Source organism: Meles meles, chromosome 3 (genome assembly GCF_922984935.1).
Source record: "Meles meles chromosome 3, mMelMel3.1 paternal haplotype, whole genome shotgun sequence".
Taxonomy (NCBI): Eukaryota; Metazoa; Chordata; class Mammalia; order Carnivora; family Mustelidae; genus Meles; species Meles meles.
The window spans coordinates 30,057,240-30,129,328 of NC_060068.1; positions in this window are offsets into that span (position 1 = coordinate 30,057,240).

The window sequence follows — 72,089 nt, forward strand, 5'->3', positions numbered from 1 at the left end:
TCCAATAGACGTCACTGCCAATACCCCATAAGAATTAAGCTTTCATTTGCTAATTCTATCCATGATAATTCTGTGGAACTTCCCCCATTTGCTCCCTTAATGCTGCTTTAATCAGCTTATTATAATCCTGTTGGATGCCCATTTAACTGAATCCATTTTGACTTCAGGGTTGAGATTTGTCTCTAATTTTGAAGTTGTTGAGGTTTCTGTTTTTTACCCCAGGATTTTCACTGTGAACCATACACTGCAGAATAGATTTTCCCAATTCTATTTGTTTTAGAGAACCAAACTGTCAAGAACCAAACTTCACCACAAAGAGCACGTAGTTTCCTTTGTTTGACGTTGCTGACATATGCTTATTTATCTTTATCCTTCAATAGAGTCTATAAAGATGCTCAATAAGAATACCCATTATTCCCTTGGAGAATTTCTTCTAAGTAAAAAGAAAATGCACAACTGAAAAATCCAACATTAAGTGATCTGTAGATACCAACAAATCTTTTGGTAGGTTGCCTCCCCTCCCCTATATCTTTGTTATATCAAAGAATCAAAGCCAAATCAATGTTACTTATTTAAGAAGCAAAACCTAGGGTGCCTGGGTGGCTCAGTTGGTTAATTGACTGCCTTTGGCTCAGGTCATGATCCCAGAGTCCCGGAATCGAGCCCCGCATTGGGCTCCCAGCTCCATAGGGAGTCTCCTTCTCCTTATGACCTTCTCCCCTCTCATGCTCTCTCTCTCTCAAATAAATAAATATATTTTTTAAAAAAGAAGCAAAACCTACAATTATCATTAACATAAAATGTACTTGATCAAAATATAAATACCAAAGACAAAATTAAAATGGGTGTGCAATGTGGAAGTAACTGAGATGAAGGACTAGGTCTACACACAGCTGTACTAAATTCCATTTAAAAAAATCCTAGAGGGGCCAAAAAGAAAATTGTTTCAATAAAGAACAGTAGACTACAGCTAGCGATGCATTCTAGTTCAAAGAAAGAAGAACTTAGTATCCACTTTGCAAAATCCTTTCTTGTTCCATGTAAGATCATTCACTGCCTCAAAGCAATTTGCTAAGTGGGGCTGGTCGATAGGGCCATTGTGAATTGGCACTTAGGCAAGACACTTGGCTGGGCCGCTCACCCGAAGGCCACTTGAATGTTGTCAGAACAGCAGACCTGATGTTTCTGGATTCTACCACATGGTACAGCTATAAACGGGTAGCAGTGAGTTAGATGAAACATGTTTTATAGGCTAGTTCCATTTGGCCCTGTTTATAGAGAACAGTCACAGGAATATTATAGGAGAAAATGCTTGAAATAGATTATATTTAATGCATGGTATCTATGACAGCTAGAGTTACTGATTATAAAACACGTCAGCCTAAAATAAATAGCAGCTTATTCAAATGGTTGACAAAATAGTTGCTGCATGCTGAAAGTCGCTATGCATCAGATAAGCACAGTCCAATTATATCAAATCTCCAATATGCTTTAAAGAAAAATAATATAAAATTTGGAACAAAACGCAAGTCTGTAATTCTAAATAACTCTTTCAAATGATGGTAGCAAAATGTATTCACAACCAAAATGCTGTTTCTGTTCATAAAAATAATAATTGTATTTAACCATTTTAGTAAGGTAAAATTATCTGCCAAAGTATCCATATTCAGAAATGAAGCTCAAAGGTCCTCTTAATCAGAATAAAATCTTATGAAACAAAGAGTTTCAAATAATTTACAAGATACACTGTCTAAGAAATTTCTTACATTTTTAAATGTCTAGTAATGAAGAAGTTTGGATTTAAAGGGATTTAAAGAGAAACTATAATGTCAGTAAAAGCAAAGAATTTTCAGATGTCTCAGACAAATAAGGCAAAGGTATGTATCACAGAAGTATAGAAAAAATTATATTTAGGACTTACTAGTTGATAATTTGAAATTTAATAGTGCTGCTTTTAACCTTTAAGCATCCCAACTGCAATATAAACTTTGTTCTATTTTATACATTAATATTGAGAGATTACAAACTTGTTAGCTGGAAACTAAACATTACCTTACAAGAAAACCACTTTCATGACTGAAAAGTAACCTATTATTTAAGAGTACAATGGCATAATACTTACTTGAAAGTTTTGAAGAACAGTAAGCTACAGTAAACACTAATGGGGCCAAGTACTGAGGACCTTACTAGGAAAATATGAGAGAAAAGCTGATTTGTTTACTATTCACCATTACAGACCTGAAATTTACTTTATCTTTCAGTTTTAAAAAAGTACAAATTAATGCAGCTAAGGAAAAAAAAAGAATGAGGAAGGAAAGATGGATTAAAAATAACTGAACATTTAATAAAAGGCTTCTACGGTTTTGTTTCCTCTCTATACACCCTTTGGTTGCTTCAAATATCCTGAAGATACAAGCTTTTAGATATTTTATACCCAGATCTCACTAATTGATGAGGATTTTAATGGAAAGTGAAAATTTCCCATTTACAAAGATGACAAACTCGTTTGTTAAAAAAATTTAAGGAAAGGGAGTTGAGGGAAACTGGAAGGGGAGATGAACCATGAGAGACTATGGACTCTGAAAAACAACCAGAGGGTTTTGAAGGGGCGGGGGGGGTGGGAGGCTGAAGAACCAGGTGGTGGGTAATAGGGAGGGCACGTACTGCATGGAACACTGGGTGTGATGCCAAAACAATGAACACTGTTATGCTGTAAATAAACAAATAAACGAATTAAAAAAAAAATCTGATATGGAAGGACATCCCAGGCCTGAACTCTGAGTCACTAACTTGGGCTCAAAGTCTTGTTCTGCCACTTGACCATTGTGTGAAACTGAGTAATCTGCTTAACTTCATAAAACTCTCATTCCAATATCTAGAAAACGAGAAAATTATTATAGTACCTTTTAGGGTCAAGGATTAAATGGGATGGTGTAAAGATAGTGGCCCATAGATGCTAACTATTAACATGATCCTCAGAACAGCTTTATGGGTCAAAGATAATTTTAAGAACTGGTGTTGCAATGCAAATATTTCTCCTCTAGCTCTAAGAGCTAGATTGCTCAAGAAACTTATTAAACTGCATTTAATATATAGCTACTTATTGTCTCTACTTCTGTACTTTAACGGTTACATTTGATATACATTCAGTATTTAGAAAGCCATTCTTAGGTACAAGCATTTGTATAGTAATGTCCTATATTTGGTACAGCTGATTATTTCTCACTAAACATATACTTTTCCTCCTACTGAAGTCAGGGAGAATCCTCTGCTTTTAAAAAGACACATGCCCGAGATATCTCTCCTATGAAGGGTACGTCTCATTCTGCTTGCATCACTGACCCGGGTGTTAGGGTCCATGATCAAAGGAACGAGACCAACACAAAGCAAAAGTCAAGCAAAGCTTTCACGCCAAACATCGAAAATCAAACCAACCAGTCGGGGCCGTTTCTTACAAAGAGGCGATGACGACCAGGACACCAACCCCAACTACTTCCTTTATCCGACAACTCCCGCTACCCGACGACTCCCCTACCCGGCAATGGCCACTACCCCATGGCTCCCCTACTCGACGAGGACACTCCTGGCGGCACTGCTCCCTGACGAGGCTGCATTCCAAAAAAGTTCTTAAGAAAGTGTTAAATAGCTTGGAAATTGGCAATTCAGTAGTACATTTAAAAAAATAAAACAAAAACCAAAAAGTTCTATCCAAAAAAAATAAATAAATAAAATAAAGGTAATAAATAAATCTATAATAAAATCTGTAAATTATAGGTAAAATTAAAGACACATATATCATCCATTCACCTACATTGGTAGGTATAGTATATTTTTTAATTAAATAAATGTTAACCATAACTCATCAATGGTCTGTGATTTCAGTTTGAAAAATGAGAAGTTACAGCAAATCCTTCCACAGGATGAGAAAACTCTGTGGGAGTTCAATGCACCTTATCTTCTAAAGGGCACCTGTGACCTTGTCTGCATTCTCTCAGCATCTATGCACACAGTTTGCACAGAGTTAATTTATGCTTATTACTCTGTTTTAACATTTTCTCTGGTTCATTTTGTAATGTTAGCTCTTCTTCCAACCTTTTTAACTATTTGTAATCTTTTCTTTTCAGAGGAAACCAGCAATTGGGAGCCATAATAAATTAGCATCCTGTAGTATATTAGTAACCTTTCAAAAACATCTGAAATTTTCAGAAATATATTCTTCCTCATAATACATTTTTTGTAAATATTAAAAGACAAAAGTAAATAAACTTATGTTTAACAGTTAAAAATTTTTTTTTAAAAATTCATCTGGCTATGTTTGGTACGTGACTCCATAGGTAGTCTTAATTCTTTGTTAAACTATCGGCAATCTCAACAATAATACTGAATGATAGACGTATCATGTATGTATACACAACTAACTTATTGTATTGGGGACTTTCAATTTTTTTGAATAACCAACCTGTGGATTATTTAATAACTATTAAAGTCCATATACACTATGGAGTATTATGCCTCCATCAGAAAGGATGAGTACCCAACTTTTGTATCAACATGGATGGGACTGGAAGAGATTATGCTGAGTCAAATAAGTCAAGCAGAGAGAGTCAATTTTCATATGGTTTCATTTATTTGTGGAGCATAAGAAATAACATGGAGGACATGGGGAGATGGACAGGAGAAGGGAGTTGAGGGAAATTGGAAGGGGAAATGAACCATGAGAGACTGCAGACTCTGAAAAACAATCTGAGGGTTTTGAAGGGGTGGGGGATGGGAAGTTGGGTGAGCCAGGTGGCGGGGGCACATATCGCATGGAGCACTGGGTGTGGTGCATAAACGTTGAATTCTGGTACACTGAAAAGTAATTAAAAAAATAAAAATAAATAATTTTTTTTCAAATAACTATTAAAGCATCTACCAAGAAAATCCTTCAGACGTACAAATAAAATCTTTCTGCGAATTTACAAAAACTATTAGTAATGCTTTAATGCCATTACAGCAAAGATGGTGGTTTTGGACTTCTATATGATGGAACCAACTATATCAAAAATGGCCAATTCATCATCTGACTACTCATTAATTTCTGATTACATGTAAATTGCATCATCTTTAAAATATTGATTTCACAATTAAGGAGCTAATGAAAGGGGATGAAAGAGAATTTACCTTTTGAGAAATTCTGCCTACCATGCTTGTTGCCTTACATAAATTATTCTACTTATCCCTCAGGAAATCCCTTACGTAGACAAGACTTAACTATTTTTACTTCTCAGGAAACCAGTTCGCACAGTCCAGTCATGCAGAAGGGATTCAATGGGCAAGTTCTTTGTTCTTCTCTCCCTTTCCAAATATTTTGCTGGAACTTTCTTGTCACCTTTTGTCACCTGGCTAGCTCCTCCTCATCCTTGGTGGTTATGAGGCCCACCTCCATCATGTCATTTGTTAAAATCCTTTGAATTCATCTCTCCCAGGAGACTGTGAGGTCCATAAGGACAGGACTGTCTTTCTTTTTTGGGAGGAGGTGTCCCCAGACTTGCCAATAGAACCTGGCACATGGCACACATTCACTAAATGTTAACAGGACTGACTAAATTCCCTTCCCCATCTTGCACTTTTTACTTAGAGAGCTTAAAAATAATTAAATAAAAAATTAATAAAGCAGCCTTTGAATTCCATTAAGTTGATTCTTCCTTATGCTTGCCTTACACCTTAAAAAGTGGGCATAACAGTTGGAATCAAGATGGAGGAGAAGTAGCAGGCTGAGATTACATCTGGTAGCAGGAGATCAGCTTGATAGCTTATCTAAACATTGCAAACACCTACAAATCCAACAGGAGATCGAAGAGAAGAAGAACAGCAATTCTAGAAACAGAAAATCAAAAATTTTCTGAAAGGTAGGACTGGCGGAGAAGTGAATCCAAAACGATGGGAAGATAGACCATGGGGGGAGGGACCAGCTTCCGGCAAGCGGCGGAACAATGGAGCACAAAATCAGGACTTTTAAAAGTCTGTTCCACTGAGGGACATTGCTCCAGAGGCTAAACGGGAGTGAAGCCCACACGGGGTCAGCGTTGTCCCAGGTCCCGCAGGGTCACAGAAGGGTCGGGGGTGTTGGAGTGTCGCAGAGTTCGCAGGTGTTAGAACGGAGAAGCCGGCTACAGAGACAGAGCTGAGGACTGAGCTCTCAGCTCAGGGTAACCTTGAACCGGTTGTGGGCTGGGTGAGTTCAGAGCACGGCTGGAGGCTGGGGATATGGGAGTGATTGGGCGCTGTTCTCTGGGGGTGCACTGAGGAGTGGGGCCCTGGGCTCTTGGATCCTCCGGGCCAGAGACTGGGAGGCCACCATTTTCATTCCCGTCCTCCGGAACTCTACAGAAAGCGTTCAGGGAACAAAAGCTCCCAAAAATGAACCCAAGCAGATTACTTAGTCCAGTCCCAGTAAGGGCGGTGCAATCAAGCCTCGGGCAAAGACACTTGAGTGTCACTACAACAGGCCTCACCCCGAGAAGATAAAAAAAAATATCCAGCCAGGACAAAGTTCATCTATCAAGGAAAGCAGGTTCAATACCTAGGACAGCAACAGAATTCCAAAGGAGGAAAAAGCAAAGCATGGAACTCATGGCTTTCTCCCCATGATTCTTTAGTCTTGCGGTTAATTCAATTTTTTTTCAATTTTTTTTCTTTCTTTTTTTTTCTAGTAAATTTTTTTAAAACTTTTACCCATTTCTTTTTTATCATTTTTTGACTAGTTTATCTAAAATATATATTTTTTCTTTGCTTTTTTTAAATTTTTTTCTTTTTTTTATTTCCTGAACATCTTTTTATCCCCTTTCTCCCCCCCACAATTTGGGGTCTCTCCTGATTTGGTTACAGAGCATTTTTCTGGGGTCTTTGCCACCCTTTTAGTATTTTATTTGATTCTTCATATCCTCTTATCTGGACAAAATGACAAGGCGGAAAAAAATCACCACAAACAAAAGAACAAGAGGCATTAACAAAGGCTGGGGACATAATCAGCATAGACATTGGTAATATGTCAGATCTAGAATTCAGAATGACGATTCTGAAGGTTCTAGCCGGGCTCAAAAAAGGCATGGAAGATATTAGAGAAACCCTCTCTGGAGATATTAAAGCCCTTTCTGGAGAAATTAAAGAACTAAAATCTAACCAAGTTGAAATCAAAATAGTTATTAAAGAGGTGCAATTAAACTGGAGGCTCGCACTGCTAGGATCAATGAGGCAGAATAAACAATTAGTGATATAGAAGACCAAATGACAGAGAATAAAGAAGCTGAGCAAAAGAGGGACAAACAACTACTGGACCACGAGGGGAGAATTTGAGAGATAAGTGACACCATAAGATGAAACAACATTAGAATAATTGGGATTCCAGAAGAAGAAGAAAGAAAGAGGGGAGCAGAAGGTCTATTGGAGAGAATTATTGGGGAGAATTTCCCTAATATGGCAAAGGGAAAAAGCATCAAAATCCAGGTGGTGCAGAGAACCCCCCTCAAAGTCAACAAGAATAAGCCCACACGCTGTCACCTAATAGTAAAATTTACAAGTCTTAGTGACAAAGAGAAAACCCTGAAAGAACCCCGGGAAAACAAGTCTGTGACATACAATGTTAAAAATATTAGATTGGCAGCAGACTTATCCACAGAGACCTGGCAGGCCAGAAAGAGCTGGCATGATATATTCAGAGCACTAAACGAGAAAAACATGCAGCCAAGAATACTCTATCCAGCTAGGATATCACTGAAAATAGAAGGAGATATAAAAAGCTTCCAGGATAAACAAAACTGAAAGAATTTGCAAACACCAAACCAGCTTTACAGGAAATATTGAACGGAGTCCTCTAAGCAAAGAGAGAGCCTAAAAGTAGTAGATCAGAAAGGTACAGAGACAATATACAGTAACAGTCACCTAAGAGGCAATAGAATGGCACTAATTTCAAATCTCTCAATAGTTACCCTGAATGTTAACGGGCTAAATGTCCCAATCAAAAGACACAGGGTATCAGAATGGATAAAAAAAGCAAAACCTGGGGCACCTGGGTGGCTCAGTGGGTTAAAGCCTCTGCCTTCAGCTCCGGTCATGATCCCAGGGTCCTGGGATCGAGCCCCGCATCGGACTTTTTCTTGTTGATTTTGAGGGGTGTTTTCTGCATCTTCTGGATTTTGATGCTTGTTCCCTTTGCCTGCTTCCTCCTTTCTCTCCCTGCCTGCTTCTCTGCGTACTTGTGATCTCTGTCTGCCAAATGAATAAATAAAATCTTAAAAAAAAAACCATCTATATGTTGCCTACAAGAAACTCATTTTAGACGTGAAGACACCTCCAGATTTAAAGTGAGGTGGTGGAAAACAATTTGCCATGCTAATGGGCATCAGAAGAAAGCTGGGGTGACAATCCTTATATCAGATCAATTAGATTTTAAGCCAAAGACTATAATAAGAGATGAGGAAGGACACTATATCATATTCCAAGGGTCTGTCCAACAAGAAGATCTAACAATTTTAAATATCTATGCCCCTAACGTGGGAGCAGCCAACTATATAAACTAATTAATAACAAAATCAAAGAAACACATCAACAATAATACAATAATAGTAGGGGACTTGAACGCTCCCCTCACTGAAATGGACAGATCATCGAAGCAAAAGATCAACAAGGAAATAAAGGCCTTAAATGACACACTGGACCGAACGGACATCACAGATATATTCAGAACATTTCATCCCAAAGCAACAGAATACACATTCTTCTTTAGTGCACATGGAACCTTCTCCAGAATAGATCACATCCTGGGTCACAAGTCAGGTCTCAACCGGTATCAAAAGATTAGGATCATTCCCTGCATATTTTCAGAACACAATACTCTAAAGCTAGAACTCAATCACAAGAGGAAAGCTGGAAAGAACCCAAATACATGGAGACTAAACAGCATCCTTCTAAAGAATGAATGGGTCAACCAGGAAATTAAAGAAGAATTGAAAAAATTCATGGAAACAAATGATAATGAAAACACAACAGTTCAAAATCTGTGGGACACAGCAAATGCAGTCCTGAGACGAAAATATATAGCAGTACAAGCCTTTCTCAAGAAACAAGAAAGGTATCAAGTACACAACCTAACCCTACACCTAAAGGAGCAGGAGAAAGAACAAGAAACAAAGCCTACCCAGCAGGAGAAGAGAAATCATAAAGATCAGAGCAGAAATCAATGAACTAGAAAACAACAACAACAACAAAAAAAAAAAAAAAAAAAAAAAGAAAAAAATCAATGAAATTAGGAGCTGGTTCTTTGAAAAAATCAATAAGATTGATAAACCCCTGGAAGACTTATCAAAAAGAAAAGAGAAAGGACCCAAATAAATAAAATCATAAAATGAACTGAACAGGCCCATAACCAGTAAGGAGATGGAAACAGTCATCAAAAATCTCCAAACAAACAGAAGCCCAGGGCCAGACGGCTTCCCAGGGGAATTTTCTCAAACATTTAAAGAAGAACTAATTCCTATTCTCCTGAAACTGTTCCAAAAAAATAGAGATGGAAGGAAAACTTCCAAAATCATTTTATGAGGCCAGCATCACCTTGATCACAAAACCAGACAAGGATCCCCTCAAAAAAGATAACTACAGACCAATATCCTTGATGAACATAGATGCAAAAATTCTCACCAAAATAATAGCCATTAGGATTCAACAGTACATTAAAAGGATTATTCACCACGACCAAGTGGGATTTATTCCAGGGCTGCAGGGTTGGTTCAACATCTACAAATCAATGTGTTACAACACATTAATAAAAGAAAGAACAAGAACCATATGATACTCTCAATAGATGCTGAAAAAGCATTTGACAAAGTACAGCATCCCTTCCTGATAAAAACTCTTCAAAATGTAAGCATAGAGGGCACATACCTCAATATTATCAAAGCCATCTATGAAAACCCACCGCAAATATCATTCTCCATGGAGAAAAACTGAAAGTTTTTCCGCTAAGGTCAGGAACACGGCAGGGATGTCCATTATCAGCACTGCTATTCAACGTAGTACTAGAAGTCCTAGCCTCAGCAATCAGACAAAAAAAGGAAATTAAAGGCATCCAAATCGGCAACGAAGAAGTCAAACTCTCACTCTTCACAGATGATATGATACTATATGTGGAAAATCCAAAAGACTCCACTCCAAAACTGCTAGAACTTGTACAGGAATTCAGTAAAGTGTCAGGATATAAAATCAATGCACATAAATCGGTTGCATTTCTGTACACCAACAACAAGACAGAAGAAAGAGAAATGAAGGAGTAAATCCCATCTACAATTGCACCCAAAACTATAAGATACCTAGGAATAAACCTAACCAAAGAGCCTAAGAATCTATATGCAGAAAACTATAAAGTGCTCATGAAAGTAATTGAGGAAGACACAAAGAATTGGAAAAATGTTCCATGCTCCTGGATTGGAAGAATAAATATTGTGAAAATGTCCATGCTACCTAAAGCAATCTACGCATTTAATGCAATCCCTATCAAAATACCCTCCATTTTTTTGAAAGAAATGGAAGAAATAATCCTAAAATTTATATGGAAGCAGAAAGACCTCGAATAGCTAAAGGAATATAGAAAAAGAAAGCCAAAGTTGTTGGCATCACAATTCCGGACTTCAAGCTCTATTACGAAGCTGTCATCATCAAGACAGCATGGTACTGGCACAAAAACAGACCCATAGATCAATGGAACAGAATAGAGAGCCCAGAAATAGACCCTTAACTAATCTTCGACAAAGCAGGAAAGAATGTCCAATGGAAAAAAGACAGCCTCTTCAATAAATGGTGCTGGGAAAATTGGACAGCCACATGCAGAAACATGAAATTGGTCCACTTCCTTACACCACACACCAAAATAGACTCAAAATGGATGAAGTACCTCAATGTGAGAAAGGAATCCATCAAAATCCTCAAGGAGAAAATCTTCGACCTCAGCCGCAACAATATCTTTCTAGGAACATCGGCAAAGGCAAAGGCAAGGGAAGCAAGGGCAAAATGAACTATTGGGATTTCATCAAGATCAAAAGCTTTTGCACAGCAAAGGAAACAGTTAACAAAACTAAAAGACAACTGACAGAATGGGAGAAGACATTTGCAAATGACATATCAGATAAAGGGCTAGTGTCCAAAATCTATAAGGAACTTAGCAAACTCAACACCCAAAGAACAAACAATCCAATCAAGAAAAGGGCAGAGGACATGAGCATACATTTCTGCAATGAAGACATCCAGATGGCCAACAGACACATGAAAAAGTGCTCCATGTCACTCGGCATCAGGGAAATACAAATCAAAACCACAACGAGATATCACCTCACACCAGTCAGAATGGCTAAAATTAAAAAGTCAGGAAACGACTGATGCTAGCGAGGATGCGGAGAAAGGGGAACCCTCCTACACTGTTGGTGGGAATGCAAGCTGTGCAACCACTCTGGAAAACAGCGTGGAGGTTCCTCAGAATGTTGATAATAGAACTACCCTATGACCCAGCAATTGCACTGCTGGGTATTTACCCTAAAGATACAACATACTGGTCCAAAGGGGTACATGTACCTGAATGTTTATAGCAGCAATGTCTACAATAGCCAAACTATGGTAAGAACCTAGATGTCCATCAACAGATGAATGTATAAAGAAAAGGTGGTATATATATACAATGGAATATTATGCAGCCATCAAAAATGAAATCTTGCCATTTGCGATGACATGGTTGGAACTAGAGGGTATCATGCTTAGTGAAATAAGTCAATCAGAGAAAGACAACTGTCATATGATCTCCCTGATATGAGGATGTGGAGATGCAACATGGGGGTTTAGGGTGACAGGAGAAGAATAAATGAAACAAGATGGGATTGGGAGGGAGACAAACCATAAATGACTCTTAATCTCACAAAACCAATTGGGGGTTGCTGGAGGGAGGTTGGGTTGGGAGAGGGGGAGGGTGTTATGGACATTGGGGAGGGTATGTGCTATGGTGAGTGTTGTGATGTGTGTAAACCTGATGATTCACAGACCTGTATCCTGGGGATAAAAATACGTTATATGTTTATTTAAGAAAAAAAAAAAGAAAGGATGAATACCCAACTTTTGTATCAACATGGACAGGACTGGAAGTGATTATGCTGAGTGAAATAAGTCCAACAGAGAGAGTCAAGTATCATATGGTTTCACTTATTTGTGGAGCATAACAAATGACATGGAGGACATTGGGAGATGGAGAGGAGAAGGAAGTTGAGGGAAATTGGAAGGGGAGCCTAACCATAAGAGACTATGGACTTTGAAAAACAACCTGAGGGTTTTGAAGGGGCGGGGGTGCGAGGTTGGGGGAACTTGGTGGTGGGTAATAGGGAGGGAACGTATTGCATGGAGCACTGGGTGTTGTGCAAGAACAATGAATACTGTTATGCTGAAAAAATAAGTAAGAAAAAAAAAGAGAGAAAAACACTTTTATTTTCCATGCCAAATAATTTTACAATGGTCCCTAAATTCCCCTGACATTCAGAAAGAGTGATTCTGTCAGATTAAACTATAGTTTAATCTAGATTAAACTATAATATAGATTAAAGTATAATATAGATTAAACTATAATATAGATTAAACTATAGTGTACACTATATGCCACACATGCATTGTCCTATAGTGATTGTGCAGAATGACAACAGCACCAAGGCTGAGTAATTAGTAATCACAAAGCTAACTCTGATTCCAACAGTTTCCCCCACCCCTTTCAGACAAACTCCATCATTTAACTGGGATTAAATTAAATATGATTTTAGATGTAACTTGATTTTGTTTTCCTACTTTGCTATTTGATTTCTCATTGTTTCATCTGTTTCTCTTTTCTCCATCCCTTACTTTCTGCCTCATTTTGAGTTGATGAAATATCTTTAGTATCCTCAGCATTTCAAAGTTTGTTTATTAGCTTTTTAGCTATATATCTCTGCATCTTTTTCATGTTAACTTAGAGATTACACCATGAACAATACAATTATTGCTGCCAATTTTATGTTAATAGTGTAACATCTTACATAAAATGTATAAATTTCAATAGTATGAGTCTAGCCAAAAACCCCACTCTTTGTGTTATTGTTGATATATATTCTTACCTTCATATATTATAAATTGCACAATTAGAATATGTTACAGACATCCCAATTTAGAGTTGACGTTTCAGCTTTACATAATCAAATTATGAAAAATGCCATTGTCCTCTCCCATGAACCAATATAGTAATCTCTAGGCTGACTTTCCACTTCCACCCTTATCCTCCTTTTTATGTCAGTAGTTACACAACAACCAGAGATAATGGGTTTCAAATGCGAAATAGATGATGCTACATGTCTCAAGCTTAATTTGCTACAAAGACTTTTCAGGATGAAATGAAGACTCCCAGAAGTGGTCTTGTATTAATTTTCTAGGGCTTCTATAACAGAACACAAAGACTGGGTGGCTTAAACTACAGAAATGTATTTTCTCACAATTCTTCTCAAAATATCTTCTCACAACTCAGGAGGCTAAGAGTCCATGATCAAGGTGTCAGTAAATTTAGTTTCTGATGAGATGTCTCTTACTGACTTATGGACAACTTCCTTCTTGCAATATTCTCACATGGTCTTTCCTCTGTGAATGCACAGAGAGCTCTCTGGTCTCTTCTTCTTATAAGGACACTAGTGTTATCATATGGGACCCCACTATTTTGAGCTCATTTAACCTTAATTTAACTCCTTATAGGCCCTATTCCAAGTTTAGTCATACTGGGGGTTAGGGCTTCAAAATATGAATTTGGGGAGGATGACACCATTCAGCCCATAAATAACAGGCCTGAAATGATCAGCTGGACCTAACAAGGAAAAGATCTGTCTAGCTTTTATATAGAACCTAAAACAACACATAGCATAAACTAACAGCTTATGCCTTTTGAACAATGCAGGGTGTACTGAGGATGGGCCTCACTAGGCCTGTCTGTGTAAGCATAATTTGAATGGAATTTTAGGTCCCACCTCTCAGAGCAATTTGTACTGCCAAAAAGAGAATCATGTTTGGAACAGATGAAATTATAGTACAATTAAAGCTAGCAATGATCCAGGCACAGCCTAACAGAATGCATCTGTGCCTACACATTATATCCCTGGGCAAGTCAGGAGCACACTTCAATAGAGATCTGCATGCTCAGGAGAACCGCAAACACAGGAGTCTAATCAACAAGTAGGTGATATTCAAGAGCCCCAAGAAGAAGACCAGGGAAAAGGAGAGTGGTTAAAAGTAAGTGAGCTAGAAAGACAAGACAGAAGTACACATTTGATAGAAGATTCGATAACTACAGCAGAAAAAACACTTAACTTACTATTAATCTATTCATATCAACCATGACCAGGTGGGATTCATCCCTGGGTTACAAGGACAGTTCAACATTCGCAAATCAATCAATGTGATAGAACAAATCAAGAAGAGAAGAGAAAAGAACCACATGGTCCTCTCAATTGATGCAGAAAAAGCATTTGACAATATCCAGCATCCGTTCCTGATGAAAATGCTTCAAAGTATAGGGATAGAGGGAACATTCCTGAACTTCAAAAAATCTATCAATGAAAGACCCACAGCAAATATCATCCTCAATGGGAAAAGCTTGTAGCCTTCCCATTGAGATCAGGAACACGACAAGGATGCCCACTCTCACCACTCTTGTTCAACATAGTATTAGGAGTTCTAGCAATGGCATCAGACAACAAAGAGAAATAAAATGTATCCAAATTGGCAAGGAAGTAGTCAAACTCTCTCTCTTCGCAGATGACATGATTCTTTATATGGAAAACCCCAAAGACTCAACCCCCAAACTACTATAACTCATACAGCAATTCAGTAATGTGGCAGGATACGAAGTCAAAGGACAGAAATCAGTGACTTTCTTATACACTAATAATGAAAATACAGAAAGGGAAATTAGAGAATCGATTCCATTTACTATTGCACGAAGAACCATAAGATACCTGGGAATAAACCTAACCAAAGAGGTAAAGGACCTGTACTCCAGGAACTACAGAACACTCATGAAATAAATTGAAGAAGACACAAAAAGATGGAAGACAGTTCCATGCTCTTGGATTGGAAGAATAAACATTGTTAAAATGTCTATACTGCCTAGAGCAATCTATACTTTTAATGGAATTCCGATCAAAATTCCACCAGTATTTTTCAAAGAGCTGGAGCAAATAATCCTAAAATTTGTATGGAATCAGAAGAGACCCCGAATTGCTAAAGAAATGTTGAAAAACAAAAACAAAACCGACGGCATCAAGTTACCCGATTTCAAGCTTTACTACAAAGCTGTGAAAACCGAGAAAGTGTGGCACTGACATAAAAATAGACACATTGACAGGTGGAACAGTTTGGAGAGCCCAGATATGGACCCTAAACTCTATGGTCAAATAATCTTCGACAAAACAGGAAAAAATATACAGTGGAAAAAATACAGTCCTTCAATAAATGATGCTGGGAAAACTCTACAGCTATATGTAGAAAAATGGAACTCGACCATTCTCTTACACCATACACAAAGATAAACCCAAAATGGATAAAAGACCTCAACGTGAGACAGGAATCCATCAGAATCCTAGAGGAGAACATAGGCAGCAACCTCTTCGATATCAGCCACAGCAACTTCTTTCAAGACATGTCTCCAAAGGCAAAGGAAATAAAAGTGAAAATGAACTTTTGGGACTTCATCAAGATCAAAAGCTTCTACACAGCAAAGGAAACAGTCCACAAATCAAAATGGCAACCCACGGAATGGGAGAAGATATTTGCAAATGACAGTACAGACAAAAGGTTGATATCCAGCATCTATAAAGAACTTCTCAAACTCAACACACACAAAACAGATAATTCTATCAAAAAATGGGCAGAAGATATGAACAGACACTTCTCCAATGAAGATATACAAATGGCTATCAGACACATGGCAAAACGTTCATCATCACTAGCCATCATGGAGATTCAAATTAAAACCACATTGAGATATCACCTGACACCAGTTAGAATGGCAAAAATTAGCATGACAGGAAACAACGTGTGTTGGAGAGGATGTGGAGAAAGGGGAACCCTCTTGCACTGTTGGTGGGAATGCAAGTTGGTGCAGCCACTTTGGAGAACAGTGTGGAGATTCCTCAAGAAATTACAGATAGAGCTTCCCTATGGCCCTGCAATTGCACTGCTGGGTATTTACCCCAAAGATACAGATGCTGTAAAAAGAAGGGCCTTCTGTACCTCAATGTTTATAGCAGCAATGGCCGTGGTGGCCAAACTGTGGAAATACCCAAGATGTCCTTCAATGGAAGAATGGATAAGGAAGATGTGGTCCATATACACGATGGAGTATTATGCCTCCATCAGAAAGGATGAATACCCCAATTTTGTAGCAACATGGATGGGATTGGAAGAGATTATGCTGAGGGAAATAAGTCAAGCAGAGAGAGTCAAGTATCATATGGTTTCACTTATTTGTGGAGCATAACAAATAACATGAAGGACATGGGGAGACGGAGAGGACAAAGGGGTTGTTGGAAATTGGAAGGGGAGATGAATCATGAGAGACTGAAAAACAAACGGAGGGTTTTGAAGGGGCGGGGGGCTAGGTGTTTGGGGAACCATGTGGTGGGTAATAGGGAGGGCTTGTATTGCATGGAGCACTGGGTGTGGTGCAAAAACAATGAATACTGTTAAGCTGAAAATTAATTTAAAAAAATGTGAAAATAAAACCACAGCATTGTGATCACTGTGATATAGAGCTGACTGCATGGATATGAATCACTGTGAAATATAAAATTCAGGTCATAAAATTTGTTAAATTTCAGGTAAAATGATCAAAACATATGTAATTTCTGCCATCTCACCATAGATGTTGAGAAGGCATCTGAGTCAGGTCCTCCCGAAAAGCCTGGGTGGACTTTGTGAAGGGCAGGATCTATGGCCTCTAGTCACCGAGAGGCATGGGTGTCAGTCCACAACTTCCCAAGCATTACATCCCACAGTTATGGCTGTGGAAAGCCTCGTCTTATATAATCATCATTCTGCTTAGCCCCGCCTTGGAAGACAAGGACCCAAGGCTGCATCTGGGCAAATGATAACAGTGATCCTAATACCTAACACGCACCACCTGTTTGCTGTGTGCAGGCATTCTTTGCAACACTTTGTGTTATCTCACATAATCTTCCAATGGGCCACAAGACACTGGTGCCAGTAAGGAAACTGAGGCACCGAGCTGGGATAGAGGTTGTGTCAGGTACGTAGTCGAAGCTGTGGAAAGAGCAGAGAAGGAGCCTAGTTGTGTCTGTTTTAAAGTTGGTTCCAAATTTCTATGGAGGCGCTTTCTGCTGACAAGATGGAAAACAATGGCATCCTTCCTGCAACTTGACCTTCTCAGTGTCACACTTGGCTTCATCTCAGTCCGTGAAAGTAGTCATGATCCCTCTTTAGTGAAACTCCCTGCGATGATCTTGTCTACACAGTGATGCAAGACAAAGAAGCCACATCTGCAATGGACAAAAATCGCGCTGCATCATAAAGCATGACTTTAATAAGCTCTAAGTGCTTTACGTGCATAATTTACAATGGACACTTTCTAATAATGCCATTTGAGCAGTGAATTCCCTTGCAATTTTTTTTTTTATTTATTTGACAGACAGAGATCACAAATAGGCAGAGAGACTGGCAAAGAGAGGAGGAAGCAGGCTCCCTGCTGAGCAGAGAGTCTGACGTTGAGCTCGATCCCAGGACCTTGGGATCATGACCTGAGAAGAAGGCAGAGGGCCTAACTCACTGAGCCACCCAGGTGCCCTCCCTTGCAAAATTTTTAAGGCCTAGTTTTTATCAGAGAAATTATTTTCCTTTTAAAAATGGCCTCTCAATGAGAAGAGATGTCTATACCATTATTTGACACCGGAGACATAATATTGTTCTAAAAAATGAATTCTAGAAGGGGAAGGGCAGTAAGACACAGAAAAAAGACTTTAAGTGACTTGCACACAGCGAATGCTTAAAGATTCTTTTGGCTACAGCAAGAAACATGCTTCCTATTGGTACTCTAGGCAATCACATCTCAGGCAGTCCATTGTCCACTTAGTCAGCCTTAACACCCAGTGGCATTGTATCTTATTTACCTATTGAAATAAAGCCTCTGGTAATGGAAACTAATTGGGCAAAGCAACATCATTTGAACAGCTGTAGACTGTGTGTATTTTATCATGTCATTGGACAAAGCCAAAGGGAAAAGCAGATGGCTCATATAGGAGGTCAAGCCCTGCCATGGCTGGGCTGTGATGTGGACGAGTAACAAGTGAGGTGGGAGAGCCACCAAAGAGAAAGAAAATCATCCCAGATTCCCCGTGCAGGAAGAGAGAAGCTCTCCACCCTCCCAAAGCACGACTAGTGTGTTATCCAAGCTAATTTCAATACACTGGAATCCCTGAAATCAAATTCCAAACAGTTGGACTCAAGAGAAGATTCCAACCCTTATGAGAACTCATAACGGTGAATTCAGAGGTGGTTTTCACCTTTTGAGGTAAGTGTTTCCACCTGTTCTGCACCATAGCATGCATATTACCATACCGTACCTGAAAATTGCATAGATTCTGAGGCCACCCACCAATAAATCAATTCCTGCTAAACAAGACACTGGCAAATGAGTGTTACAGAAAGAGAGCAGCGGGAACCTGAAGAGTGTCTCAACCTGGTCCCTTCCCCTCCCCTACAGGCCATGTGATCTTCAACCTCCCAGTGAAGACCTCTGAGGCCTGGTTTCAGATTTTCAAATAATACGTATTTTGTAATGGCTGCTCCATCTGAGTCAGGTCTGGCTTATCTGCCACAAGTTCCATCAAATGAATTCATGACACAAAAATATTCTGACGTAAACTCATCAAAAAAACCTTTCTCTCCGATAGACTTCATTTCACAGCCCCTATGGTTAGCAAAGACCATTCACTGACTCCAATAGAAAGGGTAGAGATGGATCTCACGTGTGAGAAGGACATGTATTTTTTGGGATCTGAGGATGGACTATTAAGAGTTGAATTGTGGCCCACAAAAACTCAGCAGTAATATGACATAGGGGTGAAGGACTGACACTGTGAAGGAGGAACGGATGAGCCCAGGATGGGGCAAGAGACAGTATAGCACACATCCAGCACCCAAGGAAGACCGAGGGACATTCCACATGGATAACAGAGAGCGACACTTGCCTGGCTTGGGGATGGAACCGTATCTCCAGGACAACCCCACTCAAATACAGATTCTTGCTCCCAAGTTGTAACAGCTCACTGGCAAAGCATCTTTGGTTTCCCATCAGAAAGCAGGCCCACTTCATCAAGATCAAAAGCTTCTGCACAGCAAAGGAAACAGTCAACAAAAACAAAGAGGCAACCCACAGAATGGGAGAAGATATTTGCAAATGACAGTACAAAGGTTGATATCCACGATCTATAAAGAACTTCTCAAACTCAACACACACAAAACAGATAATCCTATTAATGGATTATTGATATCCTACCTATGGGCAGAAGATATGAACAGACACTTCTCCAATGAAGATATACAAATGGCTATCAGACACATGGCAAAATGTTCATCATCACTAGCCATCACAGAGATTCAAATAAAAACCACATTGAGATACCACCTTATACCAGTTAGAATGGTAAACATTAGCAAGACAGAAAACAACGTGTGTTGGAGAGGATGTGGAGAAAGGGGAACCCTCTTCCACTGTTGGTGGGAATGCAAGTTGGTGCAGCCACTTTGGAGAACAGTGTGGAGTTTCCTCAAGAAATTACAGATAGAGCTTCCCTATGGCCCTGCAATTGCACTGCTGGGTATTTACCCCAAAGATACAGATGTTGTAAAAAGAAGGGCCTTCTGTACCTCAATGTTTATAGCAGCAATGGCCGTGGTGGCCAAACTGTGGAAATACCCAAGATGTCCTTCAATGGAAGAATGGATAAGGAAGATGTGGTCCATATACACGATGGAGTATTATGCCTCCATCAGAAAGGATGAATACCCCAATTTTGTAGCAACATGGATGGGATTGGAAGAGATTATGCTGAGGGAAATAAGTCAAGCAGAGAGAGTCAAGTATCATATGGTTTCACTTATTTGTGGAGCATAACAAATAACATGGAGGACAGTGGGATATGGAGAGGAGAAGGGGGTTGAAGGAAATTGGAAGGGGAGATGAACCGTGAGAGACTATGGACTCTGAAATTCAATCTGAGGATTTTGAAGGGGGGGTGGGAGGTTGGGGGGTCCAGGTGGTGGGTTTTAGGGAGGACACGTATTGCATGGAGCACTTGGTGTGGTACAATAACAATGAATTCTGTTATGCTGAAAATAAATTAAAAAAAAAAAAAAAGAAAATAAAGCAGGTCCATGGGGTTGGGGAGGAAGTAGCAGGGAAGCCACGGAGTGTGCCAAGGGAACAGAACAGCCATGCGTCTGACAAATCTTCAGAAGGGTCCATGATCCATGGACAACTCTCCTTAGGTCTCTCACCTGGCTTATTGCTGCAGCTGACAGAATCCTATTAAATGGTTGAGTTTATCCAGATTTATCAGCAGTTACGCCCACATCTCATTTGAGTCAGGTCTGAGTTGGTTTATCTATGGCCACGGGACCTCATGGAGTGTGAAACTCTCCCAATTTCTACCTGATAGTGGACATGGTTACCAGGCAGAATGGTCAGGCCTGAACAGGAAAGAGACACACCACATGGCCAGCACAGTAACAGGAGGACAAGAGAACCCACAAGCCTTGAGTGGCAGCCCAGCCTGGCGTGAACAGCACAGATCCCAGGTACATGGTGTGTGGATGGTGAGGTCATCATTCCCATGGGTATTGGACCCGTCAGCAGGGAGAAGGATATCAGCAACTGCAGCAGGAGAGTGAGGCCCTGTGCAGGGGAAACTCATAAAGACAGGATGACACCAGAAGGGCAGAGATCCTGCAGATCACAAGGACGGACTCAGGGGCCAGAATCAGAAACACACACACACACACACACACACCAAATACAGGTACGAGTACTGGGCTCAGGAACAAGGCAGAATTCCAGGTAGGCAGAGGGCCAGGCTGATAGAGGCTAAACTGCAGAGGACAGAGCTCAGGTACTCCTGGCCCCAGCCAGGCTCGTCCTGGGGAATAAGCGCACAGGACTGGGCCAACAGGCAGGGTGTGGGGAGAGTGACTCCCCATGGTGGGAACTGAGAGACATCAGGGCCTTGCAAATACACCCGGTCCTGATGGTGAGAACCAACAGCTCCAGAGATACTTTTTTCTTTAAAATAAAACAGTTATGGTGTTTCAAAAATCAGATAAGGAAGCAAACAGAATTAAGAAATTTAAGTTATGTTTCTTTCCCTAGAAGCAATCTATTATCAGCACTTTTATACATAAGCTTCCATGTTTCTCCTTTGTATACATCTATATTTGTTGGGTTTAACATATATTTACATATAAAATTTACTCCCAAAATATATTTATACTAATGGACTATTTGATGAGCAGGTGTTTTTTTTTTTTTTTCTTAACAATATGTAATGTGAATTTCCCATGTCAATCAGTATAAATCAATATCATCATTTTAAGTAATTGTTATAGTACTTGTGTTATATTCCTACCATACATTATGTTATGTTATATTCCTACCATATAACTTATGTTCTATTCCTCCACTGGTAGACAGGAATGTTTTCCATCTTTTAAGTATAAAAACAGAAGCTTTGGATCTTGATGGAGTCCCAAAAGTTCTGCACGACGAAGGAAATAGTCAACTAAACTAAGAGACAATCCATGGAGTGGGAGAAGATATTTGCAAATGGTATTACAGATAAAGGGATGGTATCCAAAAATCTTTAAAGAACTTCTCAAACTTAACACCCAAAAAACAAATAATTGAGTCAAAAAATGGGCAGAAGACATGAACAGACACTTCTCCAATGAAGACTTGCAAATAGCTAACGGACATATGAAAAAATGTTCAACATCACGAGCCATCAGGGAATTTCAAATCAAAACCCCATTGGGATACCACCTTATACCAGTTAGAATGGCAAAAAGTAACAAGACAGTAAACAACAAGTGTTGGAAAGGATGAGGAGAAAGGGAAATCCTCTTACACTGTTGGTGGGGATGCAATTTGGTGCAGCCACTTTGGAAAACAACTTGGAGATTCCTCAAAAAGTTAAAAATAGAGCTGTTTTATGAACCATCAATTGAACTATTGGGTATTTACCCCAAAGATACAGATGTAGTGAAAAGAAGGGCCACATGCACCCCAATGTTCAGAGCAGCAATGGATATAATTGCCAAACCATGGAAAGAGCCAAGATGCTCTTCAACAGATGAATGGATAAAGATGATATGGTACATATATACTGTGGAGTATTATGCCTCCCTCAGAAAGGATGGATACCCAGCTTTTCTATCAACATGGGTGGGACTGGAGGGGATTATGCTAAGTGAAATAAGTGAAGCAGAGAAAGACAATTATCCTTTGTTTTCACTCATATATGGAAGGTAAGGAAGAGCATGGAGGACATTATGGCAAGGAAGAGAAATCTGAATGGGGGAGGATCAGAGCAGGAGATGAACCATGAGAGACTCTGGACTCCAGGAAAAAAAAAAACTGAGGTTACAGAAGGGAGAGTTTTGGAGGGATGGGGTTGCCCAGTGATGGGTATTAAGGAGGGCATGTGTTGTAATGAACACTGGATGTTATACCCAATTAATGAATCGTTGAACACTACACCAAAAGTTAATGATTGAATGTATGGTGACTAACATAACATTTTTAAAAAGATGCTTTTTAGCATTAAATAAATACATGTATAAGCAGTACTGCACTGACTATCCTTGCTTGTATTGGATATTTCCTTAACCTAAGCTTTTAAAAGTGAAATCATCACATCCAAGCACTTTTCAGGTTGTTACCAATCTCCGAGTGAAGCTTCAGGCTGCAGCCCTCACCTCATGAATATTCATGTGAGGGATAATGCTTCCCAATAGTTCTGATACCTCAAGGGCATCTGTCACATGGAAGTCCACCTGTTTAGACCATCTGTATGGTTTGCCAGGTCCCTAGTTGCCTCTGGCTCTCAATCCCTCAGGAAGACAGATTTGCTAAAAAACCGACAGAGGCCAGATCTTTGGAAACATGCAGATAATGTCTTGAGAAAATGTGTGCATATTTGCTGATAAAATTGACAATTCTTTTCTCTTTCTTATTTCCACATGAAAAATATTTTCCTTATTATTTGTTAATACTCCATTCAAACCGTTTTTTCACAATTCATATCAATGGACCACCAAAAAAATAAAATCCAAAAATATACAGAAATGCTTTGCAAGAAACAGTGATATGGCCTTCACTATTTGAATTTAGGAAGACTTAACAGTCCCAGGCTTGTAAAAAACATAAGCCCTGAATCATGTTTATGACCAGAAAAGCCATGTGGTTGCTTTGTATCTAGATAAGAACCATGGCACATGTCACATGCGGATGTGGCCTGTAATCAAGGTGGGGTCCCCCTGCACATAAGCACATTTACTAGGGGGCAGTGTTCTCCTTACAAAAGTATCTCACCCATCAGTATCTCAGAGAAGAGAAGACAGCACTTGAGGAAAATGCAAACACAGGAAATTCATTTAGACTTTCAAAAATTATATCTCATCAAGTCACAAAGACTGTGTTACCAACAAGCATATTTCTATACATATGGGAAGGTGAGTAAGAACCAGGAGAGACAGGGAGCTAAGAAATCATACCAGATAAGGAGGCACTATAAAGTCCCTGAACTCCCTTAGTTCAGGTGGTAGCCCCACCCCTGACTACAGCAAACTTTCACCCACCCACTGGGATGGGACACCTGGGTGGCTCAGTTCATCAAGCATCTGCTTTTGGCTCAGGTCATGATCCCAGGACACTGGGACCGAGCACTGCGTGGGGCTCCTTGCTCATCAGGGAGCCTGCTTCTCCCTCATCCTCTGCCCCAGCATGCACACTCTCTCTCTCATTCTCATTCTCTCTCTCTAAAATAAGTAAATAATCTTTAAAAAAATTAATTGTGTTTACCCAATAATTGGTAACAACCCCTTTTCTCTCCTGAATGAAAACCTATCACAAGCTCTTAGGACACCAATGTTTCATGAATTATAAGCTGATCGAAATGGGACATATGAGCCCACAAGAAGCAAAGCAATCTACAATAACTAGAAATGTAATGGTAAACTGGCTCTTGATTTAAAAAAAAAGAAGAAGAAGAAATAGATGAAATAAAAGGAAAGAAAAGAAAAGAAAAGAAAAGAAAAGAAAAGAAAGACAAGAAAAGTCTGATTTGCAGTTTCTGCCAATTTCCATGGTGTAACTGTTCCCACTGTGACTGATTTGGAAAAAGGCTGTGTTTAGGCACCCTGGGCTATTTATTGAAAGTTCAATGTGTTTCTGCCATCTTAAATAGCAAGTAAACACGATTGTAATATAAACAAAAAGGTTCAAAACACTACCATTGCTGATCATGCCCACCTGCTATGTGGAGATCCGTACACACACAGATGCACAGCCTGAAGAGAAGGTGACTCAAATGTCACAATGGGATTTTCTTTAGTAATAAGTAGTATAGTATCAGGTATATGAAGGAAAGAAGGGCATTTAAGACAAGAGAACCCATGTTAGTCTCAGAGATTTGAAAGCACCTGGCTGGCTCATAGTGATCTATGAAGAATACCTCTTCCTATCAAGTTATTGACATAGCAGACTTGTACTCACCACCTTGGGTTAACCGCCACCATTCACTTTGAATGAATAGTGAAGTTGGGTCCAGCCACCCTACAGATGGGAGATATCACATCACACACACACACACACACACACACACACACACAAACACACACACACACACACACACACACACACAAACACACACACAGGCAACCCAGTTCATCTGTCCAAAGAGCTCTGAATTCCAGAAGTGCTTCTTTCTGGGAGGGGAAACCTATAAAAGGGGCACTGAGAGAAAAGGGTTAATGACATTGGTCAATGAGAACAAAGAGGAGCAGGAAACTATCAGACAGTTTCCAGAGAGGACAATGCTACAGTTCTGCCCCAAATTGAAATCATTTTCCTCTTTAGCTCAGAGGCAGGAACTCAGCATGGTGGAGCAGGATGTCATTCCTTGGCCCTTCCATCCCCTCCCTTTACCTACAGTACAGGTAAGGAGACATGGAGCAGATGGAAGCCAACATTTCCACTGACAAGCAAGCATGCCTTGGATGTTCCCAGTAATACCTACTGGTGAAGATCATCAGCATCTTGTCAACTTGCCAAGCCTGAGAAACTTCTACTCCTGGTGATGGGGGATTTAAAAATTACCATTCCTGGGTCGCCTGGGTGGCTCAGTGGTTTAAGCCGCTGCCTTCATCTCGGGTCATGATCTCAGGGTCCTGGGATCGAGTCCTGCATTGGGCTCTCTGCTCGGTGGGGAGCCTGTTTCCCTCTTACTCTCTCTGCCTGCCTCTCTGCCTACTTGTGATCTCTGTCTGTCAAATAAATAAATAAAAATCTTTAAAAATTTCAAAAAAATTACCATTCCTCATTTCAGCATCACATGCCAGTTTCAAACTTTGATGTCCTCCATTCAGAGAAACTGAACTTCTCAAAACATATTGCATGGCAATTTCCCCCCTAACAGACACACAAGCTTGATGCAATTTAGGAGAAAACAGTATAGCCTTCCTATTAAAAGGACAAAAATATTCTTGACCTGTGCTCTTTTTAATTAGGAATGAGCGATCCACGTTATCAGACCAGTCCAAAGAGATTTTCCCATTGACACAGCTTCATGGGTCACACAGCACTCAGCTTCCCCAAGCCTCCAGAGATGGGGTCACTTACTACATGAGATGTTCATGCACCAGAATTAGAATTAAAAGAGCATATGACAGAAGAAATCTGCTTGCAGAGGACAAAAATGAAAAGTAATATTGCAGGGGAAATGGTACAAATTAGGGAGGCCATTAGAGGAGCTGTGGACAGAGTGATGCCAGGAGACCCGGTTGGGTGTGCTAGCCCAGGAAGGAAGCTGCATACAGGAAGTTCAGAGCATGCTTGCCTTCTTTCTGCCCACAACTGGAAACACAAATATCTTGTCCCTACCTCTGTCCATGGCTCTTGCAACTGTTTAGCCAACAATCCTCCTTGCTTTGAAGAATTAATCATTTTAACTAGGATTGAAAGATAATTAAAAAAAGGATAAGCAGCCAATTTAACCTTTCACATTAACTTATATTTCAGTTGCTTTGGCTTCAGAGAAGATTTCCTTAAAGCCTCCCTCATCATGACTCATGGGTCATAGAATCAGGTGCTCATAGGTACTCCCTATAAGCAGGGAGAATGGTCATGCTGATGGGTCCTCATTCATTAAAGGCAGGTTTAGTGGCTTCACAAAAGATACCCCGTATGCCTTGGGACACCTTGTAGCAATCAAAGCAGCCAGAAAACTCTCTGATCGCCATTTCCTGTCAACTTTGGCTCCAGTTGGACACTTGGTTGGAGCTCTGGGCTGTGACACCTGTACGTATTCATCTGCTCTAGCTAAGGATACTTAGTTACTAAAGCTGAGACTCTTGGTCCAGTGTTCTCAGGCAAAGAAAACCTACTTCGTGGTGCCCATTACAGTTCAAGTTCTTGACTATGCCCTCACAAAGTCAGCTAGCTACCACAGGGGGGATGGAACCCAGCACAAACCCAGTGTTACTATCTAAAAAATGCTTATGCTTAATTAACCACACATCCCCAACATCTTGCCCTTCTGAAGACCTCTTCACTTTGAATCTTGGCTGGCATGGTGAATAAAACATGGCTGAAACACTCTTGCATGACTTCTGGGGTTGGGGTGCAAATTTCTGCCTTTCTGTCTAGAAAGCCTTGTTCTGGAGAAAGGAGGCCAGGTACCACGTTGCAAGGAAGCCCAAACTAGCATGTAGAGAAGCAGTGTGGATGTGCCAAGCACCTGTGGCTGCTCTAGCTACCGCGTGGAATGCCAGATGTTAGCCTAGTAGTCCACCAAGGAACCCTATCAGTCAAACTTCCAGATAAACTCCAGTTCCACTCATCATCCGACTGCTAGCACATGAGGGACTAGGGGACAACTGCCTGACTGAGCTCAGCCAAGCCGCAGAGCTGGGAGACACAATCATATATGGTTGTTTTAAACCAGAAAGTTGTGCGGAGAGATAAACCACCCTCCACTCCCATTTCATGTCCAAGTTTAGAAACACTACCTTAGATTCCAGAGACAAGTGTACTTGCCCACCAAATGGGGAACTTCCTTCATTCATGGCAGAAGGTAAGGCTATGTCATTGAAGGCAGGGAATGTTGGTGAAAGGCACCATCATTACCTGAGTAACAAGAAAACACCTGTAACCACAGTTCTCCTACACATTCCCTCCCTCCTAAGTTTGCATGAGTTTCCCTTTACCCAGAATACTTTCTTCCAAATTCCTGCCTGAAAACTCCTTCTTCATCCTTAAAGTTGTTACATTCATGCTTCCTCCTTCAAGAAACCTTCCTGGCCCTTTCAGAAGGCCTAAACTCTGCCTTGCTACCAGCTTCATTAGACTTCCTGTCACTGTGTCCTGACAGGTCTTTGCATTTTTACCACTCATCCAGGGGGGACCCCGAGGGCACAGCTGTCTCTGTATTAGTTAGTTAGGGCTGCTGTAACAAAGCACCACAGACTGGGGGCTTAAATAACATATTTACTCTCTAACAGTTCTGGAGACCATAAGTCTGAGACCCAGCCATCTGCAGAGTTGGTTCCTTCTGAGGCCACCAGGGAGAATGTGGTCCAGCCTCTCCTCTTGGCTTGTGGACAGGTATGTTTTCCTTGTTTCTGTACTTGGGCTTCCCTCTCTGTGAGTCTGTCCAAAAGTTCTCTTCTTATGAGGAGAGCAGTCAGATTGAACTCGGGCCAACCTTCATGACTTCACTTTAACTTGATTACTTTTTAGGACCCTCTTCCCAAATATGGTCCCATTCTGAGGTACCGGGAGTTAGGACTTCAACATCTGAATTTTTCTGGAAAGAGGGGACACAGTTATAAGCATAATAGTATCTTATTCTTCTTTGCGTTTTCAGCTTTCAGCAAGTAGGCACTCTAAAAAGGGAGAGAAACAGGAGGGAAGGATAGAGAAAGAGACGAGAGTTTGGGAAGAAGGGTGTGGGGATAGGTGAGGTGACGTAGGAAGTCACTGAATAGAATGCAGCTTGTGTGTAGAACATTCTTCCAGCGAAAATAGGGGCCAGAAGTCAAAGACGGTGAGGAGTGGGGAGAAGACAGTGAATGTGCTTAGAAATTCATGGCCGGTCCTTATTAATGCGCCATCCATTCACCTGCTCCCTCCACATCAAGCAGCCTGGATTGGTGTTTACACCTATAAACTGGTATTGTCTGAGCAGTGGGCAGCTGGAAGCTTCTGCTCATCTTCTCTTGTCAGGGATGAATCAATCATCTTGAAAGATGTCAGTATCTGCCCAAATCATTTTATATTAGAATAAATGGCAGATGGTGGTATTTTTGTAGTTAATTGGTTCCACCAAATACAGTTTTATCTCTTACAAAATGAAACCATTTGCAGATTGTAGGTGTACAGATCTCATTAAACACAGGCTATTGAAACTTTTCTCTAAAAGGTAAAGCCATATATGCTAACATGGGTTGACATTAAGCACAATAAGCCCAGAAAGCCTCATGTTTTTAATAGATACTTGCATTTCATAATGCTAAATATTTATAGCTGACATGCCCTTCACATCAGATTTGCAACAGATGTCTTTGTTTTCATGCTCAGTCTCCCTTCTTGACATGGCTAGTTCTAAACCTCCTGAAAACATTCCCATGACAAAAGCAGCCCCTCTCTTTGCCTCTGAATTTTCTTTACAAGCATTTGGTCTTTACTTTGACAGGACTTCTTTCAGAGTAGATGGGCTCCAGCCACCAGAGGAGTCACCTTGAGGCACACGCACAAAGGTTCACATATTCACACCCTGTCACCTTCATGCACACACACTCACACCCACACCCACAACACCAATCCCATTACCACAGGGATTTCTCTATCTCCACCAGGGTGGGTTCTGTCCAGATGTAAAATGCTGGAAGATGGAACTCCTACATTTTTGGCCACAGAAAGCAGTGAGCAATCTTACCACCGATGGTAGTTTTCATACTTTATTCCTTCTAGAGTTGGAAGCCAAGGTCAACGTAACAGGGGTCCAGAGAGTGAGATCTCTTCCCATGGTGACTGGGTCACAGCTGTGGCAACATGTCCCTGGATGACGAGATTGCAGGTGCAAATGGTTATGCAGCCTTTGGTCCCACAGGGAACCACCTGGAGAGTAGTATGAAATCATTTTACTCTTTGATGAGCTCCAGTCTCTCAAAGTCCAAATTCCTCTGCTCAGCACCAGAGCTCTTTCAGCCTGGCTCCAGATTGCCTCACTCTCCCCTCTGCTCCATGAATTTCCTGTTCTGCAAGGAGCTCCTTGAAGTCACCCTCAGCATCTGCTAAGGTTGTGTCCTCCATGGGTTCTCTGTGCTGTTTTTTGCAACTGAATGTCGTGACTATTATCCTTGGCCACCTCTCCATCGTCCCATATTCTGTTCTATTTTTCTTTGTAGCCACCCATTTCAACATCTTATGTTAGCTTTGTGCAGAGATGGGACGTCAGTAAATGACCTTTGGATGAACGAACAAGACAATGAATAAGATGCAGACATTTGCTATATTGAAACATGGTACCTAAGTCAATGGAAAATGACAGGGTTTATTATTTTTACTCTAAAGCAACAGAAAGGAAACAAAGTAAATTGAAAGAGAAGGATGAATGAAACATAAAAGGAAGGTCGTGTCATGGTGGGTGAAGCCACATTTAGTGCCTAGAAGTCAAATAAAATTAAGACCTCCATGAAAGAAGTAGATTACAGTGTATTCCAAGACTTTTTTAAAAACACAATTGTAATGAAGAAGCCTGTCCTCAGTAATAACCAACGTCATCATCCAGCAGCCATCTCAAATGCAGTGTGGTCAGAATACTCTCTTCAGTGGCCCTTCCAGCTGCCCCCTGCTCTGTATGCCTGCCACCGTCAACCCAGGTGTTCCCCTTGCCTTTTCTCTCTAAGGAGATGGAACACCCCCCATCTACCAGCTGCTTAGCTAGAAACTTAGAAGAAGTGGGTCCAATGGGGCGTAGCCCCAGAACAGTGATCTCCACCACCCTGACCACACCACTCCACTGCCCCACTCCTTGTGGCCATAGCCATCCATGGTAGCCTAATGCGATTGCCACACTTCCATCTCACCACCTCACATCCCCTCTCCCATCTCAGGCTGTGACCCACACAGCATCCAGTATAATTTTGGCAAAGTTTATGTCAGATCTTGCCACTCCCCAGCATAGAACCTTATAGAAAGAACCTGCCAGAAGATCCTTCCAGAACCTTCCTATATATACAGAATAAACTTCAAATCAATGGGTCCACCAACCCCTGCCTCAAATACAGGTCTTCCTGGTCATCTGACTTATTTGGATTCTTCATCTTGTAAAAGGTCATGCTGGCCTTCTGTCCCTTGCGCAGACCAACCTCACTCCGGCCCTGGGGCTCACGTGTGTCTCAGCCTCCTGAGGATGTTCTCCTGCTGTCTTCATATAACTGCTTCTCCTCCCATTTGTGTCTCAACTCCAGAATCTTCTCCTCCTCCAGGCCTCTCAAAGTAGAGCTTCCCTCTCAACTCCCCCTGCATTTGAAATTTTCTTCACACTACTTACCACTGCCTGAAATGACCTTATTTGTTTGATCATGCCTCTCTCCCCACTAGAAGTTCGTGCGTGTGTGTGTTTGTGTGTGTGTGTGTGTGTGTGTGTGTGTGTGTGTGTGTGTGTCTGTGTGAGTTTTCCCCTCTTATTCTTGCTAGGTCTCCAATGCCTAGAATTGCACTAGCCCTTGAAAGACATTCCAAATATCATCAATGGACTGATGGATTCTTCCCAAATAACCAATATTTCAGCTCTCTTTAGATGAATGGCTTAAATAAAAGTATTATATTAAATCCTTTGGAAAGTTCTTACTTCTGATTCCCCTGGCAGATACCTTCTTATCTGACTCATCACTGGTGCATTAAAAAAAAAAAAAAAAAAAAAGGTACCTAATTCAAGAATGTAGGCTAGTTCACCTGAAATTTGCCTAACTATTGTCTCTTTTCATATTTCGTAAAGGCCATTGGCCTTTAGCTATTCTCCATGCATTAGACAAACTTTTGCTAATGGATTGTGATATATACCAGGCCTGTGCAAGGTGTATGCAGCTGGAGTGGGCTCTCAGAGGGCTGAGGGAGGACAGGCTCCCCGGGGGAGAAATCATGAAATGTTCCCAGAAGTAGCATTTGAAGAACGTTGAGGGCACCCGGATATATCAGAAAGGGGACATGTCATTTGGCCTCATGTGGGGACATGAAATCACTCAGGCAGTAGATGTACCTAGAACTGAAAAATTATGGACATGTGTAACCATATCCTAGTTTCTAGAACAAGGGCCCCTCCAATCCCCCCAGATGAGTTCTGCATTTGGACCCAGTCAGACCAGGCAGAAGTCCTCAACTTCAAAACTTGTACTTCCCATCAACTGAAACTTCCACATGCCGTCCATTTCTGTAGTTCAGAAAAGAGTCCCTTGTGCCAGTCATTGATGTCCGTACAGGAAATCAGACATGAGATGTCTTTTGGAACATAATGCTAGTAAAGATGGGCATGATAATGCCTATCTCGAGGGGAAATGTTTATTGCCCCTGAGAAACAGATTTGCTCTCAAAGGTCACAGAACATCTCTCTGTCCCCGTGCTGAGAACCTCAGAGCTGGTGTGATCTCAAATCATGGTCACTCTTATCACCTTAAGTCTCAGAGTTCTCTGCATCTACTCACTTCTTTGCCGCCTTACATTTCTATTTCCATCTCTCGGTTAAATGTACTAAGTTGTTGCTGTCACTGTTCTGGTTTGCTGGTTGGGTTGGTTGATTGCTTTGTCGTGTGTGTGTGAGTGTGTGTGTGTGTGTGTGTGTGTGTGTGTGTAATAAATAGCTTCAAATGCCTTTGAAGATAGTTATATAATAAACTTTAGTAATTTAAATGTGTTCTCATTTTCACTGGGTACAATTTAACAGGGGGGCTAGAGAGGAGTTAAGTTTGCCTAATTTTGACTAAAGTGGTGAAGATCCCCTTTACATTCTGTGTGTCCGTGACTGTTGGGCAGGTGCCCTGGGATTTGCAGTGTGATCCACTGGACCCACCAATGGAAAGAGAAGCCAGTCAGTGATTAAACAATTCTTTAACAGGAGAAATCTTGATCAGACAGAGAGAACTCCCCCTTTTTTTAGAAAATATTTTTGTTTACACTAAAGAGGGAAGAAAATAAGGAAAGGAGAAAGTTTGTATTGGGAGAAATTTGTAAATATTTAGCTGGTGAAACAGGCAAACATGTTTTGGCTTATTTTGGGATTTACAAGGATTATTCCTTCTCCTTCACAGACATCAATAGCTATTGTCTGCCCAGCATCCCTGTTCCCTACCTTCTTCTGTCCCCCCCCCAAAAAAGAAAGAAAATCAACCACTGAATCCCACCCTCTTGGCCACAGGGCCAGGAGTAAAGCTGTGAGCTAGGACAGGTCATCTAGAACATTCCTTGGAAATTCAGATGTGACTACTTAGAGAGGATAGCCTCCTTTTTACTAGAGTCCTAACCTGAGGCTAGTAAGCCTACAGACGCTGCCTACCAAGCTTCTCACTGCCTAAAGGAGGCTGATCTGTAAGCCAAGATAAAGCTTCAGTTCAAATTCCTAGAGTTTCTGTCACTTTCAACTGAAAGAATTCTGGCTGACATAGTCTCATCTTATAAGGGAGGGCAGAGAACCCCAGACAGGAATCAAGCACTCCTGGTCATGGCAAGGAGAGCCCAGGACTCCCAAAATCCACTCCTGCCCTTCTGCTGGGCCACATCCAGTTCCTCTGCCTGGGCTTAGAGGGGGACCTGGCACCACATCCAGAGTTTACCCCCAGAAAGATGAAGGACCAAATCTTCAATGCATCCCCTCTTGGTCCACTCCATCCCTTCTTCTCATCCCCACCGTGCCCTGTAATCACAGTGACAGAAAAGACTACACCACTACTAGTGATCTCCTAAAAATTACCAAGACTGAGAACCCAGCCATTATTCTGAACCCTGCCTCTGGTTTATACTTACATGTTTCTATTCCTTTAATAAAGAACTTGAGTGATGAACTCCTGCATTTATTTAAACAGTGCTTCCTGTCTGTCTTGCTCCGTCTCCTGCTGAAAACTCCCACCTGTGTTGCAAACATCTCAGCTGGTCTGGCTACTCCTCCTGTGAGGAAGGTGAAAATGGAGTGAGAAAGAAGCAGAGATCTTTCTCCAGATCCCTGGAGCCAGATCAAGATAGGACTGTCATGATTCGCACTTCAGTGGAAGGGGCCCTGGGCTTGCCTCCTGGCTTAAGCACCAACTGAGTACTGTGACATGGGACACCTTCTTTCCTGCCCCAACCTTGTGTCCTTCCTCTGTGAAATGTAGAGGTTAGTGATGCTTATTTCAGAGGGACTGTGAGCATTCTGTGAGATTCCTGTCTTCACAGGATCTAACATGGGTCTGGGAACATTGTGGGTCCTGGGTTAATGCTCATTTTCTCCTCCTTCCTGTCTTGGCTGATTAGAAAAAGGATGTTTCACATGACACATGACCCTACCTGCTCCCAAGTAAGTTACGTGGAATTATCACATCTTCTAATGCACCAGTATACGTAAGATGAATGTGCAATACTATTAGAATAATGAATAGTCTAATTACAGTTCTAACATTCAAGCTGTCACCAAACATTAATCCCTAGGGAATACCAATTGCCAAGGATTTAGTTGCCAACCTGCGATGGGTGTATGTATGCAGCGACTCAACTTGTGAAATCAAGGAGCCATCACACTTTCCAAAACACAAGAGGAATTCTGTTATAGCATCACACTAATGCACGGGCGTGCACACACACACACAAACACACACACACACACTGTCCCTTTCTCACTATGCCACTTTGGTCTCATTTCCTTTTTCTGACGATGTTCCTGCATGGATAGATGGGGGGAATGCCAACAATTTTGCCAGCACCACTGACTAGGAGCTTCCACCAGGCTAGAAGGCTGCAAGGATGCTTCCCCAAGCTTCTCTAACAACAGCCCTGTGAGGGCTATAAGCAGTGGATTCCCACTTCATGGGTGGGGATCTGAGGTAAAGAGAAGCTGAGTAATAGTAACTTCAACCCACCAATAGTGGCTGTAACCCTTCTGGATGCTTCTTATGGACTCTGTTTCTGAAGCCATGTACCTGGGGTCTAGTCCATGCTACCCCATTATGCAGGAGACACCACTACCTAACCGTGTCATACAGCAACATACTGGAAGAGCCGGACTGGCCCTTAGGTCATTGCTCCCAGAGGGCAGCCCGAGATGCTGAGAGAGACTCCCCACTTGTCTGGGTTCACTTGGATTCCGGCCAGGAAGCTGCGATCCAAACTCTGCTCCATCCAATACCGATCTATATCCTACATGCAGTATTTCTGGAATTCAGCAATTAACTTGACATAATTCCTTATGGATTTCTTGAAAAGAAAATGACTGCAAAACTGAACCCAGGGGTGCCTCGGTTATGGTGGGGTCATGCCTGTTCCCCAGCATAGAGGTCTGTCCCCAGAGCCACCAGCATCAGGTTTTGGTCGATAACTCAGATGGGAACAAACCAGGTCCCATCTTGCATTTGTGGAAGGCATAAAGGCAGAAGACTATGAAGCAGATCAGAGAGTTGGGCTAGGTGGAAACTGGCCTTGACCATTAACTCCAGCTCTTACCAGGTGCTGGGCCACCTGTGAGGCCCTGCTTCAGCTGATAAGATAAAACCAAACGTTTTATGGAAGAAAGCCCTGCAGGAACCAGGACAGGAAGAGAGTGTCCTGCCTCAGGGTGGCTCCCAGTGGGAAAGTCGAAGGGATTGGTATATGCAAGTGTATGAGGTTAGGAGCATAAATTCCCTTACCTATCCCAGAAGTGGCAGGTGTCAGACAGCCCTGAATCTGGGAGCTTTGGAAGAAGGGAAACCAGAAAAGCCAAAGATCACAGTCATCCTAAGGACCCTCTGCCAGAAAGCCAATCTCTTTCTTCTCAAAGGATCGGTGCCAGGGAACAGATGAGAGCCAAGACTGTGGACAGAAGCAGACACCAAATCCCAGGGGCTGCACGGGTCTTAGGGACTATCCTCTAAGGTAAGAAGCAGCCAGTAAAAGTGATAAATGCATGGGGTCTCCATGCAATCACGCTGGCCCAGGCATGCAGAATGAATGGGCAGTAAGCAGAATGGAAGGCAGAGAGACAAGTGCTGTGCTTTGGATAAGAAATCCGAAGAGGCAATTCACAAGGCCTGTAGGATGTGCGGTTGGTGTGCTGACTGATTGGAATGGGTCTCCAGGAAAGAACGACATAAGGGCAGCTCCCATGTATTGGCTTGGATAGCTGACTAATAAAGACAACTCTTTTAAAGATCAGTCTGAAAGCTGATACATAGTTATAGGAGTCTCCTTATAAGACTTAATGATATTCTATGCCATGGATCACAACATGTCATATGGAGTCATCCAATCTGCACTCGGATTCAGTATCTCTCTGTTAATTTGTGTATTTAACATCATATTTCCATTTGAAATGCTCCCAGAAGGAAGGAGATTGGAGGTGGGAGATGGAAAGGAGGGTGTGTATGTGGCGAAGCCCAGAATAGGAAAAGGGTCATGTGAGCAAGTTCTCTTGGAGCAGGACCAGGCTGTCTGAAAAGGGGGTGTACCCCAGCACTTCAGCAAAGTCATTTGCAGAGTGCAGTTCCCATTCTGAGCCACCAATGGTGAGAGTCAGATGTTAATAGTAACAGACGGGTTTTAGGTGTGACCCCCTGTGCACAGGGATGAGGAAACCCATCAGTGAGGGGCCTGGGAGCCATTCAGAGCAACACACACCCTTCAAATCTCCTCTGCTCCCTCCGCCATCCATGTACATTCCTGTAGGCTCAGAGCCTGGAGCTCTGATCTTAGGAAGGGCCTGTCCATGCTTCATCTGACTTTTAAACCCTGACTTTCAGGGTTTAAAGCAAGCCCAGCTTGTGGACATGCCTCCTTGTCCTCTGCACTGCTTGCACCTCAGACCCCTCCTGGACTCGGCTTCCAGGGACAGAAGGTCCAGAATCTGCAGATTCTGCAGCAGGCATCTGCTCAGGGAAGAAAGTGGGTGCACCTCCAGTAGCAGGCAGTGTCCGCCCTGGCTGGGCTGTCTACATCCTGCTGCCATCTACGTCCTGCTGCCAGACTGTAAACCCTGGGAGCAGGCCAGGCAGCACCTCCCCAAGTCCATGCTTAGGCCCCCTTTGGGGCCAAGAGACTAGAAGGCCGTTCAGCTGCTGAAGCCAAAAGCACACCTCCCTCTATGCTATGTCCCTGACCTCACCTGTATCCAAAATCCAGCCTGTCACTGATTCATTCACTTACTCATTGAATCAAGTATCCATTACACATTCAGTGCACATTGTTGACCGGTGGAATTATTGACCCCTCCCCAGCGACAGAGGTGAGCTTGCTGCTCAGACTTAGATACAGTCCTCTTGTATTCCCACAGTGTTTGGTGCAGGGCTGTGTGAGATCAGAGCCGATTGGAATTAAGCCATGACATTTGCTGAAGCCATCTGGAAAGAGGGGACCTCTTTCTGCCAGACCCAGGAACTGCTGGGGACTGTGCACATGATGGCCTGAGGCACCAACCCCAAGGAGACCAGAGCCAGAACTTTCAGAGAACAGAGGGGTCCCAGGGACTCCCTGGTAGCACAAGCCCTCCAGGCCTCAACTCCTGAGACATTTCCATGAAGCACACTAATAAAGCCTGTCTTTTTTTTTTTTTTTTTTTTTTTTTTTTTTTACTTTAAGTCTGCCTTGAGTAGGTTTCCCATCATTGCACCTGGAAGAATGCTGACTGAGTGGTCAGCTTCAAGGTTCTGCTCCTGACCTTCCTCTTCCACAAAACCCTTTTTAATGCCTCCTTGAGTTCCCCAACCAGACACGTGTCTAATTTTATATTCTCCTGTGACTTCCACATAGTGCCAAATAATAAATACTTGGTATGATTTCTGGGTATTGACTATCTAGCTGGGGTTTGAATGTTCTACCTTCTTTCAATAGAATTTTTCCCTAAACAACTTATAACCACTCCCTGCCTTTTAAAGCCTCGATTCCTCAACATAGGTCCTCTTAGGTCCTCACCTGGGTCCAGGTGACACAGGTATTAGAATGACCCAGCTCCTTCCTGGTCAGCAGGGGAACAACAAGGAAACACACATGTGCCCTTGACCTGAGGAAGACCAGGACCAATGGTGAGGATACTGTGCTAGGACTCAGGGAGGAAGTGTGAGCTCTGTGAACACGGGGCATCAGCCTCTGGCTTCCCACACAAGGCTGGAGGACAAAGACGTGAGTACAGATAGGAGACTCTGTAGCATCTCTTTGTACAAGGGAATATCTATGGAAATCCATCTGTCTTGGCAGACAATATTACATGAAGTCTACGACCACCGGAATAATAAGCACTCACATTACATCATAAATAAATAGGTGTGATTCATGTTCATAGAACTGGCTCCTTCTTACCAGAGGCCGCCAACCCATGGCTCCCTTCATGTTTTAATTTGAAAATTTAAAAAAAGCAGGAAGAAAAGGGGCAGCTTTGTATTTTCAAAAGAATACGGACCTGTGGCCCCAGAAATTAAGAATCCCAGACCCTCAGGTGAAAGCAGACTTCATAAGCCTCCACCACCCCCAAATCCTATACCAAAATAGTTCAACATGTAGTGAAGAAAATTCTGTGTCTGCTAAGCAATATGCATAATGAGAGTAACACAATAGTATTTCTTCCCAGAACTTAAAGTCTTGTGGGAGATCAAACCAGGAAACATTTCTGGATCACTTGTTAAGCACTGTGACCAAATGTGTCATTTAGACAAAAATGCTACAATGCCCAGTAATAGTCTCACCATCTAGTTACTGTGCAAGCCTTTACCGTGTATATTACAATACTTGCCGACCTAACACTCACAGCCTCCACCACTGGGGAGGACCAGGCTGTGCTTTCAGGGCACCCCTGTCTGCTCTCCAGCTAGATGGTGAGGGCTAGACTGGCAGGAAGCTCACTAGAACATTCAGGCCCAGGATGTAACACTGAATTTGCCTGGATCCTCCAGGTGGGCAAGATGTACCTGAATACATAATCACCTGCCAGGAGATCAAGTCTTAATGATTCCATTGAACCATGTCTCCACTTCTGCTCACGTGAGCCAGCTAGTCCTACCCTAAACTTTTCAATCACATGAATCAACAAATTCCCTTCTTTGCCTTAATCTACTGAAATATATTTCTTTTTTTGCAATCAAAGCTTCTAAATTAACAATGTATCGAATTCCCTCGACTCTCAGTCATTGATGAGGACAAGAGTCAGGTATCATACTCTGTTTCTTCCACTGGCCCTAGCATGGTGTCCCTGGAAGACTCACTCAAGTAACACTCCCCCGAGGGGACAAACTAGCCACATCCTGACATTGCAGGGTAATCCACACACTGTTCATCCACCAACACCCCCATCTCTGATGAAGGAGTTCCAGGAAAGGAAGGACTGAACATGGAGAGTCCTGGTTGCAGTGGTCCTCAGCTTTGTGAGTTTTCCCATGCCTGAGCAGGCTCTGGGATACTCATAAGTTCAGATAAAACTCACAGGAGAATAATTAAAGCAGTTGGTAATTTACTAATAACCATAATTGTTGTCAGTTATTGAAGTTACCATGAGGCAGAAACTAAGCCCCACATTTACACATTCCATCTCTGTTGCCATATAATGCTCAGGAAGCAAAAAAAAAAAAAAAAAAAAAAAAATCCCTCATCCGTCTTCACTTGCAGGGAGGGTCATGACTGCCAAGGGTGGCTTAATAAACAGATATCACCTGCTAATGTAACAGAAGCTTCAGAGCTTTCTGTTGCTTATGTCCCTTCTGCGGCTCTGTGTGTTCCCCTCATGGACATATGGAGCAAGCAGCAGCCCTAGCCAACTCTGGAAGCATACATGTTGCCAGGCTTGAGGGTCTCCCTCTTGGCCCTGGTGATAGGAGAGGGGATAGGAAGCAGCTGTGGCCACACCAGCCATGGCAACAAGCCAGCCCAGATTATACCCTGTGTGTGTGTCTGGGCAAGAAGGACCTGAACTGTCTATTGTGTTGTCTTTGCCCCACACTGGCGGCTCTCAGAACCCAGTCTTAATGACCAGCTCACCAGCAGCTATGCAGGGACTTGGGGACCAGAAGTGGGGGTGTAGGGACCTGGATGAGCGGGGCCAGTGGCTAAGGCATTTATCCACCAGCCTGTGCCTAGAGAGAGGCAAACCTGGAACTCTCCAAGGCAGGAAAGAGCAGCCTCCAGAGGCAACCCCAAAGTGCCAGCATGCAGTCTTGCAACTGAAAGACATTACCAAAAGTGCCAATAATCTGAAACAAGTATCCCTCAGCCACACCTGGAGAAAGACTGAATCCTCTTTCTACTCGCTCGAGAGAAAATAATATTCCAAAATTGTTGTAATATGCAGAGAAATTCAAAAAATACAGTGCCAAACCCTCTAGGGAAAAATATTTTGTGAAGATGTGTCAGGCTGTTATCCTAGTATGCTAGATTTCTTGATTTTTGTTATGTTTGTGAAATTTGTCAGTGTTTTAGATTTATAATTTGCTGTGATTTTTTTCTCCATTCTAAATTATTTTACCTTCTGTACTTGATTTTATATTCATCACTTTGTACTGTTTTTTTTTCTCTTTTTTGAAGAAAGTACCAGAAACTTTCTACATATACTTTAAACCCCACAGAACCTGGATCCACCCCCAGCTCTTGAGAAATTCTGAACTGTCAAAAATAAGTCTTCCTTGCCTACCAGAATGCTTGTAAATGTATGCTTTATTTATCAATAGAGAAGCATCCTTTATTTTTAAGCCCTGTAGAGTGAAATTGTGCATGACTCTTTTGGATAACTCTTATCGGAGTTTAGCTTAATGAGATTCACAAAGGCACAAAAGGCTGGTTCCATAACTGAAATAATCCCCTGTCACAAGACAGCGAGACAATTACGAGCTGGGTTGTGGCCACACCAAAATCATTTGCTTAATTCTAACCACTGTTACCTCAGAATTCAACTGTCTTTGGAGACAAGGTCTTTCAAAATCTAATTAAATTACAATAAGTTTCCTAGCCTGGGCTGTAATCCAGTATGACTGACATCCTCATGAGGAGAGAAAACAAGGTGTGTTTGCATAGAGGGGACCTTGAGAAGAAGTATCAAGAAGTGGCCATCTTCAAGCCAAGAAGAGAGAACTCAAAGAAAGCCAACGTTGCTGCCATCTTCATCTTGGAATTAGAGCCCATAACTGTGAGAAAATAAAGGTCTGATGTCTAAGGCACCCAGCCCATTATATACTCTAATGGCAGCCTGAACAGTCAAAGACCCTGTAACAGATGCCTGGGGTTCAGGGGAGAAGCGGGACCATCTAAAGGAAAATTTAATTCATTCCAAGTTCTGCAGAGGACCTGTCCAAGGACTGCAGCTTCTTCCCCCCATTACCTACTCCCGAACTGCTGATATGGCATGTCTGGTCTCTGAGGAAGCAAACCTTCAGGATGGTGAGCACTTCTGAGTCTTCACTCCCAGCCCCATCCCCACAGGCCTGTTCCACAAGCCAATCCCTTGTCTGCCTTGCTCCTCTGACATACTCTTTCCCACCCCGGGGACCCCACTTCCTCCTCCTACCCAAAGCTATGGTACCACACTGAAACTACCCTAATATTCCACTAATTCTCTCCAGATAACCCCACACCCACTCGCAGTATCTCCCCTGTGAATTTCTGAGTCTGGTCTTCTGCCCGTAACTCCACCCCAGCCCTTGCAGGAATGATCTCTCTGTCCCTTCTTCCAAGTCACCTTCCTTATTGATCTCCAGAGCCTCCACCCACAAGTGGAGAACTTGCCAGCCACCCTCTCCCTTATTTGTATTTAGTTGTTTCGTTTCAATCTACCAATCACCACATCAAATTGGAGACCTACCCATCCCTGTAGCCCCAGCTTAAAATGTAATCCCCAAACCAGAGATGCCAAAAACAAAACAAAACAAATCAAACAAACAAAAAATCAAGCCTCCAGAAAATCTCCAGAGAAGCTGGTATGACTAAAATATTTAGTTAATGAATGTAATGTCTTCATAAGAAGTAGTTAAATTCTTGGCATGTGCTTTATTTTAATAGTGATCTGTGGGGCACAGGGTAACTCAATCTGTTAGGCATCTGATTCTTGATCTCAGCTCAGATCTCGACTTCAGGGTTGTGAGTTCAAGTCCAGCATGGGGCTTGACTAGTGATCTATGCATGCATGTCACACAGTGACCTGTATATGTTCGACTGTCCTTTGGGAAAGGATCTAGATTGGATTCTGTTCAGATGCTCTTCAGCTTTGTGAAAAACCCCTGTCAGGGGAACATACCAGCAGATCCTTGTGTTGAAAAAACTCTTCCTGAAAGCATACAGGTGAGGGGGTCATTTGTTCAAGTGGATGGCAGCTGGCCAAGACTGATTTGAAGGAAGCCATTCCACCTGGGACGTCTCCCCACTGTGAAGCTCAGCATTCTGGCTGGGAATCAGATTCTCATAGTGCACGGCCCAGGGTCCCAGTCTCCCCAGTTAACCAACAGGATGGCTTAGCCCTCAGACTGTGCTTCCTGCCTAGTCTTCCCTGGAAAGCAGGACGGGGCAGGGGCAGTCCCTGCAGGAGAGGTGAAGTGAGTCTCTCTTCCTGCTTCCTCTCCTTTCTTCTTGTCCTCCCCTACCTCTACCCCAAGTGTGGGCAGCCACAGAGCCTCTCCATCCTCCTCATTATGAGCTTATCATCAAGAGACCATGATAGGATGATGGGTAAGTCTCTCAGGGAGGTGCAGGATGTGTCAGGTTGAGACCACACACCAAAGGGGGCCACCAAAGGAGGGAAGAGGACAAGAGGCACAGAGGCTGTGCCCAAGCCAGGGAGCAACACAAGAGCACATAAAAACTGATACAGAAAAGGGACCCTTTCACAAGTCTCCTCACCATCTTTTCTGTTAAGAGCCACCTACATGTAAGAAGCAAGACTGACCACCCCCTTTTCATGCCTCTTCTCGCCCCTAAGCCGGCTCCCACCTAGCTCAGGCAACCACTGTCCTGCACTGTACCTGACAGTCTCAGCTTCCCACTGCCAACATGATGATGGTTAACCAATGAAGCTCTAGAAGCCCTTAATGACTAAAAGACACTTATTTCAAAATGAGATAAAAGAATGTCTCCAAATACCTGAATTCATTAGCTGTACCATAGCTGCACAACCTAAGTAGGAAACATATACATTTTTTCCCCCTTAGGAGAAAGCGTGTTAAAAGAACACAACATTGAATAACTGCAAATGTTCCCCAAGCATTTGTAAATCAGTCCCCTTTGACCTCTTTTCTTCCCCCTTTTGAAGAAATTTAACAATTACCTTGTTACTCCATGAAAACTATCCCTGTTCTGAAATTCAGTCTCCAGCTGCTGAGAGTCACCTGTTCCCCTTTGGAAGGCTATTCCATTTCTCCTTCAATAATGAGCGGATGTGTAAATGCAAGAGAAAAAAAATTGTTGAGGTTACGTTTATTTGATCCACACTGTCCAAGAAAGCAAGTTACAGAAAACCATGTTTCATCCAAGGGTCAAAATTACTGAAGTCAACCAAAATCAAATATGGCATATAATGTGGAGAAATCAGATACACAGACACCCTGATGTAAGCAAACACACAAAACAAAACTAAAACTAAACTAAGTAAACGTTAACTTACCAAAGAACAGAGGAGTACAATGATATTGGAATAAAAAATTACATACCTCCTCTGTTAAATATGAGAAGATAATCCCAAGCAGTTCTTTACAAAAGGCCACAGATTCACTTTTCAATATGATGCCCTTCATAGTGCAACAGCAAAAATGTTGTTGATATTTAATATATCTCTGAAGTTCATGTAATTATATTAAACAGTTGTACATTGTAATCATGCTATTTTTCATTATGATGTAATAATCACGTCAATCTACCCAAAGATCCTAACTTCATTAACTATACCCTGGAGAATATTCCTGAAAATTTTACCATTAAGAATATGACCTATTTAGCACCACCCGATGGTAAAAAGAGAGATGAAAAAGGCCCATGATGTTTGAATCATGCAAAGAAAAATTAGTATATTTTCAGATGAGTGTATATATTTTGCAACATTAAACATTTTATGGACTTTAGTATCTGCATGACACCGATATTCCTAGATATTAAAATATTTAGAGATAGTTTTATGTAAACTCGACCAAAATTGTGTATACAATAAATTATAAGCCACATCACTATTTCTTCATATCCAAAAGTTTTATTTGATAATCAAGTTAAATTTGTAAGACATATAAAATTCTTATTTAACAAAATTTCTTGAGTTGTGAGGAAGTATATGCCATGAGAGAATACCAAAAACTACAGATTTTGCAGCACAAAATCCTTTCTCAAATTTGAGTTTTTCTATACCCAAAATACAAATATTTTTAAAATGTGCTGGAAACCTCCAGTTTTAAGAGAGAAGAGCAGAAAACGAATTTCAGCCTTCTTACAAAGTCAACCTGCAATTTCCAACAAAACTCAAAGCACAAACATAAACCCAGAGCAAAGTATATAAGATATGGGAAGGAAATGCAGGGATTGACAGTCAAGCAGGAGAGAAGATGCCGTGGTTGCAGAAATTTAGACAAGGCCGAGAGGGTAAAAGTCCCAGAGAAAGTGGCATAGTCTGAGGGGCATGCCATGTCCGTTGCTGAGGACAGCTGATAGAGATAGGCATTGGGCAGCTCCCATCACCTGAGTTTGGTACAAGGAAAGCAGGATATGATGGGCTATATGGAAAATTCATCAGACCTGCCATATATTGAGGAAGCAGTCTATTCGTGAGGCAAGAAGCAGAAGAGAACCTAAGCATTATGGGCAGAGGTGCCTCAGAACATTTCAAATGACATTGAAAGTAATCTCTGGGGCAAGTATTCTTAAACTCAAGTCCCTGTGTCCTATGAAGAATTCCTACTAACAAGTCCATGGCCCTGCCTTTCACTGTGTTATTTTGCAGTTAACTGGACAAGCTCTGAGGTTTAAAGAAAATGCTTAAAACCTACCAAAAGACATAATGATCAAGATTGAGAAACAATCAAAATAAAATGGAAATAAGCAAAGAATTAACAAGGACTAGAAAGAAATGCAAGACAAAGCAAGAGATCCAACATATGCCTAACTGTTGCCCAAGGGGAACAGGGTCAAATACATATATTTATTTATTATTATTTTTAAAGATTTTATTTATTTATTTGACAGAAAGAGATCACAAGTAGGCAGAGAAGCAGGCAGAGAGAGAGGAAGAAGCAGGCTCCCCACTGAGCAGAAAGGCCAATGTGGGGCTTGATCCCAGGACCCTGGGACCATGACCTGAGCCAAAGGCAGAGAGGCTTAACCCTCTGAGCCACCCAGGCACCCCTCAAACACATATATTTAGAGAGATGTACTAAGAAAACTTTCCAAAAATAAAATATTTTAATCTGCAGAATCAAGAGACATGTCTCAGGAAAAACTGACAGAAGTAATACGCATACTGAACAAAGAAAGGAGTAAGTATATTCTATAAAGGAACATTAGAACAAAAATACAAATCTTGGAAAATATTGAAAGAAATATACACATACCAAAATACTAGGTCACAAAGATAACCTCAACTAATTCCCAAAAGTAGAAATAATAAGACAAAATGCCTTGATCACAATGAACAAAGAAATTAATAATGAAACCAAAACATAAAAAAAAAAAACTAACAAAGTCTCTATCACTTGGAAACTAAAAGACTCAATTCATAGTCAAAGAAGAAATAAAAACTAAATTTTTGCTCTAATTACAAAACAGCAGTAATTAAAAGGATGCCTAGAAGAACCTATGGGTTATATCTAAAGCAGAGCTCAAGGAAAAATGCATAGTCCTATATGTATATTATAAACAGAAAAGTTAAAAATACATGAATTTTTACATGTAGACCACCTTTCATTACATGCAGATTTTACATGTAGATTATCAAATGGATCAAAATAGAAATAATAGAAAAAATATAGAAAATAGATAAGAAAAGAAGGCCAAAAATAATTGGAGAATTAGTAAGCATAAATTGAAAACAAATAGAAAAATGAAAATGATAGTAATGATAAGTCAAAGAATTTCAGTACATACAGACAGACATACAGACACCTCTATTACCTAGTCTAATTTCAACAAACAAGAAAGCACAAATAAACAATCTAAGAAATTATAAGGGGAGTAACTTTAGTAATCCTAAGCCTGAACTTAATGTGACTCTAAAAATCTGAAGAGATTATTTTCATCAAAATATAAATTGCCAAAACTTATATAAGTGGAAAGTCAAAATCAATTACTCTAGAGGAAATACAAAAAATTGTTACTGTTGACAGCTCCCTAAATCAGTGAGTTTAGATGATTTGACAAGAGAATTCTATCAGTCCTTTAAGAAACAGATAATGCCAGAGTTCTTTCAAACTATTCTACATCAGGGAAGGATAAAGAAGACTTTCAGTCCTCTGCTTTAAACTACTGTAACATTGATTCACATCAACAACAAAGATTACATTAATAAAGAAAATATAATTCATGAATGTCAATGCAAAATCCTTAAGAAAATATTAAAAGAACACTATTCAACAAGCCAGTCATCTTAACCTCAAAATGCAAGAATGGATAAAATTTATTGAGTTGATTAATGTAAATCATCATTGAGGAACTTCTGGGGGAGATGACAGAGTAGGACGATCCTAAGCTCACCTTCTCCCATGGACACAACTAGATTACAGCCACATTAGTGTAAAAAACCTAGAAAATGACTGGAAGACTGGAATAACAGACTCTCCACAGGTAAATGTAGAGAATAGGCCACGTAAACAAGGTTAGGAGGTGTGGGGACACAGCTGGGAGCCAAACAGACCCATAGGACTGTTCATGTAAGGGCAGGACATGGTGGTACAGAGAGGGGAGTGGTACAGATCCTCACATGTAGCTCGCAGATGTAGGGTACCCACACAGGGAAGACAAATCCCTATAACATTTGGCTTTGAGAACTGGAGGGGCCTGGCTACCTGAGTTCTTAAAATCAGTGTGTTTCACAACTGGAATTTTAAAATTCAGTTGGTGTTTGTCTCTGGGAGAGCTGGAGAGCAAGAGGAAAACGAGTTCCCCCTTAAAGAGACAGCAAAACAAGCAGCCCCTGCAGAGACAGGGGAACCAAGATCCCCAGATACCTGCAGAGATACACCCAGCCTAGGTCCAGGGACACTTGCCGGACCCAGCTTTCCACCCAGCTTGGGAACAGCACACTCCACTCTGGGTGAGTTTCAGATCTGTCCCTCCCAACTTGGCCATCCTAAGTAGACATTTTCTTGGGCTGCTGCCCACCTCCTCCCACAGTAGATCAGCATGAACCTTGCTGCCCCTGTGTACCCTGTCTCTGAATTCTCCTGCAGATTAGCCCCTTCAATATGCCCTTGGCCAGAGTCCACCCAAAACAGAGCCACAAACTAGCAGTGTACAAGCAGTCCCAAAAGGGACCAGCACCACTTCAAAATGACTCCTTCTCTGGAGAGAGGGGAAGATAAACACACACACACACACACACACACACACACACACACACACAGAGTCCAACTGCAACTCTAGCAATGGGAAAGGGGCAGACATCAGGTATCACTGCAGGACATGTCCACCAAGTAAATCTTCTCAGGGAACAACACAGGGAAAACACTCTGCTTCATGGTGATACTGCATTCAGACAAACAACAGCCCTATCTTTCAAGCCCAAGGAGGCTACACACTGGGCCACTAATAACACATGGTCCCAACTAGGCCCACAGTAGGCAGAGGAGATCATTGAAGATGGCTGAATTGAAGGCAAATGCAGCTCAGCCACAATAGTGGGGCTAACACAACATACACAGGGGACAGTATGAGGCACCAGATTCGTGAACAGGGGACATTACACTGCAGGACACTATGGGACCTCTTCATAAGGCCACTACATTTGAGAGCAGGAGACATAGCCTACTTTCCTGACACATAAAAACAACACAGAATTAGACAAAATGAGGAGACAGAGGAACATGCCCCAAATTCAAGAACAGGACAAGAACTAAATGCAACAGAAAGAAATAATACACCTGACATAGAATTTAAAGTAATAGTCATAAAGATACTCACTGGACTAAGCAAAGAGTGGAGGACTTCAGGGAGACCATCAACAAAGAGGTAGAAAACATAAAAAGGAACCAATCAATGGTGAGGAACTTAAAAATACACTGGATGAAATAAATGGTAGACAATAGAGAGAAGAATAATGGATTAATGACCTTGATGACAGAGCAATCAAAGCAGTCAAGCTGAACAGAAGACAAGGTGGAAGAAAGAAAAAATATATATATGAAGGGACCTCAGTGACACAGTCAAGAATAATAACATTCACATTATATGGATACCAGAAAGAGGAGAGGGAAAAGGGGAGGCAGAAAATATATTTTAAAAAATAATAATAATAGCTCGGGGCGCCTGGGTGGCTCAGTGGTTTAAGTCTCTGTCTTTGGCTCAGGTCATGATCTCAGGGTCCTGGGATTGAGCCCCGCATCGGGCTCTCTGCTCAGTGGGGAGCCTGTTTCTCCCTCTCTCTCTGCCTGCCTCTCTGCCTACTTGTGACCTCTCTCTGTCAAATAAAAAAAATAATAATAGCTCAAAAACTTCCACATGTGGGGAAGGAAACAGAAATCCAGATCCAGTAGGCACAGAGAGTCCACAGAAAAATCAACCTGAGTTTCACATGAAGACACAATGTAATTCAAATGGCAAAAGTAGTGATAGAAAATTTTAAAAGGAGCCAGAGAAATGAAAACAGTTACCTTCAAGGGAAACCTCAAAGGCTACCAGCTGTTTCTTAGCAGAAACTTTGCAGGCCAGAAGAGAGTGGCATGATAATATTCTAGTGCTGAAAGAGTAAAACCTGCAACCAAGAATACTCTATCCAGAAAGTCTATCATTCAGAGTAGAAGGAGATATAAAGTTTCCCAGACAAAGAAGAATTAAAGGAATTTATCACCACTAAATCACCTTATAAGAAAGATTAAGATTAAGATTCAGAGAAAGACTCTGAATAGAAAGGGAAAATCATAAGCAGGTGTAAGTAAAGTAGAAAGCACAAAAGCAGTAAAATTAAGTATGTCTATAAAAATATGTCAAGGGATTCACAAAAGAAAAGGAGGTATAGTATAATGCCATATTTTAAAATGTGAGGAAAGAAGGACACCTGGGTGCCTCAGTTAATTAGGCGTCAGACCTCAGCTTCGGTCATGATCCCCTGGGATCAAGTCCCATTAAGCTTCTTGCTCACTAGAGAGTCTGCTTCTCCCTCTCCCTCTGTTGTTCCTCCTACTTGTTCTGTCTCTCTCTCCCTCTTTCAGTCAAACAAATAAATAATATTTTTTAAATGTGGGAAGGGATAGGGGTAAAGCATGGGTTCAAACTTAAGCAACCATCAACTTCATATAGACTGCCATATGCCTAAGATATATATAAACTGAATGGTAGCCACAAATCAAAAAGCCATAATAGACACACAAAAAATAAAGAGAAAGGAATCAAGGGCATCACTAAAGAAAGCCAGAAAACTGCGAGAGAAGAGAGCAAGAGAATAAATGAACAGAGAACAACTACAAAAACAACCCGAGAACAAGTAACAAAATGGCAATAAGTATATACCTTTCAGTAATTATCCTGAATGCAAATGAGTTAAATACTCCAAATCAAAAGACATAAGTAACAAGGAATGGATAAAAAAGCAAGACCTATCTACATGCTGCCTACAGGAGATTCACTTCAGATCTAAAAATACATGTGAATTGAAAATGAAGGGATGGAAATACATGTGTCATACAAATGGAAGTTAAAAGAAGGCTGAGGCAGTAATACTTACATTGGAAGTAATAGACTTTAAAACAAAGACTGTAATAAGAGACAAAGAAGACACTATAAACATAAAGGTAACAATCCAAAAAGAAGATATAATGATTGTAAATATTTATGCACACAATCTGGGAGCACTCAAATACATAAAGTAACCCATAGTAAACATAAAAGAAATAATACAATAATAGTAGGAGATTTTAACACCACACTGACATCAATGGATAGATCATCCAATCAGAAGATCAACAAGGAAAGTGTGGCTTTGAATAACACATTGGACAAGATGGAACTAGCAGATATAGTCAGAACATTCCATCCTGGAACAGCAAAATGCACATCCATTTCAAGTACACATGGAACATTCTAGTGATTAGATCACACTTTAGGCTACAAAACAAGTCTCAACAATTCAAAAAGATTGAAGTCATACTATGCGTCTTTTCCCACCACAGAGCTGTGAAAGTAGAAATTAACCACAAAGAAAAAAATCTAGAAAGAACAGAAATATGAGGAGGTTAAATAATACGCTACCAAACAACAAATGGATCAAGAAATCAAGAAGAAAATAAAAAAAGACATAGAGACAAATGAAAATGAAAACACAATGCTCCAAAATTTTAGAGATGCAACAAATGGCATTCTAAAAGGGAATTTAATAACTATACAGACCTACCTTAAGATGCTAGAAAAATCTCAATTAAACAACCTAACTTTACACCAAAAGGAGCTAGAGAAAGAACAAACAAAACCCCAAACCAGTAGAAGGAAGGAAATAATAAAGATTAGAGCAGAAATAAATGGAACAGAAACTAAAAAATAAAACAAACAAAAACCAGTTGAGAACATCAATGAAACCAGGAGTTGTTTTTCTGAAAAAATGAAAAAAAAAATGATAAACTTTTAGCCAGCCACAGACTAAAAACCTTTAGCCAGAGAGAGTGAGAAAGAGGGAGAAAGAGCGAGAGAGAGAGAGAGAGAGAGAGAAGACACAAGCAAAATTTGAAATGAGAGAGGAAGAATAACAACTAACACCAGAGAAATGCAAAGGATTGTAAGAGATTATCATGAAAAATTATATGCCAACAAGTTGGACAACTTTAAAAACAATGGATAAATTCCCAGAAACATATCATTTCCCAAAACTGAATCCAGAAGAAATAGAAAATTTGAGCAGACCCATTAGCAAAAATGAAATTGAATCAATAATCAAAAAACTCCCAAACAAACAGAAAACCAGAACCAGATGGCTTCACAGGCGAATTCCACCACATATGATAGAAGACTGAACACCTATTATTCTGAAACTATTCCAAAAAAAATAGAAGAAGGAAAGCTTCCAAATTCATTCCATGATGCCAAAATTATGCAGATGCCAAAAGCAAACAAACAAGCAAAGAAACAAAAATACAAAAACAAAGAAACAAACAACAACAACAACAACAACAACAAACCACACCCAGATAAAGACATTATGAGGAAAAGAAAGAAAGAAAAATAAATAGAATTAGAGGCCAGTATCTCTGACAAACATAGATGGAAACTCCTGAACAAAAATGTTAGCAAACTGAATCTAACAATGTATATTTTTTAAAATATCATTCACCACAATCAAGTGGGATTTATTCCTGCAATGCAAGGGTGTTTCAAGAGTACATATTTTACATGATACATCACATCAACCATATGATCATGTCAATAGTGCAGGAAAAGCTTTTGACAAAGTATAGCATCAACTCATGACAAAATCCCTCAACAAAGTAGGTTTAGAGGGAACATACATCAACATAATAAAGTCTATCTATGAAAAACCTACAGGAAACATTATACTCAATGGTGAAAAACTAAGAGCTTTTACCCTAAGAAGAGGAAGAAGACAAGGATATTCAATCTCACCACTTTCATTCAACATGGTATTGACCTCTTTGGATTTTTTCATAGGTGCACTTTGCTTGGGTTGTGATTGATATTTTGGACTCTGTATATTCCCTCAACCAGCCCTTAGCAGAATGACAAGGGGAAAGAACGTCCAGTCATGAAAAGATCCAGAGACACTGGTCCCTGCCACAGATCTAATGGCTATGGTTATAAGCAAGATATCAGAGATGGACTTCAGAGGAGCAATCACAAAGTCCATAGCTAGGCTTGAGAAAAGCATTCGAGACAACATCTTAGAGCCAAAGAGGCTACCTTGAAATTTGCTACAGAGAAGAGATGTATTAAACACAGTGGGAGGAGCATTAGAATAACATGAGACCCATCCACAGAGACCTGACAAGCCATAAAGAGCTGACAAGGCACATTCAGGGTACTATAGGAGACATGTTAACTAAAAATATGTTATCCATCAAGGCTGCCATTCAGAATGGATGGAGAGACAAGGGCCTTGCAGGACTCATAGAAACTGAATGAATACGTGAAAACCAAGCCAGCCCTGCAAGAATGATTAAAGGGGTTTCTTTGAAAGATGAAAGACCCCAAGAGTAATATGGACAAGACACAGAAGCAATCTATAGAAACTGGGACATCACAGGCAACATGAGGGCAAGAAGGTCCTATCTCCCAATAGTTACTGAAAACATAAACAGGCTATAGGGTCCCATGAAACATAGTAGGATTTCCGATTTGAAGAAAAAGACTGGACCCATCCACATGTTGTATAGAAACACTCATTTTGAACCTAAAGATACCTCCAGACTGAAAGCGAGGGGACTGAGACCTATTCTTCATTCCAAAGAATCAAGAGAAAGCTGGGGTAGCAATTCTCATATCAGACAAGTTAGATTTTAAACCAAAGACTGTAATAAGAGGTGTAGAGGGATACAATATCATATTTCAAGGGTCTATCCAACATGAAAATCTAGCAACTGTAAATATCTCTGCCCCCTACATGGGAGTAGCCAACTACATCATCCAAATATTAAATAAAATAAAGAATATTATTCATAATAACACATGATTGGCAGAGACCACAACAACCCACACACAGAAATATATCACCTAAGTAGAAGACTGTTCAAAAAGAAACAAGAGGGGTGTCTGGGTGGCTCAGTGGGTTAAGCCACTGCCTTTGGCTCAGGTCATGATCTCAGGGTCCTGGGATCGAGTCCCACATTGGGCTCTCTGCTCAGTGGGGAGCCTGCTTCCTCCTCTCTCCCTGCCTGCCTCTCTGCCTACTTGTGATCTATCTGCCAAATAAACAAATAAAATCTTTAAAAAAAAAAAAAGAAAGAAACAAGAGCTTTGAAGGACACACTGGAATAGCTGGACTTTAAAGATAAAAACAGAACATTCAGTCCTAAAACCAGAGAATGTCATTGCTGTCAAGTACAAACATAACTTCCTCCAAAATAGATTACATACTGGTTGATCAGAGCTTTGTCATAAACCTTGAAATCAGGCAATGAAATGCCCTGAGCTTTGTTTTCTTTTTCCACATTTTGTTGGTAATTCAGGGTCTTTTCTTGTTCCATGCATATTTTAGGATTTCTTGTTTCAACACTTTGGAAAATGCTGATGGTGTTTTGATCAGGATGGGGGTGAAAGTATAGATTTCTCTGGGTAGCATAGAGATTTTATCATTGTTTATTCTTCTGATCTGAGAGCATGAATATTTTTTCCATTTTATGTGTCTTCTTTATTTTCTTTCTTGAGTGTTAGGTGCTTCCACAAGTATGTATCCTTTACCTCTTTGGTTAGGTTTCTTCCAAGGTATAACATACTGTGATCACTACTAAGGCAGCATGGTACTGGCATGGAAATAGAAACATATACCAGTGAAAGAGTGTAGAGAGCCCAGATATGGATGCTTAAATCTACAGTCAACTACAATTACAATGCAGGAAAAAATATCCAGTGGAAAAAAGACTGTCTCCTCAATTAATGTTGATGGAAAACTGGGCAACTATGTTCAGTAGAATGAAACTCCACCAATCTCTTTTATCAGACACAAATATAAACTGTAAATTGATAAATGACCTCAGTGTGAGACAAGAATCCATCAAAATCCTGGAGGAGAACATAGGCAGTAAGCACTTCGACATCAGCCACATCAACATCTCTCAAGGCACATCTCCATAGGCAAGGGAAAGAAAAGTGAAGAATGAACGTTTGGGTTGTCATTAAGACAGAAAGCTTCTACACCGCAAAGGAAACTGTCAACAGAACATTGAGACAACCCATGGAATGGGAGAAGATAATCTCAAATGACACTACAGACAAAAGGCTGGTATCCAAGATCTATAAAGAACTTCTCGGGGTGCCTGGGTGGCTCAGTGGTTTAAGCCACTGCCTTTGGCTCGGGTCATGATCTCAGGGTCCTGGGATCGAGTCCCACATCGGGCTCTCTGCTCAGCAGGGAGCCTGCTTCCCTCTCACTCTCTCTGCCTGCCTTTCTGCCTACTTATGATCTCTCTCTGTCAAATAAATAAATAAAATCTTTAAAAAAAAATAAAACTTCTCAAACTCCACACCAAGAAAGCAGATAATCAAGTCACAAAATGGGCAGAAGAAATGAACAGAGACTTCTCCAAACAAGACATAGAAATGGCTAACAGACAAAGGAGAACATGTTCATCACCATTAGCCATCAGGGAAATTCAAATCAAAACCACATTTTACCAGTTATAATGACAATAGTAAGGCAAGAAACCCAAAGTACTGGAGAGGATGTGGAGAAAGCGGATCCCTCTTACACTGTTGGTGGGAATGCCAGTTGGTGCAGTCACCTTGGAAAACAGTGTGGAGAGTCCTCCAAATATTAAAAATAGAGCTACTCTCTGACCCTGCAATTGCACTACTGGTTATTTACAACAAAACTACAGATGTATTGAAATGAAGGGTCATATGGACCCCAGTGTTCATAGCCATAATGGCCACAAAAGCCAAACTGTGGAAATAGTCAAGTTGTCCATCAACAGATAAATGGATAAAGAATATGTGGCCCATATATACAATGGAATAATACTCAGCCATCAGAAAGGAGGAATACCCCACTTTTGCATCAACATGGAAGGGACTGGAGGAAATTATGCTGCTTATAAGGTGTCAAGCAGACAAATTCAATTATCATATGGTTTTACTTACTTGGGAACATAAGGAATAACAGATACCACATTAGGGGAAGGAAGGGAAATGTGAAGGTGGGGGAATTGGAGGGAAAGATGAACCAGAAGAGATTGTAAACTCAAAGAAACAGAGAGTTTTAGAGGGGAAAGGGTTGGGGAGATTGGTGAGGCTGGTGGTGGTTATTAACGAGGGCATATACTGAATCAAACACTGGTTGTTGAACTTAAACCATGAGTCTATGAACTCTACATCAAATACTATTGATGTACTGTAGAGGTATGATACATATTTTATTTATTTTATTTGTACATAACAATTTTTTTTCTCTTTCTTTCCCTCTTTTCTTCTCTTTCATTCTTCTTTCTTTCCTGGTGCTAAGGTAAATGATATTGTTTTTAATATTTCATATTACACTTGTTCTTTGATGCCATATGGCATAGGGCAAGGTTGCAGTTTGTATATTAAATTTTGCCTTGCAAGTTTGCTAAATTTCTTATTATTTCATGACAGCTTTTGTCTACTCTTGGATTTTCTACCCAATAAATAGATCATGTATGAACAAAAGTGTTTTTAATTTTTCCTTTTCAATTTATATACATTCCATTTCTTTTGCTTTTCTAATTGAATTTCCTAATATTTTCTGCACAATGTTGAAAAGGACTAATGAGAGCGAACATACTTGTATTGTTCCCGATCTTAGTGTGAACATTTCTAGTTTCCCACTATTAACTATAAATTTCACAGTAGGTTTCTTGTAGATATTTTTTGTCACGATGAACTGTTACCTCTATTTCTAGTATATTAAGAGGTTTAAATGTGAGTGGGTATCATATATTGTACAATGCTCTTTAAGTATTAATATGGGAGGTGATTATTCTCTTATTTATTCTTTTGATATAATGAACTGCATTAAGAGATTTTAGAATGTTCAATCAATATCACATAATTGCAATATATCTACTTAATTGTGATATATAATTCTTTTATACATTATTGTAATCAATTTGTAGCATTTTTGAGGACGTTTGTAACTATATTCAAAAGAGAAACTGATGTGTCTTTTTTATTCATTGTTGTAATTATAATAGGGTAATGATGATACCATAGAAGGAATCAGAAGTATTCCAATTGCTTTTATGCCCTAAAAGTACTTGTAGGTAATTAATTTAATCTGTTCTTTCAATGATTAATTAAATTCACCAGTGAACCCACCTGAGCCTGTAGTTTCTTTTTTTTTTAAGATTTTATTTACTTATTTGACAGAGAAAGAGAGAGATCACAAGTGGGCAGAGAGGCAGGCAGAGAGCCTGATGTGGGGCTCAATCACAGGAGCCTGAGATCATGACGTGAGCCCAAGGCAGAGGCTTAACCCACTGAGCCACCCAGGAGTCCTGGGCCTGTAGTTTCTGTTTTGGAAGGTTACTAATGATTATTCAATTTATTCAATTTCATTTTGTCTCTTTCTTCTTAATGAGTTTTAGCAAACTGTGTCTTTCAAAAATTCTCGATTTCCACTAAGTTATCAAACTTGTCACCTTTGAGTTATTCATAGTATTCCTTTCCTATTCTTTGAATTTCAGTGGGATCAGTATTCATGTCCCCTCTTTTATTTCTGGTATTAATCAATTGTGTCTTCTCCTCTCTCTTATTATTTCATTAGCCTGATTAGAGTTTTATCAAGTTCATTAATCATTTTATAAGGATTTATTTAAATTCCACTTAGTTAAGATACAGCATAATATTAGTTTCAGGTGTATAATATAGTGATTCAACACTTTTATACATCACCTAGTGCTCATCACCAAACAAGTGCGTTATTTAATCAAATCACCTAATTTTGAATTTTTTTTCTTTTTCTTGATTTTTCTCTATTGATTTAACTGATTTTGCTCTAGTATTTATTATTCCTATCATTTTTTTCTTTTTTGTTACATTGTCATTAATTTAGTTTTTGTTGCATTGTATTTATTGATCTATTATTTATAATTCCTGAGAAATGAATGTAAATTATTGATATTAGACTTTTCTTTCTTAATATATGCATTCAACATAACTCATTTCCATGTAAGCTGTATGTCTCCGCATTCAATAAAATTCACTAAGTTATTTTTTCTTTTTTATGTATTGCAACAGTTGAGGGGAAACTGGATGGTTCACTTAGAACAGCATGTGGCTTTGGGGCGCCTGGGTGGCTCAGTGAGTTAAGCCGCTGCCTTCGGCTCAGGTCATGATCTCAGGGTCCTGGGATCGAGCCCCGCATCGAGCTCTCCACTCTGCGGGGAGCCTGCTTCCCTCTCTCTCTCTCTGCCTGCCTCTCTGTCTACTTGTGATCTCTCTGTCAAATAAATAAATAAAATCTTTAAAAAAAAAAAAAAAAAAAAAGAACAGCATGTGGCTTTTGATATTGGGGTCATGAGTTCAATCCCTCATCTGGTTGTAGAGATTATAAGTAAGTAAACTTTTAAAAAATACAATTTTCTTGAGATGTATGTGTTTGCCTATGTTATTTAAATGTGTGTTGTTTAATCCTTACCTGTTGAAATGTTTACTTTAGGTTTCAACATTGATTTCTTTTTTTACCTTTTCATTTTTTTAAATTTCTTTTCAGTGAATTCATTGTTTATGCACCACATCCAGTACTCCATTTCTAGTTGCATTGCACTATATTCTGAGAACAGACATTATATGATTTCTATTAACATTTGTAAAGGTGTATTTTGCAGCTCAGAATGTGACCTATTTTGGTGTATAGTCAATATAAGTATGAAATAATATGTATGCTGATGATATTGGAATATGTCTATACATGTTCATTCTGTGGATTTTTTTATTATTATTCCAAATATTTATTTAAATTCTAGTTAGGTAATACGTATGGTGAAATTGATTTCAGGTGTAGAATTTAATGATTTATCACTTATACATATCACCCAGAGCTCATCGTGGCACATATATTCCTTAACACCCATTACCCACATAACACATACCCCTCCAACTTCCTCCATCAACCCTCAGTCTCTTTTCTACATTTGGGAGTTCCTTATGGCTTGCTTCCCTTTTGTTGCTGGTGGTGGTGTTTAATATCCCTAGCTTTATCTGTTTTGTTTTAAATTCACATATGACTGACATCATATTGTACTTGATTTTCTGTGACTACAAAATTTCATTATCATAACAAACACTTGCTGTGTCAATGTCATGGGAAATGGCAAGATTTCATTCTTTTGGGTGGGTGTGTTTTATATATATATGTGTGTGTGTATGTGTGTGTGTGTGTTTATATTACACAAACATATGTCTTTTTCCACAATTTCACTAGTGTTGATAATGCTACTATAAACATTGAGATGTATGTACCCCTATGAACCAGTAATTTTCTGTCCTTCAGGTAAATACCTAGCACTGTGATTGCTGTGTCATTGGGTAGTTCAATTTTTAACTGCGGTCAAACATCCATACTCTTTTCCAGAGTGACTGTACAAGTTTGCATAACTACAAAACATGACAGAGGCTTCTTGTAGCTCCACATCATCACTGAAATTTGTAATTTTCTGTTTTTTTAATTCTAGCATTCTGATAGTTGTGAGGTGGTGTCTTATCCTGGTGTTTATTGTATTTACATGATGTTGAATGATGTTGAGAATATTTTCCTCTGTCTGTTAGTCTTCTGCATGTCTTCCTTGGGAAAACAAACAAACAAACGTCTGTTCATATCTTCTGCCCATTTCTTAAATGGAATATTAAAATTTGGCATGCTGAGTTTGATACATTCTTTATGGAATTTGAGAATTATTTTGACTATCAGAGTCTTTTGTAGTTCTTTAAAAAGTTTAGGATCTAGTTCTGCTCAAAGTGTTGGTGGTTTTTTATATGGACTGCATTAAATGGGTAGATTGGTTTGGGTAGTATAGACATTTTAACAACATTTATTCTTTCCATCCATTAGCATGGAGTGTTTTTCCATTTCTTTGTGTATACTTACAATTTCTTTACGTGTTCTATAGTTTTCAATGTAGAGACATTTACCTCTTTCATCAGGTTTATTCTTAGGTATCTTGTGTCTGGTTCCATTGTGAATGAGACTGACTCCTTGATTTCCCTTTCTGCTGCTTCATTGTTGGAAATGCAACAGATGTCTGTATGCTGATTTTATATCCTGCAGCACTGAGTCTTTTATGTTTTCTCCATAGAGTATCATGTCATCTGCATACACTGAAGTTTGGACTTGGTCCTTGTCAATTTGGATGTTTTATTTTGTACTTTTTTTTTTCTTTTCTTTTTGTTGCCTGGCTGCTAAGTCTGGGACTTCCAGCACTAAGTTAAATAACATTTATGACAGAGTCTTATTCCTAACTGTAATAGTGAAGCAGTTTTTCTGCTTTGAAGATTATATTGACTGTGGGTCTTTACATATGACTTTTATCATGTTGGTTTGTATTCTTTCTATAACAATGTTGTTGAGGGGTTTTTATTTAATTTATATTTTTATTAACTATAATGTATTATTTGTTTCAAGGGTGTAGGTCTTTGATTCATCAGTCTTACACAATTCACAGCACTCTCCATAGCATATACTTCCCACACTGCCCATCATCCAGTCATCTCACACCTCACTCTTCTAAGACAGTCACTCTTATCATGTTGTTTTCAATCAGTTTCTTTATGTGACTTATTGCTTATATATCTGGATGTTTACATGTTTGTAGCAAAAATATTTACAGTTGTCAGATCTTCTTGTTGGAGAGACTCCTTAATTAGGAAATAGTGTCCTTATTCATCTTTCATTACAATCCTTTGTTTAAAATCTAGTTATTCTGATATAAATATGGTTACTCTGATTTTCCTTCACATTCATTTTCATGGTAGATTTTCTCTATCCAGTCAATTTCAATCTGGTGGTATCTTTACATCTAAAATGAGTCTCTTAAGAGGTATATAGATCTTTTTTTTTTAAAAAAAATCCATTCGGATACCAGTGCCTTTTTATTGTAACATTTATTCCATTTACACTCAGAGGAATATTTGATATATAAGAATTTCATGCCATCGTGGAGCCCCTGGGTGGCTCAGACAGTTAAGTGTCTGACTTTAGTTCAGGTCATGATTTCAGGGTCCTGAGATTGAGCCCCTCATTGGGCTCTCTGTTCAGCACAGAGTGTGCTTCTTCCTTTCTCTTTCACCTCCCTTTGTTCCTGCTCTCTCTCTCTCAAATACATTAATAAAATTTAAAAATAAAAGAAATTACTGCCATTGCATTGCCTCTAATTTAGTGTTTCTGGATTTTCTCTGTTCCTTTTCTAGTCTTTGGTGTTCTTGGTCTTCCCCTTTCAAGGAGTCCCCCATATTTTCTCTTACAGGACTGGAGTACTCATGAACTTCTTTAATTTTGTTTTCTGGGGCTTTTTTTGTCAGTCCTATTATACATGACAGCTTTGCTGGATAAAGTATTCTTGGCTGAATAGTGTTCCCATTCTGCATTTTGAATATATCATGTCACTTTCTTCTGGCCTACCATATTTCTGTGGACATGTCTTCTATAGACCTAGTTTGGTTGTCCTTGTAGAATTTTTGTTTGTTTGTTTTCACTTGCTACTTTCAGGATTCCTTCCTTATTTGTGCCACTTGGATTTTGATGTTTATGTCTTCCTAAGATTGAGAACGTTTTCAGCTACAATTTGATCAAATAAACCTTCTGTCCCTTTCTTCATATTCTTGGATTCCTATGAAATGAATGTTACTGTGTTTTGTGAATTGCCTGAGTTTCCTAGTCCACATTGGTGAGCCAATACTTTACTTTCCTTCTTCTTTTCAGCTTCCTTATTTTCCATAAAGTTATCTTCATGTCAATGATTCATTCCTTTTTCATCCATCCTCAGTGTCATTACATACAGTTGGTTTTTTTTTCCATTGTATTTATTTTTTCAGCGTAATAGTATTCATTCTTTTTGCACAACACCCAGTGCTCCATGCAAAATGTGCCCTCCCCATTACTCACCACCTGTTCCCCCAACCTCCCACCCCTGACCCTTCAAAACCCTCAGGTTGTTTTTCAGAGTCCATAGTCTCTTATGGTTCGCCTCCCCTCCCCAATGTCCATAGCCCGCTCCCCCTCTCCCAATCCCACCTCCCCCCAGCAACCCCCAGTTTGTTTTGTGAGATCGAGAGTCATTTATGGTTTGTCTCCCTCCCAATCCCATCTTGTTTCATTTATTCTTCTCCTATCCCCCTAACCCCCCATGTTGCTTGGCATCAGGGAAATACAAATCAAAACCACAATGAGATATCACCTCACACCAGTCAGAATGGCTAAAATCAACAAGTCAGGAAATGACAGATGCTGGCGAGGATGTGGAGAAAGGGGAACCCTCCTCCACTGTTGGTGGGAATGCAAGCTGGTGCAACCACTCTGGAAAACAGCATGGAGGTTCCTCAAAATGTTGAAAATAGAACTACCCTATGACCCAGCAATTGCACTACTGGGTATTTACCCTCAAGATACAAACATAGTGATCCGAAGGGGCACGTGTACCCGAATGTTTATAGCAGCAATGTCTACAATAGCCAGACTATGGAAAGAACCTAGATGTCCATCAACAGATGAATGGATAAAGAAGATGTGGTATATATACACAATGGAATACTATGCAGCCATCAAAAGAAATGAAATCTTGCCATTTGCAATGACGTGGATGGAACTAGAGCGTATGATGCTTAGTGAAATAAGTCAATCGGAGAAAGACAACTATCATATGATCTCCCTCATACAGTTGGTTTTGTATCTTAATTATGAAATTCTTTTTCATTTTAGCATGACTTGTACTTAGTTCATTGGTCTCTTCAGTAAGGCATTGTTTAGGTCTTATTAGCATTTTTTTAAGCCCAGCTAGTATCTTTAAAATTGTTGATTTAGGGGCACTGGGTGGCTCAGTGGGTAAAGCCTCTGCCTTCAGCTTCGGTCATGATCTCGGGGACCTGGGATCAAGCCCCGCATTGGGCTCCCTGTTCAACAGGGAAGTCTGCCTCTCCCTCTCCGTCTGCCTCTTCAGCTACTCATGATCTCTCTCACTGTCTTTCTATCAAATAAATAAATAAAATACTTAAAACATTTACCATAAGTAAGTGGGATTTATTCCTGTGTTGTAATGATTGTTTAGTATTCACAAATTAATCAATTTGATACACCACATAAGAAAAGAAAGGATAAGGACCGTATGATCCTTTGATTAAATGAAAACAATATATTTGGAAAAAGGACAGCATCCAGTTATGATAAAAAGTCTCAATAAAGTAAGTTTAGAGGGAAAAAACCTCAATAAAGTCCATATAATTTTATTTTTATTTGACAGTCAGACATTACAAGTCAGCAGAGAATCAGGCAGAAAGAGAGGAAAGCAAGATCCCTGCTGAGCAGAGAGCACAATGCAGGACTTGATTCCAGGACCCCGAGATCCTGACCTGAGTGGAAGGCAGCGGCTTAACCCTCTGAGACACCCAGGCGTCCCACCTTATAGAATCATTTATATCAGGTGATTATAGAGCAATGTTTTACTACAGCAATTGCATTCTGAGATTCAGCTAAGAATGCAAATTCTCAAAATTTCTTCACTAGAAACCAAAGTAAACACACTTTCTCTTCAAGAAAAGGATAAATAGGAGTCAGGAGGGCAAAGGAGAAGGGATTCTAAGTTTTTCTCATTTCTTGAATAGAGTTAGATACCTATCAAATCATTCTGAAACCTCATAAATCAAGTAGAGATCTGAGAAAAGAAATGCTGCAGGGCAACAGGTAGGAAAGTGACCTCCTTTTGGAAGGTAGAAGGTGCAGAGACTTGAAAATGGTGTGATACAGCTAATGATACAGGGGATGGAAAGGAGTCCTCCTAGAAATGCTATTGCAAAGTACTAGAAATAGTGGAGCATAAAATCAGAACGATTTTTTAATTTTAATTTTTATATATGTTTTATTATTTTTTGCTTTTCTAATATTTTAATTCTTATTTTTTTAACATGTTGGGATTCAGTTTCTCTAAACAAGCAGATTAAGACACAAAGATATTTAGTTTCTTGTTTTGGTTGTTGTTTTTCTTGTGTTTTTTTCTTCCTTATTATTTTCTCATCTTGAAACAAAATGATAAGATGGAGAAATTTATCACAAGAGTAAGGAACTGGTTCTCATAGCCACAGATTTTATCATACAGTTACAAGTAAGAAGTCTGAACTAGAATTTAAAGCAAAGATTATAAAGATACTAGCTTTGTTTGAAAAACAAACACATAGAAGGTACTAGAAAATCCATCACTATAGACATACAAAGACTACAATATAGACATGCTGAAATTAAAAATGCTATCACTGAGGTGCAGTCCCAAGTGGAGACCATAAAAGTGAGGATGAATGAAATAGAAGAGGAATTTAGTGATATGGAAGACAAAGTTATGAAAAATTATGAAGCTGGTCAGAGGAAAGGTAGACGACTCTTAGATAATGAAGGTAGACTTACGAATTCAGCATTCCATTAGTGAAAGAATATCTGTATTGTAGGAGTCTCAGAAGAAGAGTAGAAAAGAAGCAGAAGGTTTAGTTGAACAAATTATAGTTGAGAACTTACCTAAACCAAAAAAGGAAACAGGTATTCAGGTACAAGAGGCACAGAGAACTACCCCCAAATCAACAGAAATAAGTCAACACCACGACATACTAGAGTGAAAATTCAAAGTGAAATTTCAAAGATAAAGAGAACATCCTAAAATCACCCTGAGACAAGATGTACTTACCTACACATGTAGGCACATAAGGCTGGCAGCTGACCTGTCCACAAAGACCTGGCAGGTCAGAAAAGACTGGCATATTCAATGTGCTAAGTTGGAAAAATATGCAGCCAAGAACACTATATCCAGCTAGGCTGTCATTCAGACCAAATAAATAAATAAAGGAATTCATGAACACTAACCCAGCCCTGCAAGAAATATTAAAGGGACACATAAAGCAAAAAGAGATCCCCAAAGTAACAAAAGCCATAAAGGAACAGAGATAATCCACAGATATGGCAACCTTACATGTAATAAAATGGCACTAAATTTATATTTTAATAATTCTCTAAATGTAAATGGATAAAATGCTCCAATTAAAAGACAAAGGATAACATAATTGATTAAAAATTTTTTAAAAAGTCTCATCAGTACACTGCCTATAGAAGATTCATTTCAGACAGAAAGACACCTCCAGATTTCAAATGAAGGTGTAGAGAATGATTTATCATACTAATGGACATCAAAAGAAAGTCGGAGTAACCATCCTTTTGCCAGAGAAAATAAATATTAGGCTAAAGATTACAATAAGAGATGAAGAAGGGCAGTATATGATTATAAAGGGGTCTATGTAACAGGAAGATCTAACAAATGTAAATATTTATGCCCATAACATAGGAGTAGTCAAATGTATAAATTAATTAATAATGAACTTAAAGGATTTCATTGAAAATACTACAATAATAGTGGGCTTTAGCACCCTAATCATAGCAATGGACAAATCGTCTAAGCAGAAGATAACCAAGGAAACAAGGGCTTTGACACACTGGACCAGCTGGACTTAACAGATAGTCAGAGCATTTCCTCCTAAAGCATTCAGAAATACATTCTTCTTCTGTGCACATGGAAAGTTTTCCAGAACGGATTACATACTGGATCATAAATCAGACCTCAACTTTTTGAAAAAGATTGAGATCATGCCATACATATTTTCAGACCACAATGCTATGAAACTTGAAATCTAACATATGAAAACAGAAGGACCACAAATGCATGGAGGTTAAAAGGCATCCTATTTCAGAATGAATGGGTCAACCAGAATATTAAAGAAGAACTTTAAAAATTCATGGAGGCAAATGAAACTGAATACACGACAGTTGTGAACCACTGGGAAGCAGCAATGGCAGTTCTAAGATGTAAGTATATAGCAATACAAGCCTCCCCCCCCCACCAAGAGACAAGAAAAGTATCAAATGCACAACCTAACCTTATACCTAAAGATACTGGAGATAAAAAGGACATAAACCATAAATCCAGTGGGAGATAAGAAATAATAAAGATTAGAGCAAAGGGGCACCTGGATGGTTCAGTGGATTAAAGCCTCTGCCTTCAGCTCAGGTCATGATCCCAGGGTCCTGGTACTGAGTCCTACATCGGCTCTCTGCTCAGCAGGGAGTCTGCTTCCCTTCCTCTCTCTCTGCCTGCCTCTTTGCCTACTTGTGATCTCTGTGAAATAAATAAATAAAACCTAAAAAAAAAAAAGATTCAAGGAGAAAGCAAAGAAAAGAAACAGAGAAATGTGACTAGGAACTGGTTCTTTGAAAGAATTAATAAGATTGTTAGACCTCTAATCAGGTTTACCAAAAATAAAAGAGAAAGGACCCAGATAAATAAAAGCATAAACAAGAGAGAAAACACAGCAAAACCCAATAAATGCAAACGATCATATGGAAATATTATAAGCAAATACATGCCAAAAAGCTGGGCAAGCTGAAATAAATGGATACAGTCCTTGAAACATAATCTACCAAAATTCAATGAGGAAGAAACAGAAAACCTAAACAGACCCAAAACCAGCAAAAAGGGGAAAAAAACTGAATTAGTTACCGAAAATTTCCCAAAAAGTATCCAGAGACTAATGGCTTCCCAGGGGAACGCCAAGTAATAAAATAAGAATTAATGCCCATATTTCTGAAAGTATGAAAAAAAAATAGAAAAAAGGAAAACAGCGAACTCCTTCTATGAGACCAGCATTGCCTTGAGGCCAAAACCACAGGAGGATGCCCCCTAAAAAGAATTACAGACCAGTATCCCTGATGAACAAGGATATATATAGTCTCACCAAGATACTAGCCAACAGGATCCAATGGTACATTTAAAGGATTATTCAATATGACCATGAGGGATTTATTCCTTCACTGAAAAGTGACTCATCCTCAGCAAGTCAATCAATGGGATAGACCATATTAAAAAATGGACAAAAAATAAAAAACAAATGCAAGAACCATATGACATTCTCCATAGATGCAGAAAAAGCATTTCACAAAATACTGCTGCTTCTTTGAAAAAACTCTCTACCATGTAGAAAGAGAGGGAATATAACTCAACATCATAAAGACCATATAGGAAAGACCCACAATAGATATAATCCTCAACAGAGAAAGACTGATTGGTTCCCCTACATTCGGGAACACACCAGGTTTGTCCACTCTCACCACCGATGTCCAAATGTTCATGGAAATGTGTGGTTTCTCTCATAGCAGATCTCCTATGCTTCTGCCTTTTGCCTCCCTATCCCTGGAAAACAATCATACAACTATGCAGTAGCAAGCAGTTTATGTCAACACAGAGCAGAAAACTGGCATCTAGACACTGTTCTGAAGCAGGTTTCCTGCTCCTAAAGCTCGGTTGTAAGGAAGGATTTTTTGTTTTTGTTTTTTGTTTGTTTGTTTGTTTTGCTGTTTTGTTTTTGTTTGTTTGTTTTTAACTTTCTGAAGTCTGGGAACTCTGCCATACTCAGCACCACCCATTTTCATGTCACCCCAGAGATCCTGAGACCAATCTTGTCATCCTCAGGATTCCACCTGTCTTATCTACCTGAACATTTTTAATCCAGGGACACCCCCACAGTAGCAGACTTCTAAATGTTACCATTTTCTGATCTGCTGCTAAGAAGACTTTGTGGTAGCTTCCCCAGGCAGGCTCCTACCCCTAAGCTATATAACAGCAGATTCAAATCTAAACACCACCTCCTTCCGAATGGTGGGCCGTTTTCTACTTGTAGACCTGCAGCATTTGTTTTCTCAGATCTCCAATTCATTTATTGTGTGTTCTGAATGATCTGATATTTACTTATATTTGAGGGAGGAGACAAACTTAAGTCCTCCTCCACTGCTTTCTGTTATAAGCTAGACATGAAGGCAGTGAATCTGCTGACAGGCTGGATTTTGTTCTCCCCCATCTATGAGAGCTGAATATTGTTTTGGCAAAAAGTAATGACTTGGGACACAGCATCATCCTTTCTTGGTTTAAGTTTATTTTGGGAAGACGTAGCAAACATAATAGCTACCATTTTCTACATTTATATTTAAGCTTTAATGGAGGAGTGGAAAATAGCATTTACTTGAATGTCATATTATGAACTTACCCATGAAGTGTGACAGTTCATGGGGTTTAATGGTCCATGTCTTCATGAATACTGGCAATAGCATTTCAGGGAATGGTGACGATGAGTGACACATTTTGCTTTATACTGGTTGAGTCTTTCAGCCTCACCATGAACTTCACTATAAATACATCCCAAAGATGAATTTTTCATCCTGAAAAAAGTTAACCTGTTTTCCATTCGATGATGTCAGAAGGGTCACTGAAAAAGCCCTTGGTCATTGGCCAGCTGAGCTACCTGGTGACTGGCCATCTGAATGAGACCAATTTGTGAGTGCCTGGGTGATTCAGCAGGGCATGGTGGTGACATCACAAGAAGGCATTGAGATGTCCCAGGGTGAGGCCAGCAAGACAGGCTAGGCTGTGCCGCTGATGGGGAGGCCACCTCTAAGTCTCCCCTGAAGGCTGTGGAATGGATTGGGGCTCACCCAGCAGTAAGACCCCAAGAAAGTGGAAGGAGCGCTTTTCCTTCCAGAAGTCTTTCCAGCGGAGCAGCTTCTCCTTCAAGCAGAGCAGGGAGACTGCAGGAAAGCCAGGGCGGGGGGGCACTGGCGAGGCCAGAGGCTCTGAGTACCTCCAGGGGCACTGCTCCAGCCTCCACAGAGATGAGCACTGCCTCTGGGAGAGGTGGCAGCAGGTCGGGGAGGGCACGGTGTGGACCTGACCTCCACAGGCGCTGCTCCATCTGCTTCAGAGATGGGCCTGGCCTGGGGGAGCTGGCGTTGGTGCTGGGCATGGAGTGGGCTGTGCAGAAAGAGGGGCTGTGGGGGTGACCCACAGGAGGCCCTGCCCCAAAAGGCGGGGAGAGTCAGGTGATCCTGGTCAGCCTGCACAACCCCCACACAAGAGGTCCAGCCAAGTGCAGTCCAGAAGCCCCTGGTGTATGCAGCAAGTAAAAGGGCCCAATTGTTGAGATAATCCAAGAACTAGTCTCAAGTTTGTTGCAGGGGTGCCAGATACCGGTTTTGGAGAACTTGTCTACAATCAGGGATTGATTTCAAGGATGTCTTTTTTTTTTCTTTTTTCTTTTTAAAGCGACAAATTTGGTTCCCCCTCCTTCCCCAGAGATCCCATCCTAAATCACACTGTTACCCCATTCCAAAAGATCCAGCAGACCTTAAACAACTTCCTCTGCTGTGATTCTCTTTTGTTTTTAAATTTTGAATCATTATTGTTAGGGTCCGTGATCAAAGGAATGAGACTGACACAAACCGAAAATCAAGCAAAGTTTTATTTCGTGCCATGCATCAGAAACCAAACTGCATCAGAAACCAAACTGCATCAGAAACCAAACTGCATCAGAAACCAAACTGCATCAGAAACCAAACTGCATCAGAAACCAAACTGCATTAGAAACCAAACTGACCAGTAGGTGCCTGAGTCTTGCTGGGGACCACTGCCTCCCAGTCGCTGGGGTCCCTCCTGGAGGCTCCCTGCCTCACCCTCACAGTACCACAGACCCACTCCCGGCGTGGCTGCACCGTTGGCTCCTGAGAGGCTGCTCCTGATGGCGGCACTGCCCGAGGCGGTGTGGCTGCTTGCGGCGTCGCTGCTGCTGATATTCTGGCTCAGGGTGGCGTTGTTCATGGCAGCGCCACTGCCGCTGCTGCTCTGGTGCACGGGGTGGTGCCACTCGCAGTGGCGCCGCCGCTGCTGCTCTGGGCGGTGCATGGGGCGATGCCACTCAAGGTGGTGCCGCTGCCGCTGCTGCTCTGGGTGGTGCTGCTCACGGTGGCGCTGCTGCTGTTGCTTCTCTGGGCGATGCACAGAGCGATGCCGCTCGAGAATCAAACCGACCGGTCGGGGCCATCTCTTACACAGAGGCGACAATGACAAGGATGCCACTCCCGATGACAAAGAGGCGAGGATGACAAGGACAACAACCCCAACGACACAGACTCTGCTCCTCATGATGCCACTCCAGCAAGGCCACTCCCCGGACGAAGCCACACACTGGACGAGGCTGCTTCCGACGATGAACAGGCCGCTCTAGACGAGGCCGCTCAAGGACGGGGCCGCATGCCAACGAGGCCACTCCCCGGAATGACGACACTCTGGCGAGGCCGCTCTGGACCAGGCCACTCCAGCAAGATCACGGCTCAGAGCGGTGAGGCCGCTGGCAGCGGGGGCCGCAGCTGGGGGCAGCGAGGCTGCTGGAGGCGGCGAGGCTGGTCGAGGTGGGGCTGCAGCTCAGGGCTGCGAGGCCCCTGGCAGCGGGGCTGTGGCTTGGGGCAGCGAGGCCCCTGGCGGGGTTGCAGCTGGGGGCGGCGAGGACGTAGGCTGCAGGGCCGCGGCTTGGGGCAGCACAGCTCCCGATGACCCCGACGCTATCACTCCTATGACTACCTTAATGGTTCCCAAAGGCTACCCTAACGGCTACTCTAACGGCTTCCAAAGGCTACTTTAACAGCTACTCTAACTGCTATTCTAACTGCCATTCTAACTCCTCCCACTTCTCCAAAGGCTATTCTAACACCTCCTACTTCTCTCCCCACCCAGCCTCACAGACTGACCTTTATAGAGGTGGTTGAGCCCGGCCCACAGACAGGGGGCCAAAGAGATTTCAACTCACCACAGTTAATATATGTGTACCCCACTGATTGGATATGGCTATCTGGCCTGGCCCGCCCATATATCCAGGGTTACAGTTCCTCTGCCTAATCAGGCCCCTACAATTATTAATGTTTTGTTGTGTTTTTTTTTTTGCATACATTGCATCTTTGTTCTAAAATATAAACTTTGTCAATCTATGGACATGCCTATATATGAAGGAGATTGGTGGGCCCAAAATGATAGGATGATTTCTTAACAGAAAATTTACCTAGTTGTACTACTTTCTGTACTTAGCTAGAATATTTTTTAAAAAAATGTCCTTGGGTCCCTGGGTGGCTAAGTTGGTTAAACTTCTGCCTTAGGGTCAGCTCATGATCCCAGGGCCCTGATAATGAGCCCTGCATCTGGATTCCTGGTTGGTGCAGTGCCTGCTTAGCCCTATCTTGCTCCCTTTGCTTGTGCTTTCTGTGAAACAAAGAAAATCTATTTTTTAATTTTATTTTTATTCGTTTATTTGTTTATTTACAGCATAACAGTGTTCATTGTTTTGGCATCACACCCAGTGCTCCATGCAGTACGTGCCCTCCCTATTACCCACCACCTGGTTCCTCAACCTCCCACGCCCCCCATGCCCCTTCAAAACCCTCTGGTTGTTTTTCAGAGTCCATAGTCTCTCATGGTTCATCTCCCCTTCCAGTTTCCCTCAACTCCCTCTCCTCTCCATCTCCCCATGTCCTGCATGTTCTTTGTTATGCTCCACAAATAAGTGAGACCATATGATACTTGACTCTCTCTGCTTGACTTATTTCACTCAGCATAATCTCTTCCAGTCCCGTCCATGTTGCGACAAAAGTTGGGTATTCATCCTTTCTGATAGAGGCATAATACTCCATTGTGTATATGGACCACATCTTCCTTATCCATTCATCCGTTGAAAGATATCTTGGTTCTTTCCACAGTTTGGCGACTGTAGCCATTGTTGCAATAAACATTGGGGTACAGATGGCCCTTCTTTTCACTACATCTCTATCTTTGGGGTAAATACCCAGCAGTCCAATTGCAGGGTCAGAGGGAAGCTCTATTCTTAATTTCTTCAGGAATCTCCCCACACTGTTCTCCAAAGTGGCTGCACTAACTTGCATTCCCACCAACAGTGTAAGAGGGTTCCCCTTTCTCCACATCCTGTCCAACACACGTTGTTTCCTGTCTTGCTAATTTTGGCCATTCTAACTGGTGTCAGGTGGTATCTCAATGTTGTTTTTTTTTTCCATTTTATTTATTTTTTCAGCGTAACAGTATTCATTCTTTTTGCACAACACCCAGTACTCCATGCAAAACGTGCCCTCCCCATTACCCACCACCTGTTCCCCCAACCTCCCACCCCTGACCCTTCAAAATCCTCAGGTTGTTTTTCAGAGTCCATAGTCTCTTATGGTTCGCCTCCCCTCCCCAATTTGAATCTCCCTGATGGCTAGTGATGATGAACATTTTTTCATGTGTCTGATAGCCATTTGTATGTCTTCATTGGAGAAGTGTCTGTTCATATCTTCTGCCCATTTTTTGATAGGATTATCTGTTTTGTGTGTGTTGAGTTTGAGAAGTTCTTTATAGATCCTTGATATCAACCTTTTGTCTGTACTGTCATTTGCAAATATCTTCTCCCATTCCGTGGGTTGCCTCTTTGTTTTGTAGACTGTTTCCTTTGCTGTGCAGAAACTTTTGATCTTGATGAAGTCCCAAAAGTTCATTTTTTGCTTTTGTTTCCTTGGCCTTTGGAGACATATCTTGAAAGAAGTTGCTGTGGCTGATATCGAAGAGGTTACAGCCTATGTTCTCCTCTAGGATTCTGATAGATTCCTGTCTCACGTTGAGGTCTTTTATCCATTTCGAGTTTATCTTTGTATACGGTGTAAGAGAATGGTCAAGTTTCATTCTTCTACATATAGCTGTCCAGTTTTCCCAGCTCCATTTATTGAAGAGACTGTCTTTTTTCCATTGAATATTTTTTTCCTATTTTGTTGAAGATTAGTTCACCATTGAGTTGAGGGTCCATATCTGGGCTCTCCACTCTATTCCACTGGTCTATGTGTCTGTTTTTATGCCAGTACCACACTGTCTTGGTTATCACAGCATTGTAGTAAAGCTTGAAATCGGGTAACATGATGCCGCCAGTTTTGTTTTTGTTTTTCAACATTTCCTTAGCAATTCGGGGTCTCTTCTGATTCCATACAAATTTTAGGATTCTTTGCTCCAGCTCTTTGAAAAATACCGGTGGAGTTTTGATCGGAATGGCATTAAGAGTATAGATTGCTCTAGGCAGTATAGACATTTTAACAATGTTTATTCTTCCAATCCAAGATCATGGAGCAGTCTTCCATCTTTTTGTGTCTTCTTCAATTTCTTTCATGAGTGTTCTGTAGTTCATCGAGTACAGGTCCTTTACCTCTTTGGTTAGGTTTATTCCCAGGTATCTAATGGTTCTTGCTGATATAGTAAATGGAATCGATTCCCTAATTTCCCTTTCTGTATTTTCACTGTTGGTGTATAAGAAAGCCACTGATTTCTGTACATTGACTTTGTATCCTGCCACGTTACTGAATTGTTGTATGAGTTCTAGTAGTTTGGGGTTGGAGTCTTTGGGGTTTTCCATATAAAGAATCATGTCATCTGCGAAGAGAGAGTTTGACTTCTTCCTTGCCAATTTGGATACCTTTTATTTCTCTTTGTTGTCTGATTGCCTTTGCTAGAACTTCTAATACTATGTTAAACAAGAGTGCTGAGAGTGGGCATCCTTGTCGTGTTCCAGATCTCAACGGGAAGGCTGCAAGCTTTTTCCCATTGAGGATGATATTTGCTGTGGGTCTTTCATAGATAGATTTTATGAA